The sequence below is a fragment of the Dermacentor andersoni genome, chromosome 6 (assembly GCF_023375885.2).
Source record: "Dermacentor andersoni chromosome 6, qqDerAnde1_hic_scaffold, whole genome shotgun sequence".
NCBI lineage: Eukaryota > Metazoa > Arthropoda > Arachnida > Ixodida > Ixodidae > Dermacentor > Dermacentor andersoni.
In genome coordinates, this window is record NC_092819.1 from 115,045,907 (window position 1) to 115,117,995 (window position 72,089).

Here is a 72,089-nt window from a genome sequence, read left to right on the forward strand (position 1 = left end):
TGTAAAGTGCGCAAAACTATAGAGCCTACACAAGATGAAGAAAAATATGTTTGTATATTTTATTCCTATATATGTTTATCTGTTTCCTTATTTATCTTTACGGAAGTTATTTCAAGAATTACTGTTATTTAGTTTGTAGCACCAGTCACATAGAGTGCTTAGTAGCATGCTTGTTTTGATACCCGTAACATGCGTTTCTATAGCTGTATTTTCGGAGTTTGTATACATACTGCCGTTCATAGTGTAAGTTCTGCTGCTGCTTTCCTATCTATACCTGTAAGTCACAAATGAACATAAAGTGACTTCTTTCAATTAAATAAACCATTAAGTGCATAATGTGCCATGAGTGGAAAGCGATGATTTCGATAATATCCACCGCCGCAGCTCAACTGGTCGAACCAGCACAGAACTGAATAGACTGCCACGGAGCATTACGTAACGCAGCCACCCTTTGCAAGCCAACTCTCTAATTCGCTTTTTCCCTCAAAAAGTCAGCCTAACACCTGACCAACGCGACAAGGCGTATTCGCCGACATTGTGCGCTATAACCTAAAGCTATTGCAAACTTTTCCCATTCCAATTCTGCAATGAGCCCTCCACGAATGGTCAAAAACTTTTTTGTACTTAATCACTTCGCCTATCTGTCATGCGACATCACGAAAACCGCGGTAATTCCCTATCTGACACAACGTGTATACATTGATTATGCATGATTCGATCGAACAAACAGAAAATAATTAAATCTGATTCGACCATTTTTCACCATTAACCCTCTGCTATTGTTGCAAAGGTTTCAGGCTGCAGCCACTTCACCTGTTTGTCACTCGACATTAAAAAAAAAAAAACATCGATAACTGATTGCATCAAAATGACGTGTACGCGTTAAAGATGCAATAAATATGCCGAACAAAACTATTTTTCTTCTGAATAGCCGGACACTGCCCCGTTCTCAAAGGAATAGATGATGACTGTCGCCGGTCCCTTAGGCACTGGCTACTCGCACCTGCCGGAGAGCATGGGTTTATTTGCGTATAACAATTTTTTATTTTTTTTACGTGGCCGTATAACGTTATCGCGCCCTTTCTGCACGTGTACGACATCTCTCGGCCAACTATTATTTGCTGAGGATCCGTTTTAGCGACATTTTGAACTAGTTGTCCGTTGCATGGCACCGCGATTTTCGACAAGCCACCGCAATCTAAGTAAGCGAAAGTGGACTAATAGTCGACGCCGGCCACCTCCCTCTTCATCCGGTTATATATATTGAGTGCGCTGGCTCGGCCCCATCGAAACCCTCTCTACTTGAGCGGGCTCCTCGCCTCTTGTTAGCGAAATAGATAAAAAACACCGCGCAATGTAGGCATTGTTGTTCGTTTTGAAAGCCAACTAAAGTGACCTGCTATAAAGGAGGAAAGCATTTGACTGTGCTGTTCAGGCAACGCTGCGCATCACCGCCTGATGCTTGCATCGGCGGTTACGAAAAGCTGACTTCAGGAGATCGGAATAAAAGGAAGAGTTTAAAGTTATAGGGCCCATTGTTATGTTCTCGGTGGGTTTCGTTGACGCGCACTTGTTTGGCTGCCGTGACGTCACTTTGATTGCAGAGAGGGAGCACTAGAACCTAACGCGCTCGCTTACGTGGTGATCACGTGTTGGGTCGACTCGGTTGTCTTCGACTGTGATACGCAAGGTTATTATTGTTATTTCTTTCCTCGATGGGTTCAACATCCCTCACCTTCCGCTCTTCATTTTTGGCAGCCGTCTCGTGTAGTGTGTCTCATCTCTCGTATCCACGTGATATCATTGTTGTCCTTTTTACCACTTGCAAGGCATAGTCACAAAGAGAGATAGATAAAACGGATAGAAAGAAGGTGTCTAGGAGCAGAGAGGTAACCAAAAGAAGCAGATGACAGTCAGTCTGCTGAAATCAATAGTCTTCAATGTCCGTTGGTTTTATGTTGTTGCAACTAACAAAGAAAAAAAGACTAGTCCACCGGTTACCTTTATTTGTCTTGGTCACTAAGCCCTAACGCATCCTGTTTTTTCTTTTTCCAGAAAATAGGTTGTTCTGGTTATTCTGAGTAAAAAAGAAAACTGCTGGACCATTTTCTAGAGCGGGGAAAAAAACTGTACAGCTACGTATTATATGTAAAAGACCGATACTAAAATGACGTTTCCAGCTTTCATTTCTCAAGAAAAATGAAGAAGTACGGTCATTGTATAATTGAATTGAATAATTAGATAATTGAATTAAGGTGACCTAAACTATACCTGACATCTGATTTCATTCGAGCAAGCATATTTAAAACAACGCTCTGCACTGCACAATGCATCATTTGTTCAAATTTGCATGCAAGCACACTTCTCGAGCATTTCATTTTGGTCGACAAGTAGAATGAATGAAAAAAAAAATCAAATATCAGCTTCTTTGCAATGGCATGCTAGCAAACGCGCGCCATCGCAGTCGAAGAAGAGCAAGAAGAAGAACTTTCGGAGGCAACAACAACACCGTTTCCGACACCAGCGAGAGAAGAGTCTTTTCAACTGTGTAACGTAAGTTGTTTTCGGAACATTTTTATCATCAGCTTGAGAAGCATTTCTGAATGGTTATGAAGCGCCAATCTGTCAGCAAGAGCGCATTATTGGCCCAGTGTCAGGGCAAACGAAAGTGGTAGTAGTTCTAGGTACTTTTGTTAGAGAACAGTGGTCCCATATTTAGTTCTGTTTGATACCGATGTTACACGGTGCACTTTCAATTGCGATCGAACGCGATCGGGATGAGGATCGCGGTCACAATTTTACAATCGAGAATTGAGATCCGGATCAGGCTCGACCGCCATCGAAAGTGATCGCGTGACACCGGTTTTAGAATGTGGCCGCGCTCTCCTTATAGGGTACATTTATTATCCTTGCTTTCTCATAAAGGTGCCCACCAAGCAGAGTTCCGAGGCACTGAGCCCCCGACAAAGTCAATGTACCCCACCGTGGCACTACAATGCTCTCGAACATGTAGCTAGGTTTGCGGCAATAAATCATCCCGCAAAGAGAAACCGCTGAGACTACGTCTGTAGTGAGAGATCGCAGTGCCAGAAGATGTAATCGTTAACATAATCACATAATACGGAATCGCAACAAAATATTGCCACCTGGTATTTCGAGCCAGCAAACGGTCAGTATTGCATGCCCAGCAAAAAACGGCGAAGAAGACGACGAAGTCAAAGATAACGTGCCAGCTGGGGAACCGTCTCTTGATATCTGGCATTTTTCGTGTCTGTCTGCTGGTACTGTTTCCTACTCTTGCCTTAGCGCGTGACAAACAGGTGGAGATGCTGGGTAATCTAATCTATGCACCAAACCCCACCGAGCAGCAGGAGCGCCAGCTCCGTACCGAGGGTTACGCCTGCACACGGCGACAGCAGAAGGACTCGTGGAAAAGCCCCTGAGTTTGGGCTCCTCCCAGAGATTTTGGCAGCTCCAACCACCCCAACCGGTATGGAAGGCGCAACGCCGATTCATTGTACGCTACCAAATCCGTGGACGCCGAATCCCTTCCACAGCGCCATACATAGGGATGTCGAAGATTGGCTGGTGCACTATGAACGTGTTGCCGTGTTCAACAAGTGAGATGACAAGTGAGAAAAACGTATATTTCAGCCTTAACGATGGCGCACGTGTTTGGTATGAGAACCGTGCAGATGCCCTAACTTCATGAGCAGAATTCAAACGCCGGTTTCTTGGGACGTATGCGCGCCCTGATCGCCGCGAACGAGCTGAGCGTGATCTTCAGTGCCGTATAAAAATGCTGAACGAAGGTGTCGCAATGTATGTCGAGGACATGATGCTTCTTTTTCGACGAGCCGACCCCAGCTTGTCGGAAAAAAAGAAGGTGTGGTGCCTCATGAGCGGGGTGAAACAGCAGCTGTTCGGCGGTCTCGTCCGCAGTCCTCCCAAAACGGTGGCAGAATTTCCTTCCGAGGCCGTCACCATAGAACAGACAATTCGGCACAGGGCAGCATCATAGGAACGCCAAGGGATCACTGCCTCACCTACGGAGTTCTTCGGAACTCCCGGGGGCCACGGGGGCCATGTCGATTTCTTTCGAGAGCTCATTCGTTCCGTAATCCGCGAAGAACAGAAGAAACTGTCGGTTCCCTTACAGCCGACACTCAGCTCCTTGTCCAGGCTTCTCTGTGACGAAATCCAGCATGCGCTAAGAGAACCACCCCTCAACACAGAATCTCGACCGTTAAGAACTGACACCCCCGCATGTCATATTCGCAAGCTTTGAGGCAGCCTGCCCCTCCTCTCTCCCCGCTTCGCACCGCGTGCCCGGCTATGCTACAGCACATCCAAACGCCCTCGTATTACCAAGACCCCCGACAGGCCCCAAGAAAATCAGCGTGGTGGGCACCTGATCGCCGTCCCCTTCGCTTTCACTGTCGCGAAGCTCGGCATGTCTACCGACAGTGCTCCTGTCGAAAGGTTGGACTACGCGGATTCTCAGCAAACTCACCGCGGCCTAGGTTCGGCCAGCGTCCTCCTGAAATTGAAGAATACATTGGCCAGCAGCGCGAATCCTCATCAGCTCGACATCATTCACCCTCCCCTTCGCCGCGGCGGTTTTCTCCGACTCGCCGCACGTATTCGAGTGTGGTGCAGGGTCGGTCGCCCAGCCCGCGCCGGGAAAACTAACCACAGCGGTCTTCGGGGGCGAGGCCGCTCAGTCTGGACGTTCTCAAGGACCCCTACTGACGCGTATGCTTACCAACGATACATCGACGACGACTGTACCTGCTGATTATGGAAGAATTTCCATTGGACATTCCTGTACTGCTCGACGGTCGTGAATTGGCTACTTTAGTGGACACTGGAGCGGATTATTCTATAGTCAGCGAAAACTGGCCACCCTTATGAATAAAGTGATTACGCCTTGGAATCAAGCACCGGTTCGTACAGCTGGCGGGCACATCGTCACACCACTCGGCATGTGCGCGTCATTTTTTTTTTTTTGTTGTTGACTGATTCGCGGCTCTACGTTTGTTTCCAGCTTGAGCATTCTCCCTCAGTGTTCTCGATACCTAATCATCGGCATGGACTTCCTCATGGAGCACGCAGCTATCATCGACTTTCGACAACGCCTCGTCACTTTATCGACAAAGAGCGCCGCAGCGACGACGAACACCATCCACCCTCGTGCATCTCTTCGTGTAATTGACGACGCTGTCACTTTACCACGGCGTGCAAGTGTCGTGGTTCAAGTGGCATGTGACAGACTCTTACACGGTGAAGCGGTCGCAGAAAGCAATCGCTCTTTCCAGCTTTCTCAAGGTGTTTGCCTAGCAAGAAGCCTTATTGATCTCCATGAGGGCCACTGCGAGGTTCTTGTCACGAACTTCAGCTACGAACACCGGCGCCTTTTCCCCGGTACTGTCATGGCCTAAGCCGACCCGATCGCCGATGTCACTGAGTGTTTTGTTTCTGAGGCAATCGGCACTGCTGAAGCACCGCTACGCAACGTCGGCATTAGTCCAACGCTTCCTGAAGTGAACAAACAACCCCTGTGCGAGCCGTTGCTCGAGTTCCACTCTTGCTTACGTCAAAGATCGATTACGAAACACCGTATCATCAACTATGACGACGTGCCCCCCGTACGGAAACAGCCTGATCGTGTTTCCCCGACCGAACGGCATGCGATTCAAACGCAGGTGAAGCAAATGCTTCAGGACGGCGTAATACAACCTCCATTCACTCCCTGGTCATCGCCAGTCGTTCTTGTAAAAAAGAAAGATGGCACGCTTCGGTGTTGTGTTGACTACCCAAAGCTAAACAACGTCACAAAGAAAGACCTGTACCCGTTGCCTCGTGTCGACGATATCTTGGGTGCGATCGGAGATGGTTGTTCGGCGCGTTTGTTCGGTTACCGGCGCGCGCGATTATCCTACTCCGCGCCGACGTCGCCAGCCGCGGGGCGCGGCCACGTTTTTGGTGACGTCAAAGTGACGACACGCTCCACTCAATCATCCTCCCACCGAGCATTTCGTCTGCTAGGCGATGAACTCGACGGGAGCTGGGAAGTTTGGAGCGATCATACGGCTTCGCATGGCGCGTCTGGTGGATTGGATTGGATCCAACAGGCGGCTGCGGCATGGCACGTTTGGATCCAATCCATAGTTTAATTCGAGAAAATCGCGTCCGTTGGGAACTTAGGTTGTTGCGCTGGCGTTTCTAGAGGAAGGAGGAGAGAGGGTGGCGGTGCGAAACGCGTTTGAAGAAATGGCACAAAATGAATTACGGCGTCATTTTTGTTTCTCGAAACAAATAATTCGTTGGTTGTACAGCGAAATCGACCCCATCATTGGTGCCGGCGAGCCACTGGAATGTTGTCACTGCCTCTTGAAAAGTGCGCCACTCTTCCCGTCGTTTCTTCTTCTTTTTTCTTCTCGCGGTGTGCGACACCACCTAGGGACGACACAAAGAAATTAATAGTTATAAGTTGCAGTAGTCACACGTACTACTATTTCAAAACGTGTTTGGGCTTGAGAAGAAAAAATACATTTTTTAGATAAAGATTTCATTCATTTGGAAGACGAGAAACATTTCGTTTTATAGTTTACTGTCTGCAAACAGACGACAAACGACGGAAGTAAACTTCCGGGGAGGTCACCGCTTCCTGATTGGCTGCTCCCTCCGCCCCGTTGTCACAATTTTGCATACTGCCACTTAGTGACGTTGCAGCAACCGAACAGAACGCGTATCGAACAAAATATCTCCGATCGAGTTCCTGGGCAGGGTGAGGCGCGCGAAGTATTTCTCTTCTATGGATCTGCTAACTGGCTACTGGCAAATCGAAGTAAATGAGCGGAACCGCGAGAAAAGTGCTTTCGTTACTCCGGACGGCTGTTACGAATTTAGAGTACTCCCTTTCGGCCTCCATTCCGGTCCAGCCACATTCCAGCGAATGATGGATACCGTTCTCGCTGACCTCAAATGGAAAAGCTGCCTCGTCTATCTCGATGATGTTGTCCTTTCAGAAACTTTTGACGAGCACTTTCGAAAGCCTTCGGAATGCGCTCTAAACCATTCGATCGGCTGACCTTACACTCAAGCCAGAGAAATGCCATTTCGGTGACGAGGAACTGAAGTTCCTTGGTCACGTCGTGAGCACGGCAGGTGTGCGGCCCGATCCCCAGAAGGCTGCTGCCGTAGCTACTTTTCCGGCTCCAACCCACAAGAAGTTTCCGACGATTTTTAGGCTTTTGTGCATGTTATAGACGCTTCATTGAAAATTTTTTGAAGATTGCAGAGCCGCTATTTCGCCTTACACGTGACGACGCGCCATTCCTCTGGACTGATGAAGAACAGACTGCCTTTGCGGAGCTACAAAGTCGATTGTCTTCTCCCATGTTCGGTCATTTTGATGAGTATGGTGACACAGAAGTACGCACTGATGCCAGCAATATCAGTCTCGGAGCTATCCTGGTGCAACCGCAAGACGGCACTGAACAAGTTATCGCCTACGCGAGCCACACTCTGTCACGCGCAGAGTCCAATTATTCCACCACGGAGAAGGAACGGGGAATGAAAACAGCGAGGAGACAGAAGACAGCATGAGGAGGAGTATGCACCGGAACCGTGAGGCGAATCGTGTGGCAAAAGCTTGAGAAGTATAGTGCCGCGCACGAGAGGCTTTGCGGCGATTGCTACGAGATGGCGCCACACTAGCCCGCGTCGTCTGGATGGCAGTAATGCGTTGCATGAGTAGCGTTTGTCAGCGGCGGGTGCAGTGAATCGCGTCCACGCGTCACCAATGGGCGTCATCTCACGATCTCCCAATTAGAGAAGCCGTCGCGCCAAATTTGGCTCCGTTTGCAACGCGCCGCACGAGGCAGATTGTTCGCACCTTTCGATTTATCGCGAAATGAAAGCACGTATACAACTGCGCTCAAATTTCGTATTAGGGAGTGTTGTAGTCGCCGGTGAAATCTTATAGGTAATTACATTTTGTAGGCGTAGGCGTCAATGTATAGAAAGAGAAGGGCATTTCAGTAAGTACACACTGAAATACGAAATGCGAAAACTTCCGCCGAGGCCGTCAAATGGGTACCAGCACCAATGGAGTCCTTCAGACCATATACATCTCTTCCTTCGTAAATCAGAGCAGAGAGCTCAACAGAGCTATAAATAAAACAACAATGTTACAGAGAAGTTTGGAATAAAGCAACGCGAATTATCGGTGATGTAACAATGCCTACTAAAAAGTACACAATACGTACGTCAATTTCAAATTGTTCAAAGTCTCCTTGCCCTGTGATAAAGATCAGCCTGTGTGAAACCTGCAGGAGGAAAGCGTTTACCGACGATGTCCAATTACCGCTGCTTCGCATCAGCTGACACATTCTAATGCCTGTAAATTTCCGAATCTGATTGCACATCACTGTCGAAATACTTTGGGAGAAGGCACAGCGAAATTTGGGTAATTTAGTGACGTACTTTTAGAGCGAAGCTGTATATGGCTAGCTGCTGGAACAAAATTACGTGCGTCTATCGAGCCGTGTAGATCGCGAATTGATCCCCATGCGTGGGCCGATTCCGAAGATAGTGCAATACCTCGCCGACCCGCGGCAGGAATAAGCGGATAAGAACAGGCACTACACTTTGAGCCGCGTCGGCCATGTCTACGTTTGCACCGTCCTCACTTTGTCGGCGTTCCAGGCGCTTGCTTATCTCCTTCCCTTTCTTTCGGCTCGTCCGTAGTGGCAGTCCCGTAAGCGTTTTGCCTGCCAAGACCGCGAGGCGGAAGGAAATGCGAATCGTTCAAGTGGACCCGAACCCTCAAACTTGAAATGTTTCACCGGAGCAACGGCCAGAATTCAGAGGGAGTTTCCGGGCAACCAATTTTGTGTGGCCTGTGTTGTACGTGACCTCTTGTGGTTTTCAAGTGACCTCATAACCATTACTGCACTGCGGGACGTTGGCAAACGCACAATCACCTTGGCTACGGTGAACCAGTGTGTCCCCTCGGTGAGCGGTGATGCGCCTGTCGGTTTTACTTGCCAGATTCGTTATTAAAAGGTGTCGTACCGCGTTTTGCAAAAATACATGGGTATGTATACTCTCCGGTGCCTCGGATCATCTTCCGAGGCTGAACATCGTGGAACAGTGCCTAGTTGCGCCTCGCCTTCCATTTATGTGCACACGGCGTTCGACGCGCGGCAATGGACGGCTATTGGTCGTCAATCAATACGGTTATGACACAGTACAGCCTGGCTGGTCATCCTTCTTCACAGAGTGGAAAGGCACTGAATCCTTTGTCCTCCTTCAGCTTTTTCCTACCTCTTTGTTGTTACGCAGAAGTAGTCTTTTGTTGAATCTTTTTGTAATCCGACACACACACACACACACACACACACACACACACACACATATATATGTATAAAAATATATATATATATATATATATATATATATATATATATATATATATATATATATATATATATATATATATATATAGGTTGTGTGTGTTTATGGTGGAAGAAACAAAGGGAAAGGGGCACACTTATGAAACTTGCAAGTTTAATGTGTTAACGTTTCGGCCGTGCCACGGCCTTCTGACAACGAAGGGCGTGCCACGGCCCAAACGCTAGAACATTAAACATGCAATTTTCGTAAGAAGTGTGCCCTTCGTTTCTTCAACTACCTGTTCAGCAGACCTACAGAACTCTTCCTTGAATTACATATATATATATATATATATATATATAATATATATATATATATATATATATATATATATATATATTGTTCATTTGTGTCTATATAGGAGTAGAAAGAATTACCCGCCGTCTCACTAGTTTCCAGCGAGTTCGACAGAGGGAATCTTGTAGTGAACAGTGGCAAGTATTACGCAGTAATACACGGATGAACGGAAGTTCCTTTTTCCAGAAATGTTGCCTTACTGCATAAACATTATGCAGATTTAACACAGACATCGTAGTTTTATTAGAATAAAGGAATCTTTTATCAAGCGAGTAATTAAATTTCTTGCAATTAGGGAATTAGGGAACTAACGCGCCACAGTCCTGAGAGGAGGTAGACACGGCGGTAGAGAGGAAGTAGGGGGAGGAGGTACCAGATTGGTTAGAACCGACGCAATCACGAAACGGGTGAATGCTTGCCTTGCCGCTCTTCGCTCACATAGATGCACTGAAGCTAACGTTTAACATAATCTCACCCCTCTCGTATTGCTGTAAACACTCAAGAACTTAAACATTCGCACCAGATCCAATTATCGTCATTCGACGTAAAGGACACGGAAAGGTTTGCTTGCATCAATTCCCATAGCGCGTGTAATCCACATAATTGTTAGTTGCTTCCTTCTTGGTGCCCAAACCACCCACCCCAATTTACACGCGTCGTTGACAAGTGGTTCAGGTTTCGTGAAAATAACACCTTTGCCGCCGGCTGCTCCTGCCTTAGCCTGACGGTTCCAGAGTCTGGCAGGCTTCTGTCTAAGAATATCGTAAGTCGGACTAGATGATCTTTGTGGGTTTTTATAGCACCCTTAGGTGAAAAGGCAGATTGAAACAAGTTACTGAGAAGGTTGCGCAAAACAGAAAAAATTATACCTCGTTGTAGAAGTGTTACTGTTAGTCTTAGCGGCCTCCGTGCATATTGCAGTCGTGCTTCCCTTGATATATTTTTGATATGATGCAAGCTTACGCTATGCGCGACATTTGATTTCATACATGACTTCTTTCCGTCCCTACAGCGCGCTGCAATCCTTCAGAGAGCCAACAACAAGGAGCATGTGCTGGAGCAGCACGAAGACCACGCTGCTTCTAGTATCCCTCGTGTGCATCGTGAGTGCCTGCTTGCTTACCATGTGACCAGCGCTAAGCGCCCCAGACTCGCTTTGTTTGAGCAGTAGGGAGTAGGCGACTTCCAAATGCGGCTCCCTAACGATTTCGGCTCCTTCGTGGCTGGTTACCACGAGGCGCCATTGAAATGCGCCCGGCCACCATTTAAATGTTACGATAAGCTCCAGCACGCTAAAGCCATTAGCAAAGTCTCAACAGCGGCTGAATATACGATAAGATCACCTTGATTCAACCGTGCTGGATGAATCCCTCGTGGCGACTATTGTGAAAAGGAAACTTCCTCGTTTCCCTCAAATCGAATTAAACAATTGCAGGTTTCAGACACCGCTATTTTTTGTGAAATCACTTGTAACGTGATTATGTGTGTGGTTTCTGCGATATCAATTATATCAACATTACTGGTAAATGTCCGCCGTGGACGTTGGCATCCCCGTGAAGTTTTGTAGAAAGTCCAAGTACGCTAAGATCGCGGCCACGGATGGTGTGTTGTAGGTGCGACAAGAGTCATACAAGGGGGAGCCCAGAAGCAATTGGCTACCTGCAGCGCCGTCTTCTCGCGTGCCCAAGAGAGGGAGGCGGGGAAACTGCGCGAAAGCGGGGCAACGGGGAAAGGTGAAAAGAAGGGGCGGGGGAGGTAGCGGAGGGGCAAGGTAGCGCACGTGTCCGCTTCTGATCCGGCGGCAGCTGCGCGGCTGAGGTACGGTCGCGTTCGTCTTATCTTGCAGGGAATATGCGGTGGTTTCGAAGGCAGCTTCATGGAGAAAGAAATTTCAACAAGAGCAGACACTCCCATAGAGCCCAGCGGCCGAATTGACTGTAGCACACCAAGCGGATAGTATTAACTCCTTCCGGTTTCGGTTTTGGGCGCGCGCGTTTTGAACACCAGTTGGTACACGCCGCGACGGCTCCGCTGTTCGGCGCGGCATTTATTTGCTTCTGCTGAACCACGCGTGGCCTTGGCGTGGAATCGTTTAATTATTTAGTAAAAATGATTGCGAACGACCTTTACAAGACTCCGCCGAATCCGCCAGGTGCAATTTCATAAAGAAAACGCAAGACGTCTTCTGAAATGAAATGTTTATCTTGCTCTATATAAATACTCGTTCCGGGCTTCTACATTCATCCAAAGTTGGGGCACCAGGTAAGCATCAGTCGTTGCTGTACGAAGCTCCACCGGATGTCATCAGCTGAAAGAGAGTAAATTACAAGCATGTATCAATTTGGTATACCTAACAGGAGTATTGCGTGTAGAGGCGAAACGTGCGCAAGTGGTGAATGAGCGACATTACAGATAAATTCACTTTTACGTACATTTCGCAGCAAAGACTCCTCCCAAACAATGCCATAAAATCTGAACAAAACATCCGATTTTCAAGCACCGCTCCTTTGCCGGGCATTACTTCCTGCACCCTAAGTGCACAAATACACGGGTGACTGCGCGTTTCCAAAATAACTTGGCCTTAGTCGACGCGATGGCACGCCAAGTACACAGTGGTGGCTACAACACAGGCTCAGCCAGACCATATTACACGCTCGCAGAATGCCTTCTAGTCGCACTCAAGATAGGCTCAAGACAAAGCCTGTTTTCAGTAGCTCAGAATACATAAGTGTTAAGTCCTTGAGCTCCCCCGTGTTGTCTTTTACGCTTCCTGTCGGCGCATGCAACAATCCCGTGTTACCACTCTCGGCAATCGCTCGTCGCGTTTTCGACAAGCGTGAGTACCGAAAATGTATATGTTGTTGCAGCGCTATAAAATGCGTCACAAACTTGTCCCACTAAAATTCAGTACACGCAATACTAACTCACTATGGCCGGCTAGCTTTTTTGCTAACAGCTTCACAACCCCAGATGCGGCGAGCATGCCTCAACATATCCCAAAAAGTTACCAAATAAATTACAATACTTTTTCGGGTTACAGAATGCGTCACGAACTTCTACCAGTAAGATTCAGTACACGCGAAACTGCGGCACACAGCCGAGCTGCTTTTCGTTAACTGCGCCACTACGCCGAGCGCGGCCACTGTGCTTGAAAAGTACCCAAAAAAGTAGTGAAATTAGTTACGATAATGTCTGTGGTCAGAGAAAGCGCCAAGACTTGTCCCGGTAAGATTCAGTACACGCGAAACTGCGTCACACGGCCAAAGTGCTTTTCGTCAGAAAGCCAGGTGCGGCAAGCGTGCCCAAAAACTACCGAAATAAGTTATTATTATGCTTGGGCTCATAGAAAGCGTCGCAAACATCTCCCAGTACGAGTAATTAACTCATATTAACTAGGCTTGGACTGCGGTGCTGTTTTTTGATAACTGCGTCACTACATGGGTTCAGCTTTGTGCAGTAAGCCTAAATGTGCTTGAAGTGCGTCGCAGACTGTCAAACAATATTCCTCGCCTTGCTGTAGTCCAGTAGTGCAGCGGTGCCGTGTCGCAATGCAGACGGAACACAAAAGAACGCCGGGAGCCCCAAAAACGGGCGACATCCAAAAGGGACGGGTCGCCGAGCACGCGAGCTTCACATGCGCAGCCGGCTCCGCTCACTCCAGCCGCTTGTCTGGCGCATGACGTATGCACGCGCGTCTGGCGTGCCGCTAGCTTGTTGCTTGGCAACGCAACAAAAAGTTGCGAGGTATAAGTTCATTTACAGGCAAAACTTTTTTCACTTTTAGTGGGAAAGAATTAAAGAAAATAAGACGTTGTCTGGAAGTTTATTTCACATTCCTTTTTTTCTGATGCTCGCGTCAACTAACGGATGGAGTTGAAACTAGGCGTAACGTGTTTCCTGTTGCCAGTTTTTGAAGAGTGTCCCCTCTTGTTGAACTTCTTTCTCTATGGCAGCATACACGAGATAGATGATGACGTCGTGTTTGCGGTGTTCTCACGCGCCTAGTTGGCGTTGAAGCGAGGTGCAGCACGAAGGGGAATTCTATCGTCGCTGCTGCCCCCCTCGAGCACGCCAGCCATCTGACAGCGAATATCAGCGTGCTTGTTAATTTCGTTAATAAGCAAATGTTTACAGCAGTTTACACAGCTGAGAAGCTACCAACCTTACTATCGTATAGCTCTCTTATCGCAAATACTGTTTCGTAGCAATATTGCAGTCAACGCTTCGCATTTGTGGCGAAACGGTGACTTCTTTATGTAACGCCCTGGTTGCGCCACGACTGAAGAAGCGTAGTGTTCCAGAGGGTGCTTTCGGCCTTGTGTTGTATGCGAATGGGGATCGTAGCCAGTCTTTAGTTTTAACCTTTTTGGTCAAATTGCATTTGCTTTACTTATCGAAGGATAGCGAATTGTGTTCGATGCCGGAGGACTACCGAACAAAGACGGCACATGCGAAGGTGCTGTCTTCTGGCTAGTCTTCTGACATTCTATTCGTCGTTTACTTACAGTGCATGAACGGGTTCAACCTTACATCAAGGTTTCTGAAGCTCCAGGATAAGCTACGCGAGCAGGAAATAGCCGCATACATACCGGACGTCACCGACATTTCAAGCTGGGGTAAGCCATATTGCACTGCGTAAACTGGTGTAGTGACCTTGCCTGTAGCTACCACTCCAGCACAACTCATTACGAGGTAGCGACATTAATATGCACAAGCAGAGGCGTACGGTTCCCTAAAATAATGCGACGCTTTTGCATGTTTTTATTGGTCGTCATGATTTGCATAAAAAATAGTCCCTCTGGTTTTTTATTCTCCGGTACACACTTTGACATTGTTGAGCAGCAGCTCGATGTACACTGGCTACTCCAACATACTAACAGCGCTATAAGCGCTGACAAACAACGCTCTTTCTTGTGTCTGTTGTTTTGCGCTAAACAAAGTATTCATAGATTCGCACCAACTAGCCCGCCGACGCATTGTGCGCTTTAAAGAACTTGTAATATTCGCATTTCGCACTAAATATTAGTCGTATATAAAATTTCAATGACGTGTGAATGACTTTTTCTAATTCTGCGGAGTGGAATGGTGTTGAAGCAAAATGACGAAGGTAGACAAGCTGGCTATACTGAACAATTCTGGGCAGCCGCTAGCGGAGCACTGCAAACAAATAATCTATACTAGAAATTTAAAACACACTTTCACGACGGGCGAAGGATAGAACGTCATTTAACATACTGGAGGGCCCCTGCAATACTTTTCAGTAAAGTTATGAAATGTATTTTACATGAAAGGGTACCATATTGTTGTGGAGCCCCCAGTAGTGGCATCAGACAGAAGAAGACGATTTGACGTGTAGAGGTGGAATCGGTCTGTACAGCCGCGCTGTCAAGGCATCGTTGTCTCTCTTGTAAATATTGTAGATACATCTTTATATGTGACTTCTGCAACGTAACAAAGTGGTGAGAGGTGCGGGGTACCCACGAGAAACAACAACGAAACTCCGCAACGGTCGTCACTTAGGACTTGGACAACATGACGGACTAAGCAGGACCCGACCTGGCGCGGCCTACATAAACGCCTACAACCCCGACGGTTGTGCTGAATAAGCCGCGGGATTCAGGAACGTTCAGCAGTACCGACTACTGCGACGTGGAAGATTAAATCACCACGTATGAGAGTGATGAGTGCCCGATGGAGCCGACGCCTAAAGTTCTCGCACCGGCTGCATCACGCACCATCCGCGTCGTCGACGGAGGAAAGCCTTCCGTGCTTGGTGTGTGCACCGCTCCCATTGGCATCGCGCGACACCTGACGACTGTTTTATTTGCCGTTTTGGAACAATGCCCTTATGACGTTATACTAGGCTTAGACCATTTATCGTGCTATTCAGCTTTCCTTGATAGCGCGTCTGGTGTCATTCAACTTGAACTGCCCCACGGGTGCTGTAGTCCACCACTCACCGACCCACGGTTATGCTCTCCGGAACACATCCGCCTTTCGCCTGAAGCCACAGCGTACGTCATTCTACTGTCGTTCGTCTCTGTTCCTGACGGCGTCTATGTACTGTGTTCCACTGCTCACATACTGCTCGAAAGAGAATAGGCCATTCCCCATACCATGCTCACTGTTACAAGCAATAAGACTTCCTTCCCTCTCCCTTATTTTAACTGCTTGACTCTAATTTTTCCCCGATACATGTCTTTGGGCGAAATCTCGCCGGTGAACGATTCCCAGACATCGGCTCTTGAAGCTGACATTCCATCGCCTTCTGCAGGAACCTCCGATTCACCGACTTTGCCAAATGAATTTAGCAAACTAATTGCATCTCATCTTTTTCCAGCACTAGCTGCTGACCTCCGCCATCTCTTGGAATCTTACCGCGACATTTTTTACCTTGACGGCCACCCGTAGTCCAGACATCGGTGTTCACCCATCGCATTTACACCGGTGACGCCAATCGCCGTACCGTGTTTCACATGGTGAACGGCAAGTGATACAACGTGAAGTCGGTGAGATGTTGGCCAAAGGCGTTATCGAGCTATCTTGCAGTACGTGGGCGCCTCCTGTTGTCCTTATCAAGAAGAAGGACGGCAGTTGGCCCTTTTGTGTAGATTACAGAAACCTCAACAAGATCACACGCAAGCATGTCGACCCCTCGCCGCGTATTGATGACGCCTTGGACTGCTTGCACGGAGCCAGGTACTTTTCATCGATTGACCTCAGATCAGACTATTGGCTAATCTCGGTAGATGACATGGACCGTGAGAAACTGCTTTCGTAACACGTGACGGCCTCTACCAATTCAAGGATATGCAGTTCGGCCTTTGTAATGCCCCAGCATCCTTCGAAGGAATGATGGACTTCTTACTTCGCGGCTACAAATGGTCCGCATGTCTGTGTTATCCAGATGACGTCATAGTCTTTTCACCAACTTTCACGAGTAATTTAACGTGTAAATCGGCTATTCTTGTTGTTTTCCGACGCACCGGCCAGAAACTGAACTCATCCAAGCGTCAATTTTGACGTCGTCAAATTACTTTTGTTGGCCATTTTTTCAGCGCCGCTGGCGTTCAACCCAACCCTGACAAGATTCACGCAGTCCAGAACGTTCCTGTTCCATCTTCTAATGCAGACGTAAGAACCTTTGTTGGGCTATGATCATATTTCCGTCGTTTTATCAAGGATTTCGCCGAAAGTGCTCGCCCGTTCACCGAATTACTTAAGAAGGACGTTCCTTTCACATGGGGCCTTGCTCAAACCAAAGCCGTCTCCGCCCTCGAATACTTGCTCGCGGCTCCCCCATTGCTGGCTTATTATGATTCAATTGCCGCCACTTAGCTTCATACGGATGCCAGTGGTCATGGAATGGGGACTGTACTTGTTCAATGGTAGGGTAACGCAGACCGCGTAATTGCATACGCCAGCCACCTCCTGCCACTCACCAAGAGAAATTTTTCAATTACACAACGGGAGTGTCTGGCGTTAGTTTGGGCAGCTGCCAAATTGCACCCCTACTTGTATTACCACGCGTTTTCTGTGGTCACCCATTACCACGACGTGTGCTGGCTATCCTCACTTAAAGACCCCTCTGGACGATTCAGTAGATGGGCGCTGCGGCTCCAAGAATATTAATTTGCTGTTTTATACAAGTCACGCCGTTTGCAGAAGCATGCCGACTGCCTCTTCCGTCATCCTGTCGACCGTCCTGAATATGATGCGCATGACACTGACTCTTGTGTCTTGGCCATTTATGATCTGCACGACATCCGCACTGAACAACGGCGTGATGACGGCTTACGTGTTGTCATAAATCGTCTAAATTCTGTACATTCTGAACCAACACTGTGCATGTTCGTGCTCCGCGACGGCGTTCTCTACCGTCGCAGCTCACGCCCTGAAGGACCAGAATTTTCACTCGTTGTGCCACGCCATCTCCAGACATCAGTTCTTGTACTGTTGCATGACGCCCGTACTGCAGGCCAACTCGGCGTTTTGCGTGCTTACGATCGCGTACGGCGCCGCTTCTACTGACCAGGCCTGTACCACTCTGTGCACCGCTACGTTGCAGCCTGTGTGTTCTGTAAGCGGCATAAAAAACCTGGGGCGCTATAACGTAAAACTATTCCAAAATTTTCTATTTCAATTCTGCAATCAGCCCACCCCGATTGGTCAAAAACTTGTTTGGACAACCCCCACTTCGCCTTTCTGTCACGCGACGTAACGAAAACCGCGAAAGCTCCCCGTCTTATATGACTTGTACACACTGATAATGCGTAATTTTACCGAACAAAGCAAAAATAGTTATTTCTGATTCGATGGCTTTTTGCCATTACCCCTCGGCTATTGGTCAAAAGTTTTCGGGCCGCGCCCACTTCACCTGCCTCCCACGCGACGTCACAAAACTGCAAAAACTTAGCGCGTGAAAGCGACGCGTACACGTAAAAGGTACATTAGTATGCCGAATAAAACTGAATTTTCTTCTGAATAGCCGCAGGCTGCCCCGTTCCGGAAGGAATAAAAAATGGCCTCCGCCGATCGCTCCGGCACTGGCTGCTCGCCCCTGCCGGAAAGCATGGGTTTATTTGCGTGTAATAAAACTTTTTGCGTGGCCGTGTAATGTTTTCGAGAACTTTCGGCACGTTTACGACCTCGTTCTGCCAATTCTCCTTTGCTGAGGATCCGTTTTAGCGTCATTTTTAAGCTTCCGTTGCATGCCGCCGCGTTTGTAGGCGATTCGCCGCAAGCTAAGTACGAGAAAGCGGACCAATCGCAGACGCCGGCACCACCCTCTTTATCCGGTTATCAGAATTCAGCGCAGTGGCTCGGCCCCATCGAATCCTTCTCCACTTGAGCATGCTCTTCGCCTCTTGTGAGCCAATTAAATAAGACAAGCCGCTTAGTGCAGACAATGTTATTCGTTTTTCAAGCAAGCAAAAGTGACCTCCTCTGAACGAGGGGAGCATTTGATTGGTTTGTTCAGACAACCCTGTGCCGCCCGATGCTTGCGTCGGCGGTTACGCAAATTCGACATTAGGAAACTGGAATAAAAACACATTGGAATAGTTTTACGTTATACGGCTCCTGCTGTGCTCCCCGCTGTACGCCTTCACCCCATCGATGTGCCCTGAGAACCATTATTTCGAGTCGGTCTCGATCTTCTCGGCTCTTCACTAGCGTCGAAATCTGGCAATACGTGAGTCGCTGTCGCGACTGATTACGCGACCCGGTACGCGATAACGCGAGCGTTGCGCACAAACTGTGCAACTGAGGTGGTAGATTTCCTTTTGCGTGGCGTCATCCTCCATCATGGCGCTTTCCACCACCTACCACCCGCAGACAAACGGACCGATGGAGCGGCTCCATAGCACGTTCACTGAAATGCTGTCTGTGGGCGTTTCTGACAACCACAGTGATTGGGACAGCACGTTAACCCTTCGTGACCTTCGCCTGCAATTCATCCCGCCACAAGACCACTGGCTTTTCACACCTTTACCTTCTGTTCGGTCACCACGCTTCTTTGCCCTTTGGCACACTGCTTCCTTTCTCGACGAATATTCCCACTCAATAAGCTCAAGACGTCTTCTCCCGGGCTCACACGGCAGGCTAGATTGCCGGCTGCCGGCTCACCGAGTTTCAGGCCACGCCGAAGATCCGGTACGACAGCGGACATCGGGATGTTCGATTTCCTCCTGGCTCCATTGTGCTGCTATGGACACCCTGATGTCGCCACGTTGGCTCGTCTGAAAAAGCTGCTGCCGCGCTACACAGGGCCCTACACGATATTCCGTCAGCTTGGTGATGTTAACTACGAGATCACTCTGGTGAACTCGCATGTCCCCACGGACGTTGTACATGTGTCCCGGCAGAAGCCTTAGCTTGCCGCGAGTTCACCTCCTTTATAATTAGCGCCGACACAGCGCCTTTACAGGCGATGGTTATGTTATGCAGAAACGAAGGATGGCGCCAGTCAGAGGATGATTTCACGTGTAGAGGTGAAATCGGTCTCGACAGCCATCTTGTTCATGCATCGTTGTCTCTCTTGTAAATATTGTAAATGCATCTTTATATGTGACTTCTGCAACGTAACAATATTAAAAATATTTGCAATAAGAAGTAGCATCCACCCATACGGCAACGCATCACTGCCGAAAGTAGCGCGGGAAAGGGGTGCTCCCCAGGAACCAACATAGATAGCTTGCGTCACGTCTGAGTTTCGTGCGCAGTCGATGGCTGAGAAGAGTCGGTCATAAATTTAAATATTTTCGGTGCTTCGACGCTGGTTGTGCCATGCACTCTGGCCAGGTTTACCGAAGCTGCGCATATTGCGGTAACAGATGCAGTACACTCTTGTAGCTGTCGCAGATTTCACAGCGAACCACTGCACAACCGCGCGGCAGTTTACAGTTCATATTAAGCAAAGAGCTTGTGGAGCGCGTTTCACACTGCTTACACCACTGAGAAGACGACAAACATCGCGTTCCTGCTGCATGTGTACTTGGGTTCTTCTTGCGTTCAAGTGACTCTACCTCCAAATCCCAGAGCATTTCTCAACACCGCGCTGCAGATTGACTTAGTGATAATGATGTTGATTTATTTTTGACCCCTTAGATACGGGTGGCGACAAACAGCCACCTATCCTGTTTGAGCCAAACACCATAGCCACTGAGCAACCTCGGCGGGTGAGGTCGTAGCTGTGTGCCCATAAGGTCGCAGCCCAACGCAGTAACCGCGCAGCTGCAATGGGCGGAACTCCTGTTGTTGGTCCAAACAGTAGCTGTAAAGGCTTATGATCCATGATTATGGAGAATGCTCGACCATAAATATAGCAATGAAACATCTTTATACCAAAGATTATGGCCAATGCCTCTTTTTCAAGCCGTCTGCGTTACTTCTCCGGCTCCGACACTGCGCACGAAACGAAAGCAACCGGTTTAGATCTACCACCCTCGAAAACGCGGGAAAGTACTGGAGCTACTCCGTACTGCGATGAATTACAGATTAGATTAGATATAGAGTTTAACGTGCCAAAACCACTTTCTGATTATGAGGCACGCCGTAGTGGAAGACTCCGGAAATTTCGACCACCTGGGGATCTTTAACGTGCACCTAAATCTAAGTACACGGGTGTTTTCGCATTTCGCCCCCATCGAAATGCGGCCGCCGTGGCCGGGATTCGATCCCGCGACCTCGTGCTCAGCAGCCCAACACCATAGCCACTGAGCAACCACGGCGGGTGCGATGAATTACAGGCCAGCTTCAACGGTATATCCGGGTCGTAATGTGCCAGCACCTGCGAGGATCACAACATTGTTTCGACTTGATCGAACGCTGGGCGGCAGTGGTAGTTCCAACACTAAGGAGCGTCTTTCTGCAAAAGCCGGTAAAGGGGCTCAGCAACCATTCATAGATAAGGCACGAGCTTCCTGCAATAGTTCACTACACCTAGGAATTACTGTAGTCGCTGCTTTGTTGTTGGTGCAGCAGCCTTCATAACTGCCTCGATTTTGTCTTGTGAGGCGCGACTCCTACGGCACTTTTGTTTTGCTACAGGTAGCAGAGCTCGTTTCGAAAAAACGCTAATTCGTTCTTCACCCTGACACCTCGCTCTAACAGACGTTTCAAGAGAACTTCAATGTTTATGAAATGTTCTTCAGCAGTTTTTCACGTGGCTAAAATGTCATCGAGAGAAAAACACACTTCGATAAGCGCCTTCGGCATTTTTTCCATACTTCATTTTTAAAAATACCTGGCACTGACGCAATTCCGCAAGGTAGCCTGTTAACTCTAAACGGCCCTGTCTGCGTGTTTAACGTTAAGTAGTTAGACTCTTCCGACATGAGTACTTGCTGGTAGGCCTTGTTCAGATCAATCTCCGCAAAATGCAGACCCTCGGCCAGAGCTGCCAATATATCGTCTATCTTAGGCGGCGGGTAGTGTGTGATGTCAAGTGAGAAATATATCATTGTCTTATAATCACCATATAGGCGTATCCTGCCATGTTTCTTCATCACGACACTGCGGGTGTGGCATACTCCGCTGTATTCACAGGCGTGAGAATTCCTAGTTTAACCAATTTAGCTTCTCAGCTTCTACAGCTTACTGCAATGCGAACGGCGCATCCTTTGCTTTTAGGAACCTCGGCCGGTTCTCCGGTTTGAAAAAACAGCTCGGGCCGTTCGTCTGTGATAGCACCTAACTCTTCCTTAAACAGTTTTTTTTTTGCTTTACTAGCAATCCGTCGACCCTTTCCTTCGTTCGGGTAAGACAAGTCGAACACTGACGAGACGTGGTTCGGGCCCCGAATGCTATTCCAGACTAGGCATACTGCGTGCAGCCACTTTCGTCCTTGCGGTGGTGGTCCGGCTTTGTCGACGGGGTAGAGCGGGAATTTAGCCTTCAGTACCCCGTGCTGCACGTCGACGACCACGACCCCCCGTCTAACAAGTGCTCCAGTATAGGTGCGTAGGCTGACGTCAGTTAGTATGCAGCGCGCCGATCGAAACTGCTGTTTGATCTGCTTGTAATGCAGAATTGACACCGCAGCTCCCGTGTCCAGTTCCATTTCTACCAGTGCATCAGTTATCCTTAGGTCAACACAAATGAAAGCGTGGCTTAAGCCTAGTTTGGAAATGCTGGTAGTCATCGCCTGCGTCAAACATAGAGCATTTTCACACTCTTTTCTTTCGTACACCCATCATGAGACTGGTTGTTACTGCGCCGATAGGGCATTTGTATATGTCCTTTCTTTGCACACTTATTGCAAGTATCCTGAATGCGAGGGCACACTGCATGATCAAAGGGTTGACAGAACCGCAGTTGTAACAAACAAGTCGGGGTTTAGTAGCTGTCGCGTGCACCTCGCATACATCAGCATGTGCCTATTTGCTCGCTCCTTCCACTTGTTGTAGTTTGCAGTCAGTGACTCCGCGACTCGAGGCTAGGCGACATACTTTCGGGCTGCTTTCATGGCCACGGCGCGGTCTACCACTTTCGAGAAAGTTAATTTATCGTCCTCGGTAAAGAGTACTCGCTGCACTTCCTCCCGGAGTAGTCCGCAAACGAAACGCTGCCACAGCGCTTCGTCTAAATTGGCTCCAAATTGCCAGGTCTGAGACAACTTGAGAGGCTCCGAAGCATATTCAGGCACGGACTCGCCTTCGTGTTGTGCTCTGCGGCGAAACTTGGCCCGTTCGCCAATCCGCCTCTTTCATGGCGCGACGGCGCATGCGCCCTGCCCTAGCGGATTAGTCACGAAACGTTTTGGAAGGGTCGCGCGCGTGGCCACGTTCCGGAAATTCCCCCGAAATAAGAAGCGCTCGGGCGCACGCTGCTGTAAACACTCGTGCCGGTGTACCGCGTTCAAATTCTACTGGTAGTTCGACGTCGGTGCAGTGTCGAAAACGTGCGTAGCGTAAGACCGCAGCTCCACATTAAAAGAGAAAGCGGCCAGGGCATCATCCGAGTTGTTCGGACGGCACCGTTAGCCAGGTAGTTGCCGCCTTTCAATGATGACTAGCAAATTTAACGAAAAACCCATGCGTTACATATGAGCGACACTTAAGTACATCACGTTACTGACGAAGTCTTCTTGCAGCGCCGGTCCTCACTCGCTGGTGGTGGCAGCGCGTGCCTGACTGCACGTACTCGTAAGGCGTGGCAACACTGGATCGATACGAGACCGACAAGACGCTCACTCCAATGATTGACCGACTATTGTGCGTCCCTGAAACCTTTTTATCATACCAGGTCCACAGCGATGCACCCGATGAGCGCGAGTTGTACTGCGACGGGCTTTGTTGTCGACGGCACCGTCAAAATCAGCGTGCCGACCATCGTTCCACCGAAACCCGCGCAATCGGCCGTCGAACTGACAACACAATAGCGACAGCGTCTTTGTTTGTATATACAATTAATCGTGCTCAAATGAGACCAACACGCCTACAGAGTTGAAATGAACAAGCTTTGCACCTCTCGTGCCGTGCCCATGATGTTTGAGCCAATGTCCATCCTGTTCAGCGAAGGTTAACCTGGCGCCGTCGAGTTTGTGCACCCGCTACCGGCGGACCTGAACTGAAATGTAAGCAGTTAGATCGAACGAACCTGCTTTTATAGTTCCGTTCTGGCCTTAGCGATTTCAAATCTACTACGCTTCACTTCGCACGGCGGGTACACAGTAAGCGGTAAGCGGCGACACAGCGCTGTGCACACATCTGTACTTCACCGTACCTGTAGGCTTGTCGCCCGCATTCGCTACGTATATGGGTGGGCCTGTGCGTGTTGCTTTGTCGACACATTTCTCAATTTCGGAGATGCACTGTTTGTCTCTGCTTCAAGCGGCAAACAAGAGACTGCGCATTCAGCATAAAACTGCATAAACAACCACCTCGCTCAGTTATACCAACGGCCGTGTGAACGATGGAACCCGCGCATTTTTCGTGCGAGAACAACACGGCCTGCAAATGAGCACTTATGCGAGCACAGATTTCTCTAATAACGCTCTATTGAGTGCTAAAACTGTAAGTATGATGGAGTTAAAGAAAAGTGAGAATGAGTTAGTTAACAGCCCATAATATACGTATCTGGATCACAGTTGCCGCTGTTTAAGTGGTTGGGCCACTCATATTGACTCGTCTCAGGGTGCAAAAGCCCGGCACATATGCGCAGATATGCATGTTTTGCTACGTTTTGACACTGTTTCATATCAGCGATGCACCTTTTCCACAATATTTGACAATAACAACAATCTGCGGCTGTAGATTTTGATGTAAACAAGTGCTACGATCCGATAAATCGTACGCAGACGGCTGCGCTCGAAGACTCCTTGAATATGCGAAATGTCTAAGTAATGTGTAAAAGGAATACAAAAAGCGATGTCTAATTTCAGAAATCAGTGACAAATTTCAAGGCAGCCGTGTCGCATAACGGAACTCAGCGTGCCTTTATCGGCCCCACTGTTTGCAGGAAAGTGCACTCAGGCCTGCTCACCCAGTAGTCGGTGAGTGCTACATAGCTTCCAGAAACGACATTCTGTCCCGAAGAAGCCATTAATAATGATACGCGATCCACGAAGTGCACAGCCGACGCGCACTCAACGTGGGCGCAGGTACACAAATCAACCGGCGAAAGCACCGGGACCCTTCCAATACGTTTTCAGCGGCGTGCGGCAGAGGGCAGCTCAGAAAAATGAAAGAGCTGGATTGCGGACGGCATTGGAGCCAGGTGGGCATCGAAGATGCTCTTCAGTTGCTGGAAACGTTTGACCTACGGCAGCTCACATGTGACCATCGACTTCAGCAACCCACACGTTCGCGTGCCGATGATGCTGATGAATGCGCGCACCTTGTCGCTGTCCGGAGCTTTGTTGACAGTCGGAAGAAAACGTCAACCTCTCCTTGAATGCCGTCCATTCACTTGCGGTAATAACAAACGACTCCATCTGACCCAGCTGTCCAGCGGACCGCATTGTCGCTTAATAGTTACCCTTCCACTGAGTGCAGCACTATCAGCACGCTTCAAAATCCGACTTCAACGGACGCGTATTTCGCAACGACTTGACTTCTTCGCCAAACCTCCGACTGCTTTAATCCCACTCTCGTCGCTAAGTGTGGCGCCTCTGCCAGGGACTGAACAGGCAAGTGTTCCAATGGAAAACGGCAGTTTATTGCCCGAAGCTTACGGGCTCGTGGTTACATCAGGAATGGAACGATAACTCACAGAGCATGACATTTTAAGCACTTGTGCGCGCATGCCCACTAACGGCAGTCTGGTTATCAGGTGCCCTATTGCGGACAAACCAATTATGCCTGTGGTTCGATTACATTGCGAAAACTTTTATTTTCTATAACTTTGTTGTCCTTTTTTTTTCTCGCTGTTTCTTGTTTCATATTCGGTAGTGTCTCCGACGTGGCGAAGACGTTTTGGCCTCTTAGTTTTGATAACCACAAGTGACAGCACTCAAAGCGTCCTCACGCCAGCTCGACAGCCACATGTAATACACCATTGGATAATCGGATAAACACGTTTATGGCGCGGTTTCCATATTACGATTATACTGATGTTTTCCCATTTGCTGTGTAGCGCAAGTAAGAAAGGCACAAGAAACATATTAAGCTTGTGACCCGAAGGCCTGATGTATTTGGCAGGCCGTCAGCCTTGAGTACATATTGTTTCCTGTCGCCTTAACTTGTCATATGTAAGTCTTAAAAGGGTTTCGACACATCAAGCAAACTGCCGTAGGCAAGAGAAAAGGAATCAAAACAACAAATTATTTAGTGAATTGGTATCTGACCCGGGCATATAGCGTAGCAATCGCTAATTTTACCACTACACCAACAAAGTGGTCGATTTGCAATATTTCCTCCATTTGTAATAATAACCGTTGACAAAAAAAACTGTGCGGCTTTCTGCCGTATGAATTAGGTTGATTTAGACATTTATAAAAACCAATTCTTGTGCGCTTTACGTAAATTCTGCACTAGCACTGATTCTAAGGGTGCTCAACACAAACAGCCATGGCGTGTTTTGTTACAAAAGTGAGACCCCAACTGCATTGGCAGTGATTACCATTGAAGTGAGCTATTTTGCACATATTTCCCATCGAATTTGCGCAAAACCCCATTTATGCAATTGTTTGTGCGGACTAAATGGCATAAAAGTGGAAGGGTGTAATACAGACAGGGCCGAAAATGCTTTTAAAAGTATGCAGTACGACGACATCTTATACGACGACGTAACTAGGGCTGCTAATTATTAAGTCTTTAGGAGTGATCTTCATAGGGATACAAATAAAGCAGCCTCTCGAAAAAGCGTCAAGGAAGACCTGCTTTGAGAGACAAAGCAAGCGGCATGACTAGGGTCACTCGACCCCTTTCGCGAAAGAAAACTGACGGCGACTTGAAGAGCGGTCAGGAAAGCTAGCTGCACGGAGATGCGTTGCGCTTCTCTGCATTCGTTAATTAACGACTCTATTATTTGTGGAGTGCCGTTTAGATGTCGACATCTTCGCAATTGTGAAATGCTGCAACACGAAGGATTTCCACCTATATCACTTAGTGGAGCAGTAGCGAAGTGTAACTGCAGCATTTATCTATTTGTGATAAGCACGCATTGTCACACAGTGTCGCGTCGAGGGGCACTGAATGGGATGCATTTTTCTTGCCTTCAAAGCTCGCATCTACGCTAACCAAGCAAAGGAGGCAATTGTTACGGCAACGACGGGCATGCCAATCGTCACCGGCAGCACCGAAAGAGGCACGCTGCCCACAACACGCACAATATAAACGCTGACGCGAACGCAATTTGTATTTAGCCGTTCAGCGTGTTATGCCCAACGTATCCTAACGTGAAACATGACAAAACCTACAAGAAACGTAGAACGTAATCATTAAAAAACAAAAGACTCTTGGATCCATCTAACGTACCTGTAAAGAAAGTTGTAAGCAGACTTGCTACGTCCCTGTGCCCACAGCCTATGGGAAATTCTATGAATCCGATTAACATCGGTTAACACACAGGCAGCACGTTGTCGCGTTTCTGTTACCGATGATCCTGAAGAGAAATATTTGCGTACTTTGTGTTACAGTAAACGACCGCAAAACCTCCGACGAGATCACCATGGGGTTGGCCAGTGTCAGCCTAATCTTCGACGCCGTCCTACTGACTGGCGCAGCAAGGGTAATGCCCTTTTTGTTCGATTAGCGCGAAAGCCTCGTGAATACCAGTAGCTGTAGTTTTCTACAAGCCTATAATATGGTGGAGTCGAATCGATTCAACGTAGTAGTAGCCGCTGACCAGGAAAGTGCACTTATTTCATGCGCATAGTATACGCAAGAGCATTCGCATTCGGTAAAAAGAAAAAAAAAAACTGAGTAACTCGTAAAGAGCGACGTCCCTCATGCAAGCACTGGCTATGAGTTGCCGTAGCCGAGGGCTGCGAAGTATTTCGAGCAGGCAGGATTGCCTACGGAATAGCATACATAAGCGCCGGAGCGCGTTGGTATTATGCCCTCACTGAAATGCGCCCGAGGCGGCCTATAATTGAGCCCTGGACCTTGTTCTCAGAAACAGGATTCCATATTGACACGTGTACTTATATTTAACGGGCAACCACGTTTCGCCGCCTAACAAGTGTTATCGCACAGCGCGGGACGCGTCTGCATGTATCCGAAGTTTCTGGAAAGTTATCGATGCTTCTATCCGCTGTCTGTTGTCGCCGAACCTTGTATTATCTGATTTCATCGCGTGACTCGAATGTTGTTGAACTTTGTGGAAGGCATGCGGGTCCCAACGATTAGTCTGGAACATTCGACGACTGTTGTATAAAAGCCGACGCACTTGACCCGCTGATCAGATTTTCGACGATCGCCGAGCGTGTTCGCCACTATCGTTGTGCTATAAGTGTAGCCTGTTTTGTGGGCACAAGTTCGCCCAATAAAAGTTAGTTTTGTCGTTCACAGTATGGCTACTGTATTATTGAACGTCACCACCACGTGACAATATATACAGAGTCGGCACGGCGGGTGGCGTATTAAAGGGTAATCATATCTACATGGTTTATTCTGCCGTGCTGCAGTATCGAGGACAGATTTACTGCGTAATTTTGCGTATAGTGTGCTGCTGTTATTACTCGAGACGTGAGGTACACTTTAGACTAGGGATCTTTCTAAATAGAACTGGCGTGAAACGTATAGGTGTGCAAGTAGTTGGTCAATTTGGCAATTCTTAGTGATAATGGGTATCCTGCTGAACACGCTGAGAATTACCTATTTATATTTATTGTCCTAGTCGTCTGAACTGTGGCCATCGCTGCGGATTGCAAGGTAAACTAAAGGAAAAGCCATTATCCTTTAGTTTTCATTGCTTGATGGCGCTGCCACACTACTCGCACGTACCAAACTCAAATAGTGCGAGCTATATAAACGCAAGAAAATACAATCAATAAGACAAAAGCCAGAAAATATGAACGCATATATTCCCCAGGCGTCACGAAGAATACAAAGTGAGAAGTTACCTTTTCTTTATTATGGGGTCTTACGTGCCAGAACCGCACTCTCATTATGAGGTACGTCGTAGCGGGGCTGTCCGGAAACTTGGACCACCTGGGCTTCTTTAAGGTGCACTTAAATCTAATTACACGGGTGTTTTCGCACTTCGCCCCCGTCGAAATGCGGCCGTCGTGACCGACAGGTTCTTGAAGTCATATTTCCATTCTCGAGAAGTGCTGTCATGGATCGACCGTGTTGCCAATTTAGTAATGTAAGACATCACCAACATCTTCTTTATCCGCCGCACATGTTTACTTGTGAAGGAATTTCGTCCTTCTCTAAGAGCGCGAACGACGGCCAAAATGTGTGATATAAAAAAAAAGTTAAAATAAATTCTGAGGTTTTACAGGCCAAACCCACGATTCGATTGCAAGGCGCGCCTTAAAGTGTTCCCTGTGCATGGCGCACGAGGATTTTTGCATCGCGTTAGCATTGTTAGCATTACCGCATGCTGAATTTCTAGCCAATATTGCGTTTCTCGGACTAGCTCTGTCGTATTCAAGATTGGGTTCGATATATGTTCCTATGGGTGGGCAGCGCAACCCGGACGAAGGCCGAGAGGAAGTACACAATACGAGCGCAATACTTCCTCTCGTCCTTCGTCCGGGTCGCGTTGCCCACCCATAGGAACATGTTCAATCACCAACTCGCCCAGCTTGCCGTGTTAATTCGATATATGCTTATAAGCAACGAACTTTGCATCCGGTGATACAAACGGCGCTTGAATTAGTAGCTGAAACTCACTAGTTAAAGCGGCTTGTTTAGGCAGTAATCTTACTAACTCTACCATTGCCAACTACAGTGTTATCAAGGCAGTAACTTTTGTGACATCTGGGTAGTAACGGGAACATTTGTATTTAGGGGTGCAGTTGGTCAGCAGGAATAAAGGAACTAGCACAAACTATTGGACGAAGAATGCAGGCGACAGGCAAAACCGCCATACCTATTAACAAACGTCGTAATATAGGCGGCATGTGCATTCATACTGGGGGCCAGCACAAGTAATTCTGGATGCATAATCATGATGAAAAAATCGAATATGCAAGCCTAGAAATTCACATTCGTTACAATAAAATCCTACCTACGGTGATCTGACACACTGTTTGTCGTATCTTTTTTTTACGAAACATGCCTCGGCTAAGAATTAGTCAGTCCCACTACGGCTATTTATAAGGATTTGGACTCTTGTAGGAAAGTGACACGTGCATTTCTTACAGTGATAGTCGAAATGAGAGCCAGCTCCATTATATGGCAACCGCTCGTGTGTTATTTCTCTTTAGTTTTAAGCTCTTCCTGCCTCCTACACGTGGTGCATGCTGGAGCAACTAGGCGGTATTTCATGTGCAATTAACGGGGCATTCAACAAATTTTTCTCTTGGGATTTCACACTTGGGATTTTTTGGCGATTGCGAAGATGCACATAATGCCTAAGGCAATTTTAAGCACATCATGAAAGCTTCGCATGCATGTCATTAGTACAGGTTTCCAGATGCACTTACCAAGGTCTTTATCAGCTCAAGCAGAGGAGACTGCTTAATAAAAAAAAGTGTTTTATATTATTACTTTTTGCCATAAGATTACGCATAACATTAAGAACGTTGCTGCACATTCCGACGTACCAGTTGTCGTTTCCGAGTGTTTTACGCTTGTTCGCCTGTGCATGTATGTGACATGTAATCACAATAATTCATAATGTGAAAAGCGACTTCCAAAATTTGTCCCATATGCCATGGATGCTGTATGTTTAATTTCAGTCAATTGCAGTCAAACTCACTATGTCCGCCGAACAGGCAGATGTTCAGAGTGATTAGGAGAACATGAATGGTCATTATATAAATAGGCTGTCTCCCAATTGGCCGGGTACTGCCATAAATGCTCCTGAAAGTCTGTTCCACAAGACATAAAAATGCTAAAGAACAGGGATGAAGCTATACTGCACAATATTAGCTGGGGCATTATTTATCAAAACAAAACAGGGCTAACAGTTCGTCGTCACAGCATTTATAATATTGTATCAGACTGAGTGCGAGTTTTCAGTGGTCAAATTTAACCCGTCCCTCGTGATACACGACCCATGGTAGTCAGCGCATATCCCCACAATATAATATTATTGCAGCCAAATAAAGACTTTAGTTGACAGGGTAACGCTCTATCGTCTGACCACTTTGTAATGCCAAGTTTTCTTGCACTATTTCCATCTTAATTACTTACGTTAAAATGACGGACGGGAGTTCTCACCTGTATACATTTCAACAGGTAGTCCCCACTTCAAGAGTAGGTAGGTCGTCTCACCCGAGTTTTGTTTTATAGCAGAGGTCGCAGGCGCCCGTTCCTGCGCCGGGGATCGGCGTCGACGTCAGTGTAACGGAGCGAACGAGCACAGCGAAGGATGAAAAAGCGAACGCGGAGCGTGGCGAGGGTTGAAAAAGGCTAGGAAGAAAGCGGAGGAGGAGAGTACGGGGAAAGAGAGTATGGGGCGTGAGATGAAAAGCGTCTTGCGGATACGATGGCTAGGAGATGGCGCCAGAGCAGCGCACGTCGTCTAGGAGGTATGTCTGCGGCGGCTGCTGTGCATCGCGCCCACGCATCACCCACACGCTGCCTCTCGCGCTCTCCAGATTAGCGAGGCAGTCGCGTCACACATCGCTCAATCTGCAACGGGGCGTACGAACAAGGTTGTCTGCGCTAGCCAATATATAGCGAAATGAAAACACGTTTAGAGCTGCGCTCAAATTTCACATTAATAAACATATTTTTTCGTTTCAGTCATAAATAGGAGTAGTATATAGGAGTAGTTTCAAGTTTATAAAGAATCACGGGAAAGGCTAGCAAAGTTGAAAAATATCCGAATTCAGCTACTTGTATCCCATTCATCGCAATTTAATAAGTAAATAAACGGGCCTAATTACAGTTCTTTAAGAAGATCACGGCAATAATTCAGAGTATATGTGTACTTATTTCCGGTTTCACATATATATGTATATGTATTTAAACGTTGGCGATGGTGTGCACCTGCTTCTTAAGAATGATATTCTATTCATTTCTCTTGCTGAAGTCTCCTATGCGCAAGCTGTATATTGTAAAATCTTGTACAACGACAATGACATGTTTGCTGGCTTCTTTTATCGAGGCCCTACTAGTGGATCCGAAGGCGTGCTTGCCTTGCAGGAGTTTATGCAGTGCTACGTTCGTGTCAGCAGAGTGATCTTCATGGGGGACTTCAACCTACCAGACGTGAACTGGATTACCACGCACTGCAGTTCAGCCACAACCGATGCACTTATGGATCTAATGCTTAAATGTTAACCTTCACTGGGCAGTCTGCCAGCCAACGCTCTCGCAAAGCTCTACGAATAGCATACTTGATCTCATACTCATAAGTGGCCATTTCCCACTCCACACAGTCGAAATGGCTATTATCGGTGGTATATAGCTCCATGACATACCTAAATATAAGCTCTCTGTAGAAGGCAACATAACTAAACTTAACCTGGAGCGTGCTGTCCTTGATTTTCAAGAAGCAGATCATGACGCTCTTCTTACTCACCTAGGCACGAGTTTGACGCTTCTCTCCAAGCAGCTTCGGAAAGGTGTTGTGACGTCAACACGTTGTGGCATCAATTTAAGTCAATCGTACTACAATGCACGGCAAACTTTATCCCAATGAAACGTTCCAAATCGAGAAAGAAAAAACCCGTGGATGTCGCGCGAATACCTTCAAGCAAAATGCAAAGTAAAAAGAATTAAACATACTATTAAATATAAAGGACCAAGAAGAAGATAAACTGACCTCCGCTCTCACTATCTTCAGAGGAAAGTTAAAGCATTCAAAGCAACACTGCTTCAGCATAACATTCCCGGACTTGATTACTAGCAATCATCACAGGTTTTGGAGATACCTTTGCCTATATTCAGGTGTGTCATCTGAACGGTTTCTGGTAGAAAAAACAACTCGAGCGATCACATTCAACTTTGTTTTTTTGCAATTTTCCCTACAGATAAACACCCCCTACTTGCTTCCCTACCCTGTCCTCCTAAATTCATTGATTCATCAAATATAACTATTGCTGGCGTTCTTAATCTATTGCTTGATCTCGACATCTAAAAAAAGCTAACCGGCCAGATAATGTCCCAAATGAACGTTTAAAAGCGTATGTAGAATAGTGTGGCCACTGCCTTACTATTATATACCGCAAATCACTCACGTCCGCAAAACAACCCGATGATTGGAAAAAAGCGAACGTGATTCCAATGCATAAATCTGGTGCCATCAACGAACCTTCTAATTATGGGCCAATCTCGCTTATCGGTGCATCGTGTGAAATATTAGAACGTATCTTCAAACAAATTACTATATTTCTCGAGCGTGAACATATCTTAATACCTCAACAACATGGCTCTAGACGTGGGCTCTCAATAGTCCCACAACTAAGCGAAGTAGTGCGTGACCTTGCGCTGAACCCAAACAATTGAAGCCAGACAGATATGATTCGTCGCGACTTAAGTAAATCATTTGATTGTGTGCGCTATGTTAAATTAGTCGCAAAACTAGAGATTACGATCGCAGATGGTCAGATTAGGGATAGTCAGTAAGCGTGGATCAAAATCTTTTCACGCATCGAACACAGTATGTTATAGTTATCAGCACTCCTTTCAGGTCTGTAGCTCTCACCTCCGGAATTCCTCAAAGGTGACCGGCCCATTGATATGCATAATTTTTAATAACGACATTACTGCTAACACTGAATACGACATTAAGCTCTTCGCGGATCATTGTATTACTTATAAAAAAAATTGTCAGGTACGCAGCCCACTTATTATTAAACAGAGCCCTAGGCTTGATGTCCAATTGAGGTAAAGAATGGAAAATGCCAACGCTACTAAATGTGTATGATGTCCTTTACAGCAAAAAGAAGCCCTCGGAATTTTCTGATGCTCTCGGTGGCACTTGCCTAAATAAATTAAATCGCCACAAATACATAGGTTTGACATTCACTCATGACATTTCATGGAACTTACACGTTGATAATATTACCTCAGTCTGATTACACAAACTTTTTTCTTAGACGATGTTTACTCCTTGCAGCGAAGTAAACCAGACTACTAGCCCATACAAATTTTGCTCGCTCCGGCCGTCTTAGAATACGCTAACATCACCTGGCTTACCAGGTGATGTTATCAACTTACATATCAAAACTAGAAAATGAACAATAGAAAACTGTGCGGTTCATCTCTAATAAGTACAGGCCCTACGACTCCCCTACAAACCTCTTAGCTGATGCAGTCCTTAAAAGACTATCTATTAGGGCCAGGCAAGCCCGATTAAAATTCATCTACCAACTAATGCACAAGAGATTTAAGGCTGACCGAGCTAGTACGTATACTTGCCTAAATCTAGCCTATCGCGAAAAAGAAACAATCATTTACGTTAAACCAGTTACGCGTTGATATTGAGGCGGTAAAGTTTTCCCTTCTGTCACGTGCGGTCAAGAATGGAATCTTCTCAACTCGGAGATAGTTTCCCCTCCGTCACTTTCAAGGTTCATCCACGTACTATACATCCTCAAACACTGAAGACGCCACATAACACACCCGCGTATCTTCACGCTAATGCTTGTGTTCGCTGCTCAAAAAATTTCTGCATTTCAAACGCTATACTGTGGTCACTTCTTCGCTGTTATCAGTGTAACTTTTATAATTTTACATGTGTCACTCATTCCCTATATTTTCATAAATTTTAGTAATACTATATTTGCTATTGAGTGGTGTTTTAATAACCGAAAATACTGTATTTCACATGGTCATTGGCGATTGTTTGCAATATTTAAAGTAGATTTACTTCTTTCTTTGTTCTTACTGTATAATCCAGTGCGAGCTTTTTGTTTCCTTTGCGAACTGTCTGATACAAGGCCTACCTGCTTTGGTCTCACTCGGGCTGGCAGTATCGCAAGTAAATAAAATTATAAATGTTGTACGAATACAAAGCTTCGAACAATAAGTGTTGTTGCTTTGCGGACTGCACGCAGCTAAAGATTTTAACAAGAATACTGTAGTAATGACGTTTTGGATTATCTTGGTTTATTCATTGAGTGCTTTGTAAAATGCGTATTTGATGCTCTCATATCCCGTTATGACTCCGAAAATGAACAATAGTATTATCTTTGGTCGGCTAGGCCATAGTGACTGCTGTCTGCTCGGATGGCACCCTTATTGTTGTCTAAAGTTCTGATGAGAGCTTAGACAGGACACACCTGTGCTGAAGTACCCATCAATCCATGAGACCGTCCACTTACCTCTTAACTTGCCTTATCATGCAAGAGATGAATCCAATTGCTCTATAAATAGGCTATAATTACTCATATTTCGATGTCATCATTGTAATCCGCAAAAAAATTTCGAAATTCTTTAAAACGCTCCCGATCGGGTAAAATCATAGTTTTGCCACTCATAGAGCCTAAAATTTGATAAAGCTTTCAGAGATATGCGGTAAGCTTCCGATGGAGCTTCTTAATGAGATCTGATAACTATGGTTGTGGCAGTCTGGTGGAGAGTCATGTTTACATGGTCGCTTGATCCAGCTGACTTGCGTGTGTATTAGGAGCCAAAGTATCGCATTTGGTTTTGGCCCCGCTGTCCTCTTGGTCAACTGAGCCGCAACGAATTGTCGCGCCACCACAAGGCTCTCTTGGAAGGGGAGTACGCTGCAATTGTACAGTGCAGCAGATAATCTTTTACAATGTTTCTTATGTGATTTCTTGAGCTTACCCATTAACAAAACTTGCAGTGTCGCTGCTGGATCTGGCCTCTTTTATAGAACATTTTTGGTAATAGAAAGTCGCAATTGCCGCAAGAACGTAAAATATTCATAAAATATTACGAATGCACTTCGCAGCGCATCGCTGGATGCGGCGTATTGTGCATATTTACAATGTAGCGCGTTCTATGACACTGAATGATTGGTCCAGGGATGTGAAATGTTGGCGTACATTTGAAGAACCCAGTGCGTCAAAATTGTACTGCAAATGTGCATTAACAGGAATCTTATAGCGCTGGATAGGTTTCGAAAGTTCACGTAGTTAATTATTACCCTTGTCTCCCATTGAAAAGTAATATTGATACAGCAATAGCACGGACCTTCGAGCCACATTCACGCTGTAAGCGCCACCGCCTTGGTAGTACTGTTACTTTATCAACAGCGCGCGTGCGGCCCTCATACAGATGACTGGATGATCTTCATAACCGCTGCGCTGCCGTTGCCGAGTAAACTGGACGCCCTGCTCGGCTGCGGGAGGTGCATGTTTCGATCCCCACTGGCGTACACTCATCAGTTTGTATTATAAAACCGGCACAAGCAGCCACCCAGCCAGGCATCCGGCTCTCCCGGAGTGCGTTAATTGGAAGAGAAAAAAGTGCGGCAGTCCCACGCCGCCATCTTCTTAACAGGTGTCCTTCCAAGCATTTGGAACTCCCGTAATTGCGGAACACTTGCCGCGGAGCACACGTGTACCTATTTTACCGGCAGATATACCCTAAGACAGCACTCGTATGCCTTCCAAAGCAGCGGTGGATGGTCGACCAATTATACAAAGCTGTTGTGGAGACGAGGGCCGCCCAGAGACGCTCGCAAATTTCTACAGGGCCCCTATTCAAGGTAAAAACTCTTATGAACAACCAAAATCTAGGTCTTGGTGTATCTGCACCCATAAGAAAAACCGGTCGCACTCGGATTTGAACCCAAGGCCTCCTGCATACCAAGCGGACGCCCTACTATTTCACCGCAATACGCAACTCCACCGCAACTCCACCGCAACTCCACAATACGCAACTTCTCCGCAAAGCGAAGTGGAGTCATCATCAAGGCTCCTCTGAATCGGCTCGGTGGTCGAGCCGAGGCAGCGTTCTGCGTTCCGGCGCGGGCATGGCCGTCGTGCATGCGCACACTATAAGCTGTTCCTGCTCAGCTGCTGCGTGAATGCGCGGGTCGTAGCTGAACGGACACTAAGCGTCAAGGTAACGTTATCTGATATTTTACTGGGCGCCGAATAATGTCGAAGGTTTTCGCTCGATCTCAACTCATTCACCACCCAGACGAGACACTTGCAGCGTCACTGGCGACCTTCCTCATCGCACCAGTATTTTGAGACGCCTGGCAGCTGCCGGGCCACTGTCTCTTCTGCGCATCAGGAGTCGCCTTGCGTGCTAAGCCGCTCCAACATGTTCCACACGCATATATTTAGAACACTGTCCGGCAAGTTCAAGCGAAACGCTAAGCATTGTTATTACTGTCAATGCTCTGCACGTTGGGCTAAACTGGCAAATTTTGCCTTACACTCTGCAAATAATTTATAACCACGCCATCCTTGCATTAGGAAATAGGAACGGATTCCCACTGCTGCCTTGTTAATGACTTTCGCCATCCGATACACGGTAGGTGTTGGAATGAATTCTGACCTTTGTCGTCTGAGTCACCGTCTTGAAGTTGTGGCCGCATTCGCTTTCTTAGTTCTGTGTTGCGCGACCTCTTTCGGTCTAAATGGGAACGTGGTATCATGCGAAAGCGGACACGTGTAGTATATTCGGAGATGACTAAACGAATTGTATAGTAGGTTTTACTGAAGTACGCAATATTTTATCTGTCTTTTATCTGTATTATCTTTTATCTGACCATAAAGAGATTCGCACATCCTCGGTGTGTGTTTTCAGGAGAGCGGCGCGACGATCCAAATTGCAGGCCTTTGGGGTTCCATCGACTGTGTCATCGACGCTGTGATTGGTTTCCTCTCGGCGAACTACACCTTGCCTGTCTTCGTAAGAAATTTTCCATGTGCTCTTATATTTCAACCCGCCGTGGTTGCTCAGTGGCTATGGTGTTAGGCTGCTGAGCGCGAGGTCGCAGGATCGAATCCCGGCCACGGCGGCCGCATTTCGATGGGGGCGAAATGCGAAAACACCCGCGTGCTTAGATTTAGGTGCACGCTAAAGAACCCCAGGTTGTCGAAATTTCCGGAGTCCACTACGGCGTGCCTCATAATCAGTAGGTGGTTTTAGCACGTAAAACCCCATAATTTAATTTTTCTTTCTTATATTTCAGTATTCATGCCAGCCATATCGTGTTCTGCTCTTTATTTTTTTCAGATTACCGCAGCATGTGTCAAAGAAAATGGAACTTTTGGTTACATTTCCTGGAAGTACTGTACTTTCCTACATTGGGAGATATTATGTTCGAGCATTCTCTTTTTTTTTTTTTTCAGTCTACTACTTGATTTGCTACTGTAAGGGTCGATCCCCTTGCGTAAAATTCCTGATTTTTAGCAAGACCATGATTTCCATGTCATTCTAGCATATAGCACTGTGAGTGTGGCGTGCAATAAATGTGAAAGTAACACTTTAGCATTCTCGTACGTGATGCATTAAAAAAATACATGTATCCGTAGCACCAAGTACCAGCAGCATTAAATCTTCCATTAGCCTCCCGACCTTGTCAACTTGACGGACGATTGTACAACTGTCCGTTTCACAATCTCTGCTACAATTTTCCCCAGCTGTGTAACAGACTTCTTTTCCTTCCTCAGTGCACTTCCCGTCTAATTTTAAACAGCTTAAGGGTACAGCGTCTTCATAGAACTACCATCGCATATTATAAATCTTTCCTGCCCATCAGAATAGAGAACTGGAACCAGCTGCCACAACCAATAGTTAATAAGCGCGATGGCCCAAAATTTAGGCATTTACTGACAGCTCATTTCAAATTTGATCACCTTATTCACACTTGTGCCACGTTTTATTTTTTACTATTATATATTTTCTTTTATTTCTGTATTTTTATTGTCTTTAACGACCCCGCCACTTTTGTTGTCATGACTATTCTGTGTTGCTGTTTTCGTCCCCCCCCCCCATTATGTAATACACCGAAATGGGCATTTAGGCTTAATAAATGATGACGATGTTTATAAGTATAGTGAACCACTATGATGTGGGTAGACCAATTTTGATGCGCCGGTGTCGCAAAGGTCTTCACGAGACAAAGCTATGTCCATGTACATAGTTGGCACGTGATGTCACCACTATGCCCCGTCGAAGCAGCGGTCTTATTGGAGGCCCTACTTTTAATGCACAGATGGCTACGGCGCCGCACGAGCTTGCGTCAGATTTGGCCACGCTTGACGATCACGCTCCATCTGTGTGAGTTCTCACTGGCGTTCGAGCAGCCGCACTTTTCAAGTAATAAACAGTCTACTAAACAACAGTTTATGCCATAAAACATGGAATACCTCTTGCTTCATTCTGTGAAACGTTGGCGGTCTTCCTGGTTGTAAAATCAAAGTATTTTTAGATGGTTTTGCGGTTTTCTAGGCGTAACGACACCAGCCGCTAAAGCAGAGCTGTTCAACTTGTCGCATTATTCCGAAATAATTCAATCTGAGAGCTTGTTACGACAAAAGGCGCGAATGTGTGGTGTTGTCGACCCGTATGCTCTGCTGACGCGCTCTGACACGGCGACAGACATCAACGCTCCACCTGAAGAGACGCACCGGGAGATCGTCAACTGACTTGGCCACCCTTTCGCCGTAAACAAATTCGGCCAAGGGAGAAAAATTGCTTCTCTTTGGGGAAGTAAGCGCAACATCGTGTTCAGGCGGTGGCTGGTCTTCCAATGCGTCGCTTCTCTCAGTGCCGACCAGCTCGGCCACCGCCACCACCGTATGAGCCTAGTGTTTCCGTTCATTGTCTCTTCGCACAACCGTAGCCCGAAGGGCCCTCGTGAATGTGGGCTGTATACAGTGAAACTTCACTTGAACGAACTTCAAGGGAGCCCAGGGAAAAGTTTGTTAAAGTGAAAGTTCACTAAACTGAAATAAGCAAGCGTGCGACAACTTGTTGCCGGGCTGTAGTCTCTGATGACGTCGCCTAGTTTTTCTTCCCGCCATGTGCTTGCAGAAGCGGAGTCCGCGCTGCTGGCTTCACCGCAGACTTGCTTCCATACGATTCCGTAGCGCGTCCGAAAGCGATGCAACCACCCACTGCTTTCGTCAAATCCACTGACGTCGAAAAGCGCGGCGAATTCCATGGCCTTCTCTTGAATGATGGGTCCTGAAACTGGAATGTTCCTGGATCGTAAATCCTTTACCCATGTGGCAACAGCGTCGTTGTCTTTCATGAAATATCCAGTGCAGTATTTTGCGGGAGGGGCCGAGCTGCGCACTTTCCGATGCGGCCGCGATTGCTTGGCACTGGCTCTTAATCGTAGACAGTGACGATGCAAGGATCCCAAATGCCTTTGCAATGTCAAGTTGACGCTTCCCGGAGTCTAGCCTACGTAAAATGTCCCGTTTTTCGTCGAGTGTCAGGCGCTTCCGTTTGCCGCTCACGGTTAACTAGCAGGCGCGCACTTCCTTGAGGCCAGGACGAACAAGCGTAGTACGGCTGAAGCTGTACGTGGCTGGCTCTGGCTCTGGCTAGCTATGGGTGTGGAACCAACTAAACGCACTAAACGTGAAAAAAAAACAGCAATGGTTTCGGCTGGCTACGGCTTAGGTAGCCAATCCAGTTCAAAGCTAAACCGCTAAATGGCGGCGGTAAGCGGTAACGCAGTAATGGAGCGCGGTCGGCGCGGTTCTCAGCATAAGAAAAGCGCGGCAAAAAGGGCGGTTTATACCTGTTGAAGTGCTCAGTATGACCTAGGAGACATGGCATGGCGCCTCGGAAACTGTTCGTAGAAGTGAAATGCGCACTGCACTGAATTTCGTTAAACTGAAGGGCGTTTGCATAGGGTTCAATGGCGCGACGGTGGGGGTTTTAAAAAAAGTTCGTACAACTGAATACTTCGTTTAAATGAAGTTCGTTCAAGTGGTATTTTACTGTACCAGCAAGAGAGAAGTCGCCCAATCTGGACTCGCCTCCGCCCTCACCTTAGATGACCGACCTACGAATGTAAATGGAGCTGTTCACGCACTCTGTTACAGCAATTCGTTCAGCAAAAAAAAGAAAAAGCTCACCGAACCTGGAACTGGCACCGCACACTCTGCTATTGGCATTCTCGGGATTAAGATCGGCGCGCATGCCAGCCACAATGGCACCGCTTCGCGCTAAGCGTCATCGTGCGTTGGCAGTGTTTGTTTACGACAATCCGCAGGTGGAAGGGGTTGGCGTTCCTTGATTCCCGTCTCGTGATCGTCTAACTGCGCGTTCGAGCGCCTAAATACTTTTCGCAGCGCCATGGCCGTCTATAGTGAGAGTAGAAACACACTTGCGCTCGTTCACTGTCGAGCAAGCCGCGCTGCGGGAGTCTTGTACTATGGCTGACCGGTCTACCGGAACTCCTGGCAATGAATTCCTGGTAGCGCATGTGCAAGTGATCAGAGAAACATTTCGACTTATCGACCTTGTTGCCTCACGCGTCTGTGCCCTACTAAGAGTGGAAAAATTTTATCACTGAATATCATGCAACATAGCCGCCTTGTAGAGCGCGTGGGTTGAAGTACACAAAATTAATAGCTAAACCTCGTTATACTGTTGCAAATAATAATAATAATAATAATAATAATAAAGAAGCCTGTTGCTTCAAGAATATAAAAAAAACGAATGTGCGTTTCAGGCGTTGTAAAGCATGTTTACAGCGCTAGGACAGACGAATAGATACACCGACTCAAGAAAGCTGTTCTTTTTCACTGTGAAATAATAATAATAATAATAATAATAATAATAATAATAATAACAATAAATAATGTTTTATTATTAACTGAATAATTAATTATTAATAACTAATATTAATCATAAGACATCAAGACCATGGTTTCGCAACCTTAAGGGGACACTAAAGGTTACTATGAAATCAAGGTAAAGTGATAAAGCAATGTTCTAGAACGTATAAGGTGTCAACAGAGCTTTAGTAACCGAGAAATTGAGGTAAATGCATGGCACGATTTGAGACCCCCCAGCGACATTCCGGTACTAGCCCGATGACGCAGGCACTCCTCACCAAAATTATGTCACTAGTACTACCTACTGGTATTAAATGATCATTTCATTATGTTGTAAGAAGGAAGAAAATGCTGACTGTCTGCTTCTGTTCGATTGTACGAAAAAATAACATTTTGATGTTACCATTCGGTAGTATGGGTGGTCGAAAGGTTTCGTTTTCGCTCGACTTGCGCGCTCGACTCTGCACAGCGCGTGGTTTGTAGTTTCAGTTGTTTCGTTATCGCGTCGCGCTGCGCTGGCTCACGAAACTTGCATTTGGAAGAAGCAGCCAGAATGCCACGTCCATGTGATGTAGTAGGATGCGCGAACGGTCCGCGGAACTTGGCCAAGGGCAGTTGCAGCGGCGAATCCAACGTTACTTATCACTGTGTGCCAACGAGTGAACCTCTCCGTTCGAAGTGGTTAAGTGCCGTACCTCTGCCACAGCGCGCTGGCAAAGAGCCGAAAATTCACGTAGTGTGTTCGCTGCACTTTCGTGCAGAGGATAACGAGTTCAACGCCGACACACTGAAGTCGCGTGAAGTGGCTTTCAAAGCAGGCGGCTGTCGTTGTAGCACGCAACGAGGCCGGCAGCGCGAGCCCTCAGCAGCAGGTCACGTTAATCAGTGCTTCAATCGCTGAATTCGAGCCCAGCATCGCGAGCCAATGTGTCGCCGTCAGGGTCGTCCATTGCAACGAGCATCAAAGTTGGCGTCATCAAACAAAGAACCAGCTTATCGTCGCAAGCTTTCCCTTCCGCTAGCCACCATAGTTCCGCTTTCGCGCTGCTGTCGGCTCTGTCTTGGCTCTGTTTCTGGCCGCGCGTTCGCGCTTTGCGCAGAAAAGCCGTAGCGCCGACTGCGGGCGCCGTTTTACTCACCGACGGCTTAACGTCACTATGAGACCATGATGTCACCACTCCTCGATCATAGGGCGGGCAATTTGAACTGCGCTAGAGGTACGCAGACGCTTCAGAACGCATTTTCTCTTAAAATAAGTCTCTTCTTCGCATGAAACAAGCGTTTCGAGGATTCTGGGATGGTATTTCATCAGTCCACGTTGACTTAATATTAACCTTTAGTGTCCCTTTAACACCAAAATATGGAAATAAATTGAGCTAGCGGGTTTTCTGGCTTCCTTGCATTTTCATGTTATCTTCGAGATGCACGCTAAATTAAAAAAATCATTGGTACCTAGTTGAGATTCGACGTCAAAAGCGCATTTCGTGGCAAGGTTAATGAATACAATCATTACTATATGCGAGTACCGTTACTGTTTATTATTCTTTTTTGCAATCAAGGCTTCTAAGAAGGTGCTAGGAAAATTGTATAAACGCAAGATTACAACTGAATAGCAGTGAAGCATTGGCAAATGGAATTGTATATGTGGAGCTAAAAAAAAATGTTTTTTCCTCTCTCGTTTTACCGCAAAATTATTCTTTCTTAGAGGACCGAAGAAAGAACTGTGGTAAGTGGATTGAATTTTTTTACCTCATTTTAATCACTGTATCATACGAAAGAGGTGAATCAAAACGAAAATACTTCGACTTCGTGCAGAAATATAAAAAAAAAGATCTGTTATTTACATAATTGTCCGAACTTTGCTAACACTAACACCTGTAGGTGAAACTCCTGTTTGAACTCGTTTTGTGCTCATATAATTCTGAGAAAATCGCCGACATCATAAACTGCGCTTACCGTTTCTGGCGACAGGTGGCATAGCGAAGCGGTACGTCCCGACAGGCCTTTGTCTCAGACTCAGTTTTTACCCACCACATGCTAGCCGGTGCAGGAGCGTGCCGAGCGCAGTAGTAGCACTTGTGATGATGCAAGCTTCTGCTATTTTATTCATGCGCTGCCAATGCGGCTGTCGCTACACATTCAATAACTACATTTTCCTAAAGATGATACGTGACTAGAACAACCTATGAAACGGTAAAGTAGACTGTTGCAAACATGAGGGATTCACAAATGCTTTGAGCAGTCAATCTCAATCACGAGTCATTGCGTTTGGGTGGGTTCATGGTGTAAATATGCATATTGATTTTATATAATGCAGCAATTACCCTCTGTTATATCAATACGTAATTGGGATGCTGCATGCTGCATTTCTGTTTCCCCAACGAGAACTGTGTGTGCCCCCGTCTGCCTAGGCGTGGTACCTAAGCTAGCGTTGCAAAATAATAAATAAATAACTTTAACTGAAACTCAGCGGGAAGTAACAATTACCAGAGAATAGGATATGCCCTACCACAACAGACGTCTGTAAACTACGTATAAAGTGTTCGTTTTAATTAAAAATATTACATGCATAAAGCTGAGTGACAAAAGCACACTTGCACTCCTCGTGTTGTACTACCCGAAAAGGCGAAAGCTTTGGGCAATAAAATTAAGCAAGCATATCTAACTAGTCACCAAAGCAATATAGCATTTAAATTAATCCCGTAACTGCGCTCAATTACGCTTCAGAAACTGGAGAAGGTGGGCCCAAAGGCTAATTCCGCCAGTTTCAACATCTGCGTACTTTGTGTCAGGAAATGCATTAGTGTTGCAGTTAAACTTGTTATTCACTGCTAAAGGATAGCACTTTGTTGCAAAAATAATTGGTAGATTGGTGCATTATTTCGCCAGCTCGAAGGCATGTGTCTCAACACAGGTGTTTGGTTTAAATTCTGTTTCGAGGATATGTGCCACGGGGATTGGTTTCTTTGTTGAATTTTTTTTTTCGTAACTCGCGTTTCTAGGCTGAAATTATGGCTGTTGGCAAATTACGCACTCACATTTTTTGTGCAAGTATTAACCACCTCCTCACGTAATGCAGCCATGGGAGGAATATTTCGCTTAATAAAAAAAGATATCGTATATCTTTCATATATCTGCGGATGAAAAGTTCATGCGGAAATCTATGTGAAGTGAAGCAGTAGCGAAGCGGTTAATTTATTGCGGTGCTCATAGGTGTGACCTGTAGCATTTTCTTTATTTTCATCCTATGAAACGTGTAATGAGTGAGTGAGAAAACTTTACTTCGAATCTGAACGATTCGCGTCCGGCGAGTTAGCGGGCTGGGGCACCCGCCGAGGTTACGGCCAAGAGTTCTTGCCTCTCGGCGGCTTCCTTGGCCCGCTGGACTGCCCAGAGTTGGTCGTCCAGGTTCGAGCTGAGCAGCGCGGCCTGCCATCGCGCCCGGAGGCTGTCGATGGAGGCTGCGCTCGCATTGTCCTGTGTTAGTCCCTGGCATTCCCATAGCATGTGTTGTAGCGTGGCTCTGGTGCCACACACATTGCATCTATCTGTTGTGTATATTTCTGGATAAATAGCGTGTACTTGCGTCGGGCTCTTGTAGGATTTGGTTTGTAGTTGTCGCCAATGGACAGCTTGCGATCTAGTGAGTTGTGGATGGGGCGGAGGATAAGTGCATCTTTGCATCTTGTAATACTTGGTGATGTCCTTTAACCCGGTCAATCTGTCTTCCCATTCCTATACTTTGGAGGGCTCTGTTGAGGGGTCTACGCTCATCGCAGCTCAGAAAGTCAGTCCTCGAGCTACGTTGTGTGCCGCCGCGTAGGGTTGTCCTCTCCCGTTGAGTCGGTGGTGTGGACTGGTATCCATAGGATTAGGACGCACCTTGTCTTCCCTTGTTGGTTTGCCTTTTATGAGTATGTTTAGCGCCTCAACTGAGATCCGGCCGTTCGTGAAGTTGCGTACTGCCGTCTGGGAATCGCCGATTATATAGTATGCGTTGGTTTGTGCTATGGCTAACGCTATAGCCGCTTCCTCCACGGTTTCGATGCGTGCCGTGTTTATAGTCAAGCTTATGCAGCATTGTCGATTGTGGTTAAGTACTGCTGCGAGAAAGCTGAATTTGTGTTTGTAACGTGCAGCGTCTACAAAGGCAGCATCCTTGTTCCTTCCGTAGTTCTTCACCATGTTCTTTGCCCTGCTTTTTCTCCTGCCCTCGTGGTGCACAGGATGCATATTCTTGGGTAAGGGGGGTACCATGAGTTTGGCTCTCATTTCCCTGGGTATGTCCCGTTTGTCTCCGTGTTCTGTGTGTTAGCGTATTCCTAATTTATCTAGGATGTGTCTGCCCGCCGTCGTCTTGGAGAGGCGTTCGTATTGCGCGTTGCGCTTCCATTAGCTCCTCCAGCGTGTTGTGCAGTAACAGCTCTAGGACTTTCGCCGTGCTCGTGCTTAGCATGAGTCCAATTGCTCGTTTATATATCTTCCTAATCAGGCCGTCTAGCTTCTTTATTTCTGCGGCACCCCATCTGTGGTATGCCACCACATAAGTGATCTGACGTATGACGAACGCCTGGATGATTCTCATAACGCTCGCTTCCTTCATTCCCTCGTGCCTGTAGGCGATTCTCTTGATCAATGGCATCGTCTGAGAAACTTTGGCTTCGATTTTGCGAATAGTTTCTCTGTTAGTGCCCTTGGCTTCTATGATAATTCCCAACACCTTTATCTTCTCGACTTTGGGTATGGGTTGTCCATCTTGAGTCGTGAGTTGTATGTTTTGTAGGTTTGTGTGTTGTAGTTCTTGGGAGGTCTCCCCTTTAGCGTTGGTCTGTACAACAACAACTCATATTTTTCGGCCGAGCATGTTAGACCGGTGCCTTCTAGGTATTTCTCGGCTGTTTCAACAGCTTCTTGTAGTCTCTGTTCAATCGATCCATCAATGCCGTCATTTATCCATAGCGTGATGTCGTCTGCATAGATTGTGTGGTTCTTCGATTCTTTGTAATTTGCTAGGAAGACCAATCAGAGCCAGGTTAAAGAGCATAGGCGATATAACCGATCCCTGCGGTGTGCCTCCACTGCCAATAGGCACTTTCTCGGACCTCAGATCTCCTACCGTGATTTTCGCCTCTCTATCCGTTAAGAAGTTTCGTATATAGTTGTACGTCCGCTCGCCCAAGCCAAGGTTGCTGCTTTGGTGCAGTATGGTTTGGTGTGCCACACTGTGAAATGCCTTCTTGAGATCTAGCGCGAGGATGGTTCAAGTCGCTCTCCCAGGTTCGTCTATTACTTGGTGCTTCAATTGCAACATGTCGTCTTGTGTAGACATGTTTCTTCGGAATCCTATCATCGTCTTTGGGAGTGCGTCGTGTAAGCTCTCGCAATTTTGTGCACTACACGTGCCACAACTTTGTTGTCGTGCCATTTTTATGTTGATACATTGAACCGCTCACAAGCTATGCCAAAATAGAAATGCAAGTATGAGAGGTCGACGCGGCAACGTCACGAGGACGAAAGCTATCTACAATGTTTGTAGAGCGAAGAATAGTAATAAAGGTGTAGGCGGAGAACTACGATAGATATGCAGGCATTTTATTTTATTCCCTGCTCTAACAATAAGTCAGTGTGGCATTCAGTGGTACATACCCAAGGGGTCAAGAATGGGTACGCAAAACATGAGGAATTAGAAAAAAAAAAGAAATCATTGATTAGTATGCGCTGTTACATTAGGAAGCCTTGTGATATTAAGTAACATATTAGTGGCATTTATTGTAAAGATTTCACGTCGTTATTTATTAGGCAATAGACAGGTGAGCTCGGTGGGCTCGGTGAGCTCGGAGTGCCGCATTCCTCATTTGGACTATGCAGGCATCGTAAAATTGTCATTGTGGAAGTTTGTTGCTTCGTAGATATCTGCGAGCACCTGTACCGACTCCAACGGCTAGCGACGGAAGTGCATTTCGCATTGCTCATGCGAACGCCGTAATATTCTACTGATTTTCTCGTGTAGCCAAAAAGCACCAGCACCGTAGAAAACTGGGCTAGCCTATGTAGGCTGTCGTGTTGGCTATATATTTTGGCCAGTGCTCAGCTGTAAACCCGGCAACACTATTTCGGTTGTCAATGTAACATTTCTCTAGCAAGTTTTTTTGACTGGCAACATGATACACGTGGAGAGGCTGGGCACCTGCCACAATATACGTTTGCGCATGCTTTATCAACACCATTATAAGTTGCATTTTCTTGCGCTTCTGCTCAAAATGCGCCTGCGTTTTGTTATTTGAACACATTTCTTCATCTTCCTCATGCCAGCAAAGGTAACCGTGCTATGCAAATGCGTTAGCTTCTTTAAGGTACTTCGCGGCCTTCACGGGGCGGTAATTATGTATGTGTGCTTGTATCAAGCCGTCTTCACGCCAGCTTGGGTCACTATGTAGTCCGTAGTCGACTGAATGGTTAGAGCCTCGGGCAGCGGTGCTCAGGCAACCGGGTTCGAAACCAACCGTGGGACCAACTTGGGTCAGTGAGCATGAGGCAATGTCACATGTGCCGCTCTTCAACGAACTTCTTTCCCGCCGACTTGGCTCGCTGTAGATGCGGGACTGGGTGGGTACCGGTCTTCAACGAAGGTCTTTGACGCCGCCTCGGAGAGCTGGGTATGCGCCATTCGGTCTGTGCAGGTGTTTAAAGTGTGAAGAAGAAGACGCGCCTCGCGGCACAGACACATCGCCAACGCGCGGCTCGGCTCCGCTCGCGCTGTTGATTACTGTCGCCTTTTTTGGACAGTGCTTCGGGCTGTCTCGCCGTTCCCGGTCGCTGCGCTTTTGCCTTAGGAGCCGCCAATAAACCTCTTCTCAATTGGTGGAGGTGCTGGGACTCAAACCCCGTCGCTTGTAACCCTGGAGCTGCGATCAAGAACGCTATCGCCCGCCATGACCGACAGCTGATCCCAAACGGCGCCGACGCCACAGTCCGTCACTTGCACCGGCGTTGCACGACAACGCGACCCCAAGATTTTCAGCGGTGCAGACGACGAAGACGTAGAAGACTGGTTGGCGTCATATGAACGGGTGAGCGCGCACAACAAGTGGGATGATCCAGCGAAGTTAACCCACGTCATCTTTTATCTGGCTGGTGTTGCCCAACTTGGATTTCACAACCACGAAAGTGACTTACCCACATGGTCAATCTTCAAGACAACCTTTACAGAAGTGTTCAGCCGACCCGCTGCTCGCAAACTGCGCGCTGAACAACGCTTGCGCGCCCGAGCACAGCAGACGGCAGAAACATTCACGAGCTACATTGAAGACGTCGTGGACCTGTGTAAACGAGTCAACGCGGCAATGCCCGAAGCTGAGCGAATTCACCATATACTGAAGGGCATCGATGACGGCGCTTTCCAGATGCTTCTAGCCAGGAATCCGCGCACTGTGTCCGAAGTCGTCAGCCTATGCCAAAGTTATGATGAGTTACGGAAGCAACGCGCTTCGACTCGGCGTGCTCTGGGCAGCGACGACTTGGTGGCAAGCCTTGACAGCATGTACGACCCATGCTCATTACTTCAACGGGTCAAGGACTTCGTGCGTGAGGAAGTTGCCCGCCAACTTTCTTTAGTCCCCTTCACTCAGGAGCCCACCTCCCGTCTTCCAAACACGCTCCGCACTCTCATCTCCGAAGAGGTCGCTCAAGTTGTCCCTTCCGCACACCATCAGCCGCCTGCAGCCACGAATCTCAACTCTGCTCTGGCAGTGCAGCCTGTCGCGACTCCTCCCACCTATGCGCTTTAACGTAATGCCGTTCGGGCTTTGTAACGCCCCTGCCACCTTTGAACGACTCATGGACAACACGCTGCGTGGCCTCACGTGGTCCATATGTCTGTGTTACCTCGACGATGTCGTGGTTTTCTCGCCTGATTTTCCGACTAATCTGCTCCGCCTCAGACTTGTTTTGACCTGTCTAACGAACGCTGGCCTCCAACTCAACCTCAAGAAGTGCCGCTTCGCCGCGCGAGAGCTCACCATTTTAGGCCACGTTGTGTCCAAGCACGGCGTTCTACCCGATCCCGCAAAACTTCGAGCAGTCACTGAGTTTCCGAAGCCTCAGACCATCAAAGAACTTCGAAGCTTTGTGGGCCTATGCTCATATTTCCGGCGCTTTGTTCGGAATTTCGCATCGATCATGGCGCCATTGACTCAGCTTCTGCGCGGTGACACCACCCTCTCCTTCTGGTCCCCTGCATGTGACTCCGCCTTCGCTACCCTGCGTCGTCTTCTCACCTACCCACCTATTCTTCGCCATTTCGACCCGTCGGCTGCAACTGAGGTACACACAGATGCCAGCGGGGTCGGTCTCGGCGCCGTCCTCACTCAACGAAACCCAAGCTACCCCGAATACGTAGTCGCCTATGCTAGTCGCACGCTGACGAAGCCTGAGGCCAATTACAGCGTGACCGAAAAAGAGTGCTTGGCCTTAGTATGGGCACTTGGCAAGTTCCGACCATACCTGTACGGGCGCCCATTCGACTTGGTCACAGATCACCACGCGCTTTGTTGGCTTGCCAACTTGAAAGATCCCACTGGCCGCCTAGCCCGTTGGGCATTACGCATCCAGGAGTACGATATTCGCGTCGTATACCGCAGTGGGCGAACACACTCCGACGCCGACGCCCTGTCTCGTTCACCTTTACCTCCAGACTCGGCCTGCGGAACAACTTCCGCACACTCCATCTCATCTCTCGACATGGACTCCTTTGCCACCGCACAACGTCGTGACCCGTGGATCGCTTCTCTTTTCGACTATCTTTCTGGATCATCGACCATCCCTGTATCCCGAACCCTCCGACGCCAAGCAGTTCATTTTGCCATTCGTGACCAGCTGCTCCACCGACGCAATTACTCTCCTGAAGGCCGTCGGTGGCTTCTGGTGATTCCCCGCAGCTTAAGGTCACAAATATGTGCCGCTTTCCACAACGATCCACAGTGTGGCCACGCCGGAGTCTTCAAGACGTACGAACGAATTCGCCACCGCTACTACTGGCGCGGCATGTACAATTTTGTACAAAAGTTTGTTCGGTGCTGTCTTGACTGTCAACGCCGCAAATCGCCGCCTTTACGCCCGTCTGGTGCCTTGCAGCCGCTCCCGTGCCCTGCCACACCCTTCGATCGCGTCGGCATCGACCTATACGGCCCGCTTCCTATGACGCCAGACGGCAATCGGTGGATCGTAGTTGCTGTTGACCACTTGACACGCTACGCCGAAACTGCTGCTTTACCAAGTGCTACGGCACGGGATGTAGCCTTTTTCGTTCTACATCGCTTCGTGCTTCGACACGGCGCACCTCGAGAACTCCTCAGCGATCGAGGTCGCGCCTTCCTCTCCGAAGTCGTCAAAAGTTTGCTCTCGGAATGCCGTATTATTCATCGGACAAGCACGGCATACCATCCCCAGACTAACGGACTCACAGAGCGATTTAACCGCACACTTGGTGACATGCTGTCGATGTACGTGGCATCTGATCATGGTAACTGGGACCGCATCCTTCCATTCATCACGTTCGCGTACAACACCGCGATCCAGGCCACTACGGGATTTTCACCTTTCTTCCTCCTGTATGGCCGCCAGCCTACGCATACCATCGACACGCTCCTTCCGTACCGTTCTGACGCCTCCGAGTGTCTACCGGTGTCCGACGTCGCCCGACAGGCCGAAGAATGCCGCCAGCTAGCGCGCTCCTTTACGGCCGAGCAACAGCAGCGCCAGAAAGAAAACCGCACCGACACGCTTCCGAACACCACCTACGCTCCAGGCGTTCTTGTGTGGTTGTTTGTGCCTTTCCAGACTCCGGGGCTTTCCTCGAAACTCGTCCCAAAATTCGAAGGGCCTTACCGAGTCTTGGAGCAAACATCTCCGGTGAATTTTCTAATTGAGCCACTGTCACCACCTGAAGACTTGCGCCGGCGTAGACGTGACATTGTCCACGTCTCGCGTCTCAAGCCCTACCACGACCCTCTACCTCCCGATTCTTAAGGCGCCAGGATGGCTCTTTTTGTCCGGGGGGAAATTGTGAAGAAGAAGACGCGCCTCGCGGCACAGACACATCGCCAACGCGCGGTTCGGCTCCGCTCGCGCTGTTGATTACTGTCGCCTTTTTTGGACAGTGCTTCGGGCTGTCTCGCCGTTCCCGGTCGCTGCGCTTTTGCCTTAGGAGCCGCCAATAAACCTCTTCTCAAAAGAGCCTATTTGATGCTAGCTTTGTTAACTAGGTATGTGCCGATGGGAATCTGCCACTCTTCAATTGCGAAAATTTACTCGACACTGAGCGCAATCGAAGCTCCGTCGCTGAGAATGTGTCTCGCTTTTGTAAAGAACGTCTTTCACGCCAACACGTTATGAGTGATTTGCGCCACGAATACGCTGGGTATGTGCCACTTTTCACTGAACCCCTCGGAAACTTGCGTCGTTGAGCACGTGTCACTTTGTGCGTGGCAAGCGAGGGAACAATTCTCAGCTTCAGCAGGCACCAGCGCGCCTCTCCTGTCTTCTCGGAGGCCACGCTCGCAATACTCTCAGCAGTGCCGCTGGATGGCGCGGCGCATCCAGAAACTGACTGAGCTGCCGCGTGCCGCATTTGGCGTTTACGCGCGCCGGCACGCCATGCATTTCGGAGGCCATGCGCAGGCTTCGTGGCGGCGACGCTTCACGGCGTAGACCGTTGTTAGGGGAGCGCGAAGGAGCCCCGCTGAAGTATACATGCCTCATACCTTACTCGTTTCGACGGCGCAATTACATTGTGTCACTATATTGATTGAATGCTAAGCGCGTTGACCGTTGACAGTCGTCGTGCGGTGGGTTCTGTCAATATTTTTTTTCTATCTATCACAGTAGCCTCAGCGCCAACTGGTACTCGATGATGTACAGGGTGAGGGGGCAAGGATTGGACAGTCCACAATTTCAAATCGTAGATAATGTACCGGCAGGACATCAACATCAAAAACAAGCATCAATACTATACTCGTGCAAACAAAACCATACCATATCACATGAAATGCCCAGAGTCAAATACTGATTGCAGAAAACCTTATGTAGTAATTATATTCAACAGTTACACAATTCGACAAAAAAAATCACATCACAATAATTACAAGCATCAAATACTGGATTCTAAAGCTTTAGAGAAGGGAGTAAAATACGCAGAGGAAATTCTGAAGCTTTTTTCGGGAACAGGAGCTGTCACCGTTGTGTAAGCTGTTCTTAGACAACGTACTTTGATTTCGAGTTTTTATATCTCGACGATGTTCGAATCATGGTACGTGTCTTTGATACTTTTCATGGAGACTGAATTTACGAGCTAAAGGCCGATTTTTCTGTCTTGTTCTGTGTTATAGTATGTCATCGTCATAGCAGGCGACACTGTAATGGTTCAAGGTGGCAATGTTTTCGCATTAGAAAGGAAACGTTGTTGCCGCAAAAATGGCGGTGTCTTCTAGTAAAACCCGCTAACGACGTAGGAAATAGGTTAGTATCCAAAGGAATCACAGAACTCCGCAGATTTGTCTTTGTACCTTTCTTTATTATTTTTATGTCAGTTCTTTATTTAGTTATTTATGCTGGCGCCACGTACCTGCTATCTTATCGAGTTTCGCGACAATGAATTTTTAGTTGCTGCTTGTCCTGCCATACGAGCCATTCTGCTGTACTGGCTCTAGTAATAAAATAAATATTGTTGCAGCTCAGTGAAGGTCACATTTCATTATAATATAGTGAATTAGCGATTGACTGGAGCAAGTGATTTCTCATAACTATCATTTTCAGAAGTCTGCAATCAAGGTAAGTAAATCCACTTAATCTTTGAAAGCCGTCACACCTGTGAAGAACGCAAGAACTACCGCCTTTAAATGAAATAAACCGATTCGTGCAGGAATAAACCTATTTTCAGTTCAACCTTCCGAGTTTTTAAAGCAGCTTGCCATCTGATAAGCCGGAATTTTTTTCATTAGCTCAAATACGCCAAAAAATTAGAGTTCTTCTCGCTGCGTAAAACGTCTGGCAACATAATTGTCTTTTGGGGCTTACAGGAAAAAAAATTTTAATGGTGAAGGCAGAGCTATAGAACAGTACGAAGCGCTCTCAGATAGAAAGCGCACTCAATGAGTTACGTAACTAAATTCCAAGCACAACGTATAAGTCGGAAATGTTAATGCCTCTTTTTCCCAACCTGACATGGTTATTGAGTGAGTCGATGACTTATTGCCGAATCTATGGTCTTGCGACGGAAGATTATTATCAATTCGACAAAAATTGGTAAATAATCCAGCAAAACTATTTAAATCGCGCCATTGGGACGAACTCGGCAAACATTTAAAGCGCACTTTCTCCTTGCTTAGAACAAAGTGTAGCATTATGATGCCAATTTGTTTGAGGGATTTCGGGAAAATATTTCTTTATATTATCATTTGGAGTTTAACTGATAAAGAATGCTCTAGTCGATTTGCAACAATCATATATAGGGATACGTTCGACACTTTAGAAAAATAATCTTAAAATGCACAGAGTGGTAAGGATGATCTATCACATTTTTCTAAGAAGAGCATTTTTTCCAACTTGCATATAAATCGCTTGACGTAACCAATCATACGTGCGGTCTACTGCTACCACGTGATTTTTTTCCGATAAGCAGTTTGGTGCATTATAGTGAATTTAGTACTTCTTGGTGCAGTCTTTAACTGCCGAAAAATCTTGCTCCAGTCCAGTGAAGTACATCATTACGGTTGGGTGCTTTATCGTATGTGCGCTGGGTAGATACGTTGACACCAGTCATAAGCTAAATTTTAGGTGCATCTCAACTAAATAAACGGCAGACCAAGAACAAGATTATTTACCAATGCGACGCATCCACGTGAGAAATGTTTGATAGGTAAGAAATATAAGCTCTAATATATTGACCAAAGTTTTGTCGTGGTTAATATGGTACCATCTTGTTACGGTCAGCCTATCAAGCACACCGCCGCTAAGTACAGTCAATGTGCCAAAGTAGACGCACCTTACTTCGAAATGTCGACAGAGCCAAAGGTCTCCTGCGGAAGGCAAATGCATATTACCTACCACGTATTGGTCGGATCCGTTCGATCCGTTGGTCATCGCAAGGATCGATGCGGTCGGCGTGTACTCCATATTTAAAAGTCAGATGTCCAAGTTGTCCATTTCAAAGAACGCTAAAAAGCTTCGTGAAAACGCACATAAGGTTATACATGAGTAAGCGACGACATTTATCAGAACCATTAGCGTCACAGTCGAGAAAGTAACAGAAGCTAAAAAAATGCACTCAGGAGAGCAAGTAGCTCATTAGGTTCGCGGCACATACAAGCATGTTAAGTTGTGAGCACAATCTGTTTTGGCGGGAGATAAGCTGTACACGGGTGAATGTCTTAACCTATCGTTCACAAGAGCCACTACCCATTCTTCCGCAGAGCGTCAGAAGACAACACCGAGCGCTGGGTCGGTCGGTAAGCGCACCAATACTTGCCAGGAACAAATGCTAAGCAAATAAAAGAGACCACCTTAATATATATATATATATATATATATATATATATATATATATGTGTGTGTGTGTGTGTGTGTGTGTGTGTGTGTGTGTGTGTGTGTGTGTGTGTGTGTGTGTGTGTGTGTGTGTGTGTGTGTGTGTGTGTGTGTGTAACGGTGACTTTAAGGACACTGCAGCCATTTACCATGATCCCTCAGTTTGAACGATACGTCTGATCCAGAAACGTTTGCACGGGTCATGAGGTTTCCCTTTCTTAAGTGCATTCATAATTCGCCAGCTGCATTCGCTGCCAACACGCTCTATAAACATCTCGTCGGGCCTGTTCAGGCGAACTACTTTAAGGTACAAGGTCATTTACTGATGGTTTCAGGAGGTCAAAAGCCAGGGTAAACACAAGAAACCGCCCTCCCCCCCCCCCCCCGCCGCCCTCCGCTTTACATTACTAATCTGCGAATAGCGGTGTCTTAATATGCAACCATATATATGCAGTTCTCTCTTCTTATGCTCACCTTTCTTACATTTGTTAATATTGCAGATGCACCAGATTTTAAAGGTAAGCGGGTTTTGGGCGTTGCATTTCTGACGTGTTCTCCTATTGTTAGGCAACTTTATTTTTCTCGACTAGAAAACAATGCACATTTAAAACCACTGTTATTAAGCATAATCGTCCAATAATTGCGGAAATGCTGATGAGGACACTGGCAATGAAACTGCGCTTCTTAGGCTTTTCAACTCAGCCGGTATGGCAGCATGAATTATAATTACCGGCCTGCAAGGACAGTTACGATAAATTGTAACGCACTGATACTGCACTCATGCTATTGCATAACATGGCAGAATGGCGCTAAATGCCTTCTTTCTAGCGCAGTCACTAATGTGAGCATTGTGGCGCGCAATCTCGCTGCTTAAGAACGTTTAGTAGTTGATCACAAAGACACTAAAGCTACGTTTTTTTACCTAAACACACCAAACAATATTGTACAGGAGCGTTTAATATTATGCTATATGCGTTTTTTGGTTTCATGAGAATGATGCACTAGTCCTTGCTTACATATTTTGATAAGCTTTATTACGTCCCAAATTAATCTCCGACGTCTTCATTTGCAGACCGAGAAGAAGGAAACTAGGGTTGGACTTCGGGAACCGCCGCCTACAGTAAGTTATGTATTTTGTTCTTAAATTGTAAATATGCGAACCTCATAAGGCAAAAAAATTGGAACAGTCTGAAAAACGAGGGAATGGTTTAACAACAATATTCTCAGTCATGACCTTGTGGCAAAAGGTAGCTCTTGTGAATATGCGCGTTTTATTAAAAGGTTGCCACTGGAAAATTTTTGTTCTAATGCTAATTATCAGAGAAATTTTCTTCTCAGCAGGCATAAACTGCACCGTTATTACCACCAAGATTATGCAAGCTTAAACTCTGTAGGACAACTATGTGGAAATATAGAAAAAAAAAATCTGCTATTACAACGAATATCAAGTGAATTTAGAAACAGACGTTGTTATTGGTAAGGAAGACTGCAAACTTCAGCTGGTTGAATGGATGCAACTTTAATCACAAGCTCCTTCATTACCTATTAAATTTTATCAAAAGAGACCACATGCGGGAAATCTTCCCTATACTTTAATGCAAAAGCAACATATGCCCCATTAAGCGAACATCCGGCGTTGTAGTCGACAGCTTGACGGAATAATGGTACCAAAAATGGGTGACGACAAAGAATAAATACACATAAAAATACTTCAATTCACGGCAATAAGTGAACTATTGCCTTTGAAAAGAATACTACGCAAATTCGGTACTGGGCGGGATTCGAACCCGGGCCTCCGGTGAGCAAGCCGCACTCACTTCCCCTATGCCACGGCGGCTCGATCATGTGTCCTATCGCTTGCGTCATTGGGCACGTCACGTCGCAGCCATCTGACGGACTAAACATGTCGCCTAGTGCGTGCGTCGTTGAGCACGTGACGGCGCAGCCAATGGGCAGGAGGTGGCGCCACGTCATGAGGATGTGAAATCAACAAAGCAGTAATATCCACCCAAATGCCGCTGAGTGGTGCTTCGAATAATGAACTCCTCGTGGGCAAGCGAGCGTGTTGAATCACTTGGCGCGTTTTCATTTGGCCTTACCGAGGCGCAGTTAAAACTCAGGCGAGCGCTTAAGTGGAAAAGGGAGGTGAAGAAAAAAGAACATTTCAAGAAACTGAATATAATGCTTTCGCGTTCCCACACGCAAGCAGCCTTAGGTGTCTCTTCCGAATTTTATTATGACTATCCAGAAATCTCTTTTTGCCTTATAGAATTGGGGATAATCTAATTAACGTTGCTTATAACGCTGCGCCCGAAACTTACGCAGATGGTATGCTCTGGGCTTCATTGTAACGCTGTAGTTTTGTATCCGACCACGGCCGTTAGGTCAAAATACCGCCTATATTATTCTAAAAATATGTATTTTTAAACAAATCATCTGTTGCCATTCGGAAGTGTTAATATACACGCGCTACTGCATTCAAATACTTCAGATTTTAGCAAGGAATATTTCGCCGAGGGACGCGAACAATCGATCGTACTTGCCAAGTGAAGCGAATAGCACACGAAAAGGAAGCGTTAACTAAAATCACTGGATGGAGCTTAGTGATCCAGAAAGTGGCTTCTAGGGAAAATACAGCTTTCATTGGCAAGACGAGCGATGACGAAGAGAGCGAAGTGGCGCGACCAAGAGCGCGTGACAACGCAGCCTGCCCTGCAGAATACTAAATTGCAATAAAAGGCACCTTACAATACTGGCGACGAGGGAACGACACCCCGCGAATCAATTTTCCTTGATGACGATGCGTCAAGGCAAAATACCTGAACTGGTCATCATGGATAGAGCGCCTGGAGTTCTGCTATGAAGCCAACGACAATGTCGAATCTTCCAAGAAGCGAGCGGTTCTCCTGACGCAGTGCAGTAAACAGACCTACGAGACGCTGAGGGCCCTGGATGCTCTACGGGAACCTCCTGAGATGAATTCTATAGACATCATCAAGTTACTAAGCCAGCACTTTGACCCCCGATCTTGCGGATTACATGGACGATATCACTTTCAGAAACAAGAGCACATCGCTAGTGAATCCGCCAAAAACTATGTGACAGCTCTGCGGAATTTGACATTTGAGTACAAGATTAGCGGCATAGGTTCCACGACGGTGGGCACTGATACACCGGGCGGAAGTGCGGAAGTCCCGACTCAAGCAGGGAGTAGAAGGCTTCTTTTGGAAGTTATGCTACAAGACAGATAGGTATGTTGGCTCCACAGTTCCCATCTTGAGCAGTTGCTAGCTGAGGACAAGCTAATGATCAAGAAAGCGTACGAGTTCATTTTCACTGCTTAATCAGCAAGCGATCAGCAGACACACTTTTAAAGCAGTCAGCAACAGGCCGAGAATTTTGATGTAGATTGTGAGAACGTTCGCGAGCGCTTTACAAGCATGGCACCTCAGTGCTCCCGATAATTAGCAGATCATAAGGCCAACCAATGTTTTTTCAAGAATGCTACGTGTAATTTTGCGCAAAGGGATCACATCGCGAAAGCTTGCTTCTCGAAAAGGGCTAAACCACGGAAGTTCCAAGGAAGCTATTGTTTAGAGAAGGAGGAAGCGTTGAAGGATCAGGAAGACAGCCGCCTTACTGTTTTTCACACGGGACTAGAGACGTCAACCACAGCTAGGTTCGTCGGGACAGTACGACTGTCTAGCCAACCACTGAAGATGGAAATAAACTCGCGAGCAGCGTTTTCTATAATAAGTGGAGCGACGTTGGCTTGCCTCTGGCTTGACGATGCCCCAGCGTTAAGAGAGCGCAAGCGCGCTCTACGGATATAATTGGGGGAATGTTTGGAAAGCCAAGACTCCTTCCCTATCAATGTTTCGTTCAACAACAAAAAGGCACAGCTACCATTACTAGCGGCTGGAGGAGTTGGATCCAGATTGTTAGGAAAAAACTGGTTAATAAATCTGGTAATTACGCTGCATGCACTGAACAGCATCACGGGCACAACAATGGAAGCTGCATTAGCCAAGTTCTCTGCGGTGTTCAATGAAGCTTTCATTAGACATTCAGGGCGATCTCTACGAATTGACCTTGCTGAAGACGCGATACCCAAGTTTTTGAAGTGCCGGCAAGTGCATTTGCATTGCGAGATGCCGTATGTCCAGAACTCGACAAACTCCAGGCTCAAGGCATAATCGAACCATCTTCCGCCTGTGATTCGGCGACGCCAGTGGTCGCTGTGAGGAAGTAGAATGGATCTTTGTGATTGTGCGGGGACTACAGGAGCACATAAAAAGCAAGCATCAAGCCAACAGCGTGTCCTCTGGGAACGACAGCGGAGTTGCTTGCAACTCTTCGAGGAGGACAGATCTTTTCAAAGGTTGACTTGACACAGGCTTATCAACAGCTACACGTCCACAAACACACTTCACTTAAAGGCTTGTACGCAGTGAACCATCTACCATTCGGCGCTTCGAGCTCACCATCCATATTCCTACGCTTCATTGATACCTTGCTCGCTGGACTGCCCGGTGTTCACGCCTATTTAGACGATATCCTCGTCACGGGAGCGTCAAATGAAGAGCAGCTGGATCGGCTGGAACCACTTTTGTAGCGTTTGCAACAAACAGCTCACAAAGCAAACAAGGAAAATGCATACTTGAGGTACGCGAAATGCAGTTCCTGGGCTAAAAAGTGAGCACGAAGGCAGTTGAGCCCACGTCTCAAAAGGCTGAAGCAATAACGAGTGCGGTAAAACCAACAAACACTCGGAGCTACAATCATCCTTAGGAATGATAAGTTTTTACAGCCAGTTCCTCCAAGACAAAGCGTCAATCGCCGAACCTCTTCATCATCTATTGGATAAAGAAGCTAAGTGGAGATGGGAAGCCCGGAACAAAGCTGCTTTCAACAAACTTAAGGACACACTACGTGAGTGTACGGGTCTTGTGTACTTCGATGACTCTCGTCCACTGATGTTGAGTTGAGATGTTTCGCATTCTGGGTTAGAGGAAGTTCTTGCGTAATTGGACGGAAACAGTAGATACATTGTAGGAACACTACGTACAATAAAAAACACACGGCACATTATAAATTTGTACATGAAAGGATAAGTAATTCGGCAATGCAGAAGAAACATCAGCAATGAACATATGATGATTCTTTGAAAACACATGGTGGCGAAGGCCAATGCAATGTGTCGCTGTTCGAGGGAAAACTTAAGCAGAGAAGGCAGTCGTGTGTGCGTGGTTTTAAAACTTGGAGCGGCGGACCAGTGCGTTTTATGATGCTGACCCGTGTACTTGTTCGTCTTTATCGGGCGTCACGTTTAACCGCCTAACAAATGTTATCGCACAGAGCAGGACGCGCCTGCATGTATCGGAAGTTTCTGGAATGTTATCGATGCTTCCATCCGCTGTCTGTATGTGCGACGATGTATGCGCGGCGCGAATACTGTAGAACTTCTCGGAAGACACATGGGTCCCAGCGATTACTCTGGAACGCTCGACGACTGATATAGGAAAGCCCCGACGCGCTTGACTCGCGTATCAGATTTTCCACGATCCCCGAGTGTGTTCGCCGCTATCGTTGTTCTTTGAGTGCAGCTTGCTTTTGAGGGCAAAAGTTCGCCCAATAAAACGCTAGTTTAGTTAATCACAGTTTTGCTGCCTTCTTCACCGTCACTAATACGTGACAATATGATTGCGGGTGGGGTGATGTACGGCGTACAATTAAACGAACTCTAGAAAAACGTATGAAAAAGACCACTGCTGACTGTCTTTCGGCGCTGAGAGAGTGACTAACTCCATTCTTTCTCCTTCTGGAATGTTGCACGTTAGTACAAAGGTAAGCGCTGCAATTTCTACCATGCTTTTGTGGGAGGTCACGGGTAAATACACCTGTCAAAAAGGTGTTATGGCGACGGCCAGGAAGCTCCAGAGGGCATTGTGCACATGTGACGCGATGCAAAGGTACACACGAGTTTCTCGCGCTACTTTTCCTCTCTGCCACGCTCGTGCCACATTATATGCATGCTCTGAACCTTTGGACGACGCGACGTGCAAGACAGTGACAGCAGCAGCAGCAGCATCAATAGTAGAAAAGTGGAAGGGGCAGCGAAAGCTTCGGTTTAAAAAAAAACATTAAGGACACGTATGCAAAAATTATAGAATGAAAAGCATGTATGGCATGCCTGATTACCTCCAATGGGCTAAGTAACTATTTGTCACCGCCCTGTTTCAAAGAGGATGCCAATAAATCGTCATCGTCACCATATAGTGGGCCCGGTATTGGTGGGTTCGAAATGACAGACCTATTTAGTCTACCTGGAGGACCTTATCGTCTTTGCCTGAAACTTCGACAATCAGCTTCGGTGGCTTGGGACTGTAAACGAGTCCGTCAACTCACCTGGGCCGCCTTAGTGACGCTTCGATCACGAATTGCTCTTATTACTAGGCCACGTTATAAGCAAGTCTGGAGTCCATTGTCTTCCGCATGAAGTTTCCGCAGTCAATAAGAAGGCGGTACGCAATTTCCTTGGCGTGTGTGCGTATTACCGGCGCTTTGTCAATGACTTTTCACGTGTCATTCAGCAACTGACTCATTTCAAAAAATTGCACATCGAGTTTAGGTCAGAAATGCCGCTGGTAGACGCATTCCATGAGCTGAAATGACGTGTACGGCAACCATAATTATTGGCACATTTCGAGAAAGACACCGCTACCGAATTCCTACATCGACGCAAATCGTATATGCCTCAGCGGCATTATAGAAGAAAAAGAAACAGAGTTGAAAGAGTCATCGCCTACGCCAGCCGTTCACTATCGAAAGCAGAAACTAATTATTCTACTGCCGAAATGGAGTGCCTTCTTATAATGTGGAATACGCGAAAATCTGGGCGTTACGTATACTGTCGGTCGTTCAAAGTCGTAAGCAAAAACCACACCTTTGGCTGACTGTGGAACTTGAAGGCGTTTTCAGGCAGTCTTGCACGGAGGAGCACGACAATCCAGGAGCTGAGCATCAAGGTATTCTATGAGTCCGAAAGGAAGCACCCTGATTCTGATTGCCTGTGCCTCGGCCGTATTGAGCCACCGCCGCAAGATGATCATGTCCTTCTCGGAACACTAAGCGAAGATGACTTCGCCAAACAGCACCGAGCCGACCTGGAACCAGGAAACTTTGTCGAGTGCTCTTATGATCAGACCAACGTGGTCTATAAGATATTTGGGCGTGGATTGTGTTCGTTCTTGCTGGAAATTTTCATCCATAAAGAAGCACTCCCTCCCAACTATCATCCCACTGTTCTCTCAGAACTAGGTCAAGAAGTTGGGGGTGACACGACGATCCGACAGTTTTTATCCCTACGGCCTCGAGAACACCAGAGAATTGTTACTGGCCTAGCGTGCCGGCCGACGTCGCCCATTACGTCTTGTAATTTTGTACGTTTATTACGAAAACCACAACCTGTCTATGAGGGATGCCATAGTGTGGGACTGCATAATAATTTACACCAACGTGAAGTTTTTGAACGTGCACCCTATGCACGGGACACTAGAGATTTTCCAAGTAGCCTGCATGGGAACGCGGCGGCTGCGGCCTGATTCAAAGCCGCGACCTCATGCTCAGCAACGCTGCCGCCACGGGATCGCCCCGGGGCTTACAGGACTTGACATCCTTAACTGACACATTTGGCACTGTGGAATTTTCCGCTCCCATGATACGAAAGCAGTAACTGTCTTTTTTTTCGTTTTTTTGTTTTTTGCTGCTCAAGATGCGCCTTGTAACGATAACGCAGCGTGTACTTCTTCCTCACCTGAATTTTTCTATGTGCTTTTTTTCGTTTATCATGATTAAGCATATCGCCCTCGCTGCGGTTTCCTTTCATTGTGGAGCGTGAATATGTCCTTTCTAGAAAAATAAGGGAAAAGTCGATGACGATATTTTTTTTTCTTGGTCGCAGACAGTTAAACAACTGCTCCACTTCACTTGGGTTATCCTCAGGCTCATAATCAAGGTGAGTTTAGCATATCGTGTTCTTGTTATTGGACTGAAGTTAGAGCGCGATCTTTGCCGTAATCTTTGCAGCACTTCTTACGCACTAGCTTTAACGCAGCTTAATAAAACAATTTTGTATTTTATCTTCTCATCAACATATTTTGCCTTTGCTGATGAAATGTACGAATTGGTAGGATAATCAGGGCAAGAAATTTTGCCTTATCATAAAGAATATACTCAACAAAGAGCAACTCACAAAAATATTGTTACGGTAGTACGTTTGCCTAAAGGGCGATTTCAACTGAACACTACGGCAAAAGAATTAGGTTTTCGGTAAACGGTGCAAACAGAGAGAAGCGTAAGAACAAGCTGCATTCATACATTTTAAAGTTCTCCAAGCAACGTAAGCTGAGTGTTTGTTTCTTTCTTTGTTTGTAGTGGGAGTGAAGTTAGTCCTAAGTCAGACAACTAGTCGTACACGATACTGTGGCACAAAAATGTATGTTTACAAATATTTACAAGTAAGGCGAGTAGCAGAGGCGTAACAACAGCCAATATGGCGAGGGGCAACCTCTACCTCTTCATCGTTGCCGGCCTAATGCTGCAGACTTCTGTCTCGCAGCATTACTTACCGGGCGAAAACACTCGCATCATACCAGTAGGTTGAGAGTACAGCACCAACGGACGGGTTATACAGCTTTACCCATTGCAAAGTGAAGTACGTCAGTCTTGACCAGCGCAGATGGTAAAATTGGCTTTGCCGGTGCAATCTGATATGTCACGTCCGTAACATGGCGGCGAACGCGATAAGGGCCGTTGTAGCATGGTAGAAGCTTTGTTGATAGACTTAGTGGTAGCTACGTCTTAGCTTATATAGTTAGCAACAAGAGGAGTAGTAAGATCCTGTAGGGTAATATACATCCTTATGACGGCAATCGTAATGCAACTTATGTCGCGCCTTCGATATCGTAAGGCGGATACGCATGATATGACGCGCAGCGTTCGCTCTTGCGATGGCATCTTGCGCACATTCCGATGATTGTTGTAGAGCAGCTGGTAGTGAAGTATCCATGGGGAGTGTCAGTTCACGGCCCAAAACAGATAAAATGCGGAACAACCTGCAGTATCGTGGCATGACGAATCATAGGCGACTGTAGCAACGGGTAATTTAGCACTCCAGTCAGGGTGTTCCGCGGAAACGTCAATGGAGAGTACATCGGTTATTGTGCGATTCGTTCGTTCGGTGAGACCGTTCTTCTGCGGGCGATAGGCGGTTGTAACCTTGTGCTTTATGGAACATGAGCGGAGGAGGTGAACAATGAGACGGGACAAGATGTAATGACCGCGATCGGTGAGCAACTGACCATGAGCTCCGTGATGCAGAGTGGCATCGTGGAGAAGGAAGTCAGCAATAACGGTAGCACAGCTGGTTAGAAGTGCGCGTGTCAGGTAGGATTCCTACAGAGTTAACGAGGTGACCGAGCACTGTTATTTCGCGGTGGGCAAAATGGCACTTGGTATGACTTGGGTGAAAGACCGGGGCTGCGGAACTCTTGGAGAATGGCCGACAGGCGCTGAATATGGCTCGCAAATGCGTTACAAAAAACAATAACGTTACCTAGGAAACATAAACAGGCCGACTGTTTGAATCTTCGAAGGAGCGAATCCATCGTGCGCCCAAACGTGGCTATCGCATTGCATAGACAGATGAGCAAAACCTTAAATTGATATAGCCCGTCAGGTGCCACAAATGCGGTTTTCTCGCAGTCCATAGATTCTACTTGAACCTGCCGAAGCCACAGCGCAGGTCGATGGATGAAAAATAACTCGCCCTGTGGAGGCAGTTGAGGGCGCCATCTATGAATGGCAACGGATATACATCTTTAGTGATCTTTTCAGGTGTCTATAACCGACACAGGCCCTTTATTTAGATGAGATACACCTTCTTTTTTCTTGATGAGTACAATTTGAGATGCTCGTGGGCTACTCGAAGGTTCTATAATGTCTTTTTTTGCCATCTCGCTGACTTCTTTTTGTAAAATCTCCCGTTCAGCAGGATAAAAGCTATGCGGACAATGATGAATAGGGCTTGCATCGCCCGCGTGGATTCGAAGCATGGCAACTTTTTTGTGGCCAAGCGGGTGGTTGTCGAAGTCAAAAACATCCCGGTACGACGCTAGCACACGGCAAATCTCATCAGCGTGCGCAAGTGAAATGCCCGCGGCTATCATTTTGTCAAATTCACCGTTGCACAAGCTAATGGATCCTGCGGCAGACGTAGGACTTGAAGGAGCTTCAGATGATAGCATGGAGATCTAGCGGTTGTTTAATGATGATAACGTTGCTAGTGCAATTCCGGTAAATAGAACATGGACGGATAAGCCAAAGTTGCCCAATGGCAGGTATGCTTCATTGTTGACAATTTCACAAGCGTGTGTGGTACGGTCATTTTGTGCACGTAGCCAATGTCAATACTAGGCTATGCAATGTAATCTGCGTCAGCGACAGAAGGAGGTGGCTTCAAAAGAATATTAGTAGTGAATTGGGGCGCCAATCTCACGAATTCTAGATTACACAGTTGCGTAGGCATAGCAGTAAGAGTCTCGGGGAAAGAAGGAAGTACAAGTTGAATCATATCTGTGCCAGTCGATGAGGGCTGAAACTGTGCACAAAAATTCAATACCCAAAATCATCTCAATAGGCACAGCTCAAGCACAACAGAGCACTTGCCCCATGGCAAGATCTAGTTACGCGGGCAGTACGCTTTCCAACAACGGTAGGTGTGTTTCCATCGGCGGCCCTTACTGTAAACTGCACGGTATTAGATTTGGAGCGGTCGTAGTCGTAGGGATGAACTTGGGACGGCAGGACTAGGCGAGCAGGCTTTATTTGCAGGATTTACATTTAAAACAGGACATACATTGGCAGACTAGCGCGACTCCCATATGGAGCCCGCAAAACTAACATACAGCAAACAGTTTACGAGCACACAGCTCACTAGTACATTTCTAGTATGACAGAGCACTCAGCTCCCGACAACGAGCACGACACGAGCACACCCTAGCAGCCGGCAAACGCTACTTATAAGCCCTTGCTCGACGTCATAGTTCGACGTCATTCAAGATGACCCGCCTTTTTGGAGGATGAGGTGTGTCGGAGCAGGAATGGTCGGGAAGGTTCGTCCAAGCATTGTAAACTCGCCGCCGCCCTGCACTATGGCTCACACACACAAAGGCACACACATTCGAGGCCATACACACAAAGGCTCCGGAGTCGACGACCGAGGGCTTCGTAGAACTGTGCTCCGTCTCGGGTGGCGCGGCGGAGTACCACATTCCTGAGCTGACCGCGCGCCACGTGGCCGCCGGTCATCCGCAGTTCTCGGTACCGCCCAGCTTTCAGTGCCGACGTCAGAGGGCTTCGTAGAACTGCTTTGTCCCGGGTGGCTCGGCCAAGTACCAATTTCCGGAGTTGATCGCGCGCCGCGTGGCTGCCGGCCGTCCGCAGTTCTCGGAAGGGCGCCCCGACTGGTGGGCTTGGAACGCGTGCAGCGGGCTGAAAGCTGGCACGTTGCCACCCCGTACGGCCATTCTTAACAACGGCAAGTGTCAGGACTTAACTTCAGCTTCTCACGAAGACTAGCGCTCATCACCAAGATTTGTGTACTGGTGTCATTAAGTGCCGAAACAATAACATCGTTGACTTGGTCTTAGAGCAAATTAGAGTGGGTAGAGACAGTCAGACGAGAATTTCGAAGCCAAGTCAAGAATGCAGCGTCACCTCCGGGCACTGCATTCGTTACTTTTACGATTCGTTGCGTCCAGGGTTGGCAGGCGACGGGAAACGACGGGCTTGCGGCGAGTGATATCGGTGTTTGTTTGGTGATGGTTACCTGCTATGCACATTGATGCGAATGTCGACATCGGGCGTGTCAGTCGGTAGAGAGCGCGACGATGTTGCACGGGAGCAGCCTTCAGCACGAGAGTTCTGGGTGCTCCAGCCAGTCGGCCACCTCTGACGACTCCAGCAGTGCCGTGAAATATGCACAACTCGATAGCACGGGGCACATATTGGGCGATCATGCGGCATGCCATACTCAGCGGGATTGCGGTATTGCGAGTAAAGAGGCTCGTTCCTCGGTGCCACTGGCGAAACTGGTGGTGTGACTTGGGGAACACATACGGAGCAGACAGAGGAGAATCCGAAATGTCGACCTCCTGTCGAACCACGGCTTAGCCTAGCTTGACATTCGAGGCTACTTGACAGTCCTAGGCTGGTTCACAGTCGAGTGGTTGGGCACATGAGGGACTGGTCTCTTTTGCTTCTATTCAATGACGAACGATATGTGTTAGTGTCCCAAGTAGGGGATTGCAAAGTTGCTGGTGGTTCTTCGAATGATGACGATGCGGCAGTATTGGGAAGCCTGGTGAAGTGCTGGGGGATACGGTGGTATTTTGCTTGATCGAATTGCTGGCATCTTCAAAATAGCATCCACGGTAGCATAGTTCCTGAATAGCAAGAGGCTGAATGTGTCATCGGTGATACCTTTGAGCATGTTCCCGATCTTTTCCGCTACGGACATGTTGTCAACTTTACGGCAAAGGGCTAGAATATCCTGAACGTACGAACTGTATGATTAAGTAGATGAATGCGCGTGAGAGCCAAGTTCTTTCTTAGCAGCTAGCTGAGGACCCGAGGGCTTGCCGAACAAATCGTTCAGTTTTCCTTTGTATAGGTCCCAGATGCTCAGATCGTACCCATGCGTCTACCAACAGACGCCCACGGTTCCTTTAAAATGAGATTGCACATTTGCCAGCATAAGCGTACAGTACCACCTGTTCTGTTTGCTGACACGCTCAGTCTATGAGATGCAATCATCGATGTTCACTTCATATTTGCCACAGAAAGTTCCTGGATGTTTTGGAAGTGATAAGATGACATTTGGCGGAGACGGCTGCTCCATGGTAGGTTCCGGTGCACTGCGAGCTTCAGTGGCATTCGCCGAGCGAACAGGGCAACCGTTTCGATGTTCCGTGCTTGGGTGTTGTTGGTGATGAACAGGCCGCACACCCAGCGCCTCCACCAGAAATGTTTCAGAAGAAACGTATATCTACATATATGTACAAGTAAGCCGAGTAGCACAGACGTAACAGTCATGATGGAGACGGGCAACCTCTAGCTCTCCTTCATCGGTGCCGGCGTAATGCTGCATACTTCTTCTCTCTCGCGGCAATATAATAGTATGTCGTTAAACCTTTACAACATTAAGAAAATTAAGCTTCGTTGAACCCGAGACGACGCCTCGCCACAGTGTCAATGTGCGGGCATGTGCGACGATCGTAACTGGCGCCTGCTTGGTACCGAGGGTCTCGGGGATTATTCGAGGCGGCACCGCAAGCAGCTACAAGCCTGAATGTACGGCGGATAACTAGCGTCAGTTCGTTACTTACGCTTGTAATAGCCAGAATTAATCCTTGTCTAGAAGCTGCCCTCGTCTAGAAGCTGCCCTTGTCTAGAAGCTGGACACTCGAATGGTAAAAATAGTGTTACTTATTTATAGTGCTCTCAATTTAAAAACTTAATGCTGCTAAAATGCGTCCGCAATAAACAGAAAGAGAGAGAAAGACAAAGACCTCTCCTGAATAAGACCTGTAGCTATTCCTTCCCCAAGAGAACCATGTTCCCATGGCTGATCGGCGAAGATCACCGACGTTAATCGCAATAGCCAGTTGCCCCACTACGCACGAAAATACATAACAGATCCTGTTCTTCTGTACCTTATCCCTACAATCGCCTCACTACCCAAGCCCCCGTCCTCCTCACTGGTGATTGTGGTTGGTATAAAACATGATGTCACTTGCGAAGTCATTAGCGAAGTAAAAATTATTCGTTTCCTAGGCACTGCGAGAATCGATGTAAGCAAAGCTTTCTGTGCTGCTTGCTTTTATTGGCAATAAGTAACGGTAATGTTGATGGGGAATGTTTATTTATTAAACGTTTAGTCCAATGCGAAAGTGGTGAGTTCATGTTAAACGTTACTTTGCGTGCAACACTACTGTTTGTCTGCCTAATACATGAAACAGACACGGCAGGCGTGTTTGCTGGAGGATTTGTTATGCGCCATTCATCATAACCTCTGAGATGGTTGAACGTTGTCATTGCTTCACACAGCACATCACATCGTGGCCGAACTGTGAAACCTTAATGTAATTATTGGGCTGAACGTTCCAAAGCCAAAATTGGATAATGAGGCATGTCATAGTGGCGGACTCCGGAATAATTCTGACTCCCTAATGTTCTCTAACGTGCACCTATGTCTAAGTACACGAACGTTTTTGTACTTAACTACCATCGAATTGTGGTTGCCGCGGTGGGGGCTGTATTCGCGACCTCGATAAATGTGATAGCCGCAAAGCCACCGCGGCGGGTACATTAGTGTTGATTCGACGCGCGACCGATTGGGTAGCTACGGTGTTTTAATGCGCCTTTGCGTCTGCGCACCGTGCTTCATTTGTTAACTAGACAGATATGCATGACGTTTATTTTAGAGAGAAGGTGTTAAGGGCTACTTGCCCCAGGATTGTGCCCATGTGTTAACACAAAACTGTCATCAGGATTGGCTCCAGCGTCTTCGTCTTCTAACACAGCTGGCTCGTTGGCACCCCGCGGCGCTACCGCGCGAACGCACTAGTGCCGCTGCTCCCACGTTCGTCGTCGTCATTAATTAATGAGTTAATAAATACAAAGACGTTACCAATTTTGCTGCAAATTACAGCGAAGCTGTTAACGGCTATTTCCCCCAGGATCGCGTCCATGTGTAGGCACAAAACTTGGGCCAATCCCGAGGATAGTGCAAGGCCGGGTTGACGCGCGACGTAGGTGAAGCAGGCATTAAGTACTCACCAACGTGGACCTATCGGGAAGACAGTACAATACCGGGCGGACCCGCGGCGGAGGTGACGCAGGCGTTAAGCACTCCGCATACCTGGGCCGATCTCGAAGATAGTGCAACGCGGCGCCTACCCGCGGCGGAGGTGAAGCAGGTGTGAAGCACTCCTCATACGTGCACTGATCCAGAAGCTAGTGCAATGCTGGACCGACCCGCGGCGGAGGTGCTGTCCGCCATTAAGAGGCCCACATACGGTACACATCTTCGCTAGTCATCCTTCTTCAGAGAGTGGAAGAGCACTGACTTTTTCAGAAACAACAGAAATGCGTACCCTACTGTACCTTCAGTTTGCCCACAACTATTGTCGCGTCTATAATACTAGTGTTTCCTTTCCTTCTAGCGTCGCCTTTTCCCTCCACCTTCCTTCTCCTGTATGGCAACTGCAACACAGAAGTGACAAGGACATTATTCAATCGTATAGCAGCTACGTCGGTTCAATCCATTCCGTGGCCCCACTTCATAGTTCGTCCCTACCATTCTAACTCTCCTCTGAACTGTTGCTCGTTAATCAGGCAACCTGGGGCACTGGGTCCACGGAAAAAGCGCGGCGAAAACGGCACAACGACAGTTAGATGACGAAGCTGAAATGAATGTGATAGGACCACGACGGCGCCACAATAAAGAGCACATACCGTCTGGGTATGCTGTACAATTTCTCAACGTAAGCGGTCGGGATGATACATGGTGAAAAGGTAGACAAAACCCGGGACACTACGCCTACCAAAGTAAAACTTAAAGGAAAAGAAGACGTTTTGGCTCCCACGGGGGAGCCCTATTCACAGGTCAAATAAACAAAGGTGTTGGAAAGGTCACCCGTCGATGCACCGGACCTGGCTTGGCTGTTGCAGTTCTGTTTCTCAAACACGTACTTTACGTTCCAAAAGTGTTTCTACAGGCAGGTCCACAGAACGGCTATGGGAGCTTCTATATCGGTAATCGCTGCTAAATTAAAAATAGAAGCACTTGAAAGTCGAGCGCTCTCTTTGTTCAGCCCAGCTTCGAAGGCATTTTTTCGCGGACGACTGTTTTTGCATAATTCACAAAGAAGCAGTTCAGTCGTTCGCTTCGCACCTGAAGAGCATGGAAGCACTGATCCAGTTGACGGTGGAAGAGGAAATCGACGGCAAGCTCCCGTTCCTTGATATGCTGATTGAAAGAAAGGGGTCTAGTTTGTCGTTCATTGACGCCAGAAAGCCAACTCACACAGGACGCTACTTGCACTTCCGCTCTATGCAACCTGCTTTTCACAAAAGGACAGTGGTTTCAACGCTTCTACGACGCGCGGAGAAAACCTGCTCAAGACAGGAAGACTACGCAGCCAACGTAAGCGTGGTACGGCGGGAACTATCAGCCCGCGGTTACACGTGTTCCTTCTTGAATGCTGTTGAACGACAAATGGCGCGTGCACAGTTACTCTATGCTGCTTCTGGTCATAAGCGCGCCGGAATACTATATATCCCGTCCACAAGTGAAGCTCTAAGCCGTGTTCTGCATTCTTACAATGTTCAAGTGGCAGACATTCCAAACAAGAAGCTGCGACAATCGCTCGTCAATGTTAAGGACAAATTACGAAGAGAGAAATTCCCAGGTGTTGTGCAGGTTGTCCCATGCGCGCATTGTGTGTGCGTGTGTATTGGCAAAATTGGTGACATTGAAAGGCGTCTTAAACAGGAAAATTACGACGTGAGAAAAGAAAATGTGAAATCCAGCGCTTTGGCTGAGCATGCTGCCTCAAGCGACCACGCAATCAACTGGGGGAAGGCACGTGTCCTTGCCAAGGAAAAGTGCTATCTCGACGCCTCTATCTTGTGTTGCTTATGATTCAGACTACCCGCCGTGGTTGCTCAGTGGCTATGGTGTTAGGCTGCTGAGCACGAGGCCGCGGGATCGAATCCCGGCCACGGCGGCCGCATTTCGATGGGGGCGAAATGCGAAAACACCCGTGTACTTAGATTTAGGTGCACGTTAAAGAACCCCAGGTAGTCGAAATTTCCGGAGTCCCCCACTACGGCGTGCCTCATAATCAGAAAATGGTTTTGGCACGTAAAACCCCATAATTTA

At 47.3% G+C, this 72,089-nt stretch overlaps 2 long non-coding RNA genes across 2 annotated transcripts in view; both read left to right on the forward strand.

The window, feature by feature from the left end:
• The first annotated feature begins 2,487 nt into the window (after positions 1-2,487).
• Positions 2,488-28,195, forward strand: LOC140218788 (uncharacterized). Its single transcript, XR_011894973.1, has 4 exons — positions 2,488-2,553; positions 10,772-10,862; positions 14,267-14,375; positions 27,341-28,195. It is a non-coding gene; the product is annotated as an uncharacterized lncRNA (long non-coding RNA).
• A 27,385-nt stretch (positions 28,196-55,580) lies between these two features.
• The window catches only part of LOC129382344 (uncharacterized), a 22,586-nt gene continuing 6,077 nt past the window's right edge, over positions 55,581-72,089 (forward strand). Inside the window, exons 1-3 of the long non-coding RNA XR_008610424.2 lie at positions 55,581-55,599; positions 56,154-56,201; positions 63,045-63,098. This is a non-coding gene — a long non-coding RNA (uncharacterized lncRNA). The remainder of the gene's footprint in view (positions 55,600-56,153; positions 56,202-63,044; positions 63,099-72,089) is intronic.